Source organism: Vitis vinifera, chromosome 9 (assembly GCF_030704535.1).
Source record: "Vitis vinifera cultivar Pinot Noir 40024 chromosome 9, ASM3070453v1".
NCBI lineage: Eukaryota > Viridiplantae > Streptophyta > Magnoliopsida > Vitales > Vitaceae > Vitis > Vitis vinifera.
This window is the reverse complement of record NC_081813.1, coordinates 9819763-9891851: the sequence shown is the minus strand read 5'-3', so window position 1 is coordinate 9891851 and position 72089 is coordinate 9819763. Positions and strand designations below refer to the sequence as shown.

The 72089-nt window shown below is 36.0% G+C and overlaps 3 protein-coding genes across 5 annotated transcripts in view; all 3 read right to left on the bottom strand.

Annotated features, from left to right (window-relative positions):
* Positions 1-53865: 53865 nt before the first annotated feature.
* LOC100264460 (acetylornithine aminotransferase, mitochondrial) lies at positions 53866-60222 on the bottom strand. The gene is made up of 3 exons (XM_002272122.4): positions 59426-60222; positions 56588-57022; positions 53866-54537 (listed from the first exon to the last, which is right to left on the bottom strand). The coding sequence occupies exons 1-3, from the start codon at positions 59840-59842 to the stop codon at positions 53998-54000; spliced, it is 1392 nt and encodes a 463-aa protein (XP_002272158.1). The 5' UTR covers positions 59843-60222; the 3' UTR covers positions 53866-53997.
* A 4069-nt stretch (positions 60223-64291) lies between these two features.
* Positions 64292-66995, bottom strand: LOC100259281 (F-box/LRR-repeat protein 14). Of its 3 annotated transcripts, none has more exons than XM_010656559.3 (2): positions 66875-66995; positions 64292-65938 (listed from the first exon to the last, which is right to left on the bottom strand). In XM_010656559.3, exon 2 carries the CDS (start codon positions 65917-65919, stop codon positions 64516-64518), a length of 1404 nt encoding a protein of 467 aa, XP_010654861.1. In that variant the 5' UTR covers positions 65920-65938; positions 66875-66995; the 3' UTR covers positions 64292-64515. The 3 variants fall into 3 exon arrangements, with proteins under 3 accessions (XP_010654861.1, XP_010654859.1, XP_010654858.1); XM_010656557.3 differs by having other exon boundaries at positions 64292-65968; positions 66875-66994; XM_010656556.3 differs by having other exon boundaries at positions 64292-66293; positions 66875-66970.
* A 3102-nt stretch (positions 66996-70097) lies between these two features.
* The window catches only part of LOC100257835 (flotillin-like protein 3), a 2266-nt gene continuing 274 nt past the window's right edge, over positions 70098-72089 (bottom strand). Inside the window, exons 1-2 of the mRNA XM_002270251.3 lie at positions 71342-72089; positions 70098-70785 (exon numbers count right to left, since the gene is read on the bottom strand). The exon at positions 71342-72089 is cut by the window's right edge and continues 274 nt beyond it. Coding sequence (XP_002270287.1) covers positions 70270-70785; positions 71342-72089 — 1264 coding nt within the window. The 3' untranslated portion in view covers positions 70098-70269. The remainder of the gene's footprint in view (positions 70786-71341) is intronic.

Below are 72089 nucleotides of genomic sequence, written 5' to 3'. Positions count from 1 at the left end.
TTCTTTCTCAAAAATGATTTTTCCAATATTCCAGTTTTCGAAATTTTATTTTCTGACATTCCACTTTCTAAAATAGTTTTTCTAAGATTTCAATTTTTGAAATTTAATTTTTCAAAATTCCACTCTCAAAATAATTTTCCAAGATTCTAGTCCTCAAAATCAAATTTTCCGAAATACCATCCTCAAATAATCTCCCAAAATTCCAATTTTCGAAATAAATTTTTAAAATTTTCATTTTTCAATAGTTTTCCAAAATTCCAAAATTCACGTTTATTTATTTAATCATTATTTTCGTTATTATTATTATTATTATTATTATTATTATTCCGTTTATTTATTTTAAAATTCCATCTCTAAACAATTTCTCAAAATTCCAACTCCCAAATTTAATTTTCAATTTCAAAAATTTTACTATTCACATTCATTTATTATTATTATTATTATTATTATTATCATCATCATTTTAGTTATTTATCTTTAAAAAATTCCACCTTCAAATGATTTCCAAAATTCCCATTTATATAATTTAATTTTCATAATTTCTAATTCTTAAATAATTTTCAATTCTAATTTCTTTCAAAATTTAATTTCTAAAGTCCCAATTTTCGTAATTTAATAATTTAACTTTCATAGTTTCTACTTTCCAAATAATTTTCAAAATTATGTTTTCTTTCGAATTTAATCCCTAAAATCCCAATTCTTAAATTTAAATTTTCGAAATTCTAATTCTCAAATAATTCGCTAATTTCTTTCAAATTTAATTTCCAAGATTCTGATTCTTAAATTTAATTCCCAAGACTCCAATTTTCAAATAAATTTCAAAAATCCAATTTTCTCTCTAACAGTTTTAATTCCCTTCGGGTCTCAAATAATCTTCTGTTTCTCTTGATCTTACATAAGCAAGAAATTTAATTATGTAATTGCAAATCATGGAATTTATGGAATTTATGGAATTAATTCATGCTAAAATAAATCGGGCTTTGGTGGGGGCCCCACATACGTGATTTTATGATTGATTGATTGATTGGTTGATTTGATTGTTATACATGATTGATTTATTTCACTCTAATACATGCATGCGATTATTCTGTGTTTAATTGCTAATATTTGTTTTCATTGAAGTAAACCAGTTCATCACTCAGGTACATTCTTTGCCTCCCTTATTCATTCAGTTATTTTTGTTTTGAGTGATATTCATTTGGTATCCATGCTCGATTAATCAATTGTCATGATTGTTTCATTTTATTAATAGAGACCCGTTTTTAGGGACTTAGAGGGATGCTACGGTCTTTACAGTACCTTCCCGATAAGTAACCTGACCTCCGAACCCGATTCGATTTTTCGCAGACCACCTTTTCCAAATAAGGAGTCACACTTAAGGTTTTCTTTCTTATTTTGTTTACCCTTTAAAAATAAAACAAAAATAAGTGGTGACTCTAAGTCATTTTTTAAACAAAAAATCACATTTTTTTCAAATAAAAATCGACCTTGCCATCGAGTGGGAACGCATGAGCCGAAATACGGGGTCCACAAAATGGCAACTCCACTAGGGATCACTAGAGGGTCAAGCTTGAACTTAAGATGGGGCAAATGTGGTGTTTGATTAGTCGATTAGTGGTTACACACCTCTCTTTTTGTTTCAGTTTTCTTGACTATTGATTGCACATTGAGAGTTCTTGATATCATTGTCCTTGATGCATGCTTGGTTATTGTATTCGTTTGAGACATTGACATGTTGATTATATTGATTGATCCTTTCGCTTATCCTTACATATTAACTCTTCTGGTTGTATGATCACTCTGCTCACATTGACATGTACATTATTCTCGTTGCATATCTCGTTCATTTTCACATGTTTGATTCTTAGTTGTATATTATCATGATTGTTATTGAGCATGCTACCATCGCTAGATACTCATCTCGATTAGCTTGTGTGTAGATTTGGATGATATATACTTGTTTTGCATGACTGTCTATTGTATGACTCCTTTCATTCCGTGTGATTGCATGAGTTGCATGTCTATGTGGGACACACACCTATCCCCTTATCTCCAAGTCCTTAATCTCGGTCGACATTATTTTTCTAGGATCTCATATTTGATATGAGACTTGTTGCTTTGTTTGCTCTTCGACCGAGCTAGTGATTAGGAATATGGTCTAGCTATGGGCTATATCTGTGTTTGGGAGCATTCTGGAGGTGGTCGACATATTGATGCTGATTGGAGTCCGAACTTTGAAGACTTGTATAGCCTAGAGCTAGATTTCAGGATATTTGTGTAACCAATGTGTTTTCTTTTTTGTTTCATAGGATTTTCGAATGCACCCACACCACTCACTGTGCACCTTAGATCATCGATGAGTGATCCGAGTTGTGAGGTACGCCAGCCATTAGGAGAGCTTTCACCATAGGAGCCACCTGGGATGCAAGGTAGTGCATGTGTGGAGGTGATGACCACCTTGCATGGAAGCACTCCGTCTCTTCTAGAGGCGTGCAGAGGGTTGCGTACCACTGAAAGGTACGATCGCTTCCGCTATGGATCTTTTAAAGTCCACCCATCTCATTTTAGGGCCACCTTGACCTTGTAGAATGAGCTTAGATCCTTTGATTAGGATTATTTCCTCACACGTGGGTGCATCTGAGAGCCTTCAGAGCCTCTATAATCATAGTTTGGATTCAATACTCCCTCTTTAGTCTCCAATTGAGAGTGCTCAAAGATCGTTATGAGTTTGAGTATCGGTTAGATCACCTTTGTCAGGTCATCTTGGATTACGTTTCTCACTCGATGAGTTTAACATGTTTTCTCCCTAAGGCTTTCGTTTTCCTTTCTTGGCTCGACACATCCATTCACTTTGCTGTCACTTACTTGATGTTTTGGGACATGTTCATCTATCATGATCATTTTTTTTACACTGTGCACCTATCACGGGCTCGATACACCATTCTTTGTTTGATCATTGATAATTTTCAACTCGATGCTCATATTTTTATTACGGAAAAGTGAAAGACACATTTTCACGTTCACACATTTTTCGAGAGATCTGCCTTGATCACCTTATCATTTTTTCTTGATCACCTTATCATTTTTTTTTTCTCTTATGGAGCTCGAGTTGAAGGTTGAGTTAAAGATATGTGGTTATAGATGGAGTATTGATCTCGTGATAGTGTATTTCTCACACTTCTTTCATCTTGGATTATTGATAGGAATTCTCTAGTCATATTTGTAGCCATCTCATAGTGGACACCTTTATGATTCTAAAGTTCTCATCATACATTCAGATTTCGGATTGCCACCTCAGGACCATGTGCTTGCATGTTATACTGTTGTTTTTTTAAGGTCTTATCCTGTGTCCTTCATCCATTTCATTTGCATTGTAGGGAATCATTTTAGGAGTTGATTGAGTCTGGAGTTACATCATTGGAGGAGAGTTGGAGGTTGATTGATCAGAATAGATTCATATAAGAGTTTAGACAGTTTGGTCGAGATGTTAGACGAGCTAGCTTCCACACTTGCTCCTATTCAGGAGTTCATGGCAGGGGTTAGTAGACGTTTAGATTAGATAGAGAGTTCTCGCCAGGATCATCATCCAGTCTGCGTTAGCACTGACGATACAGTTCCCCATGTACCTCAGATAGCGCAGGTTCTTTCACTTGGGACTACATGGCGTTCCATTCCATCTATCAGATCATTGTGAGACTACTCCACTACTTGCTACCATAGTGTTGCCTCCCATTTTTGCTACTACCGATGATACTAGATTGACCGAGCAGGAGGCTAAGGTTGAAAGGCTTGAGGCCAGGATGAGACAGATCAAATTACAGGATGGAGGTTTGATTTGGGATGATAGGGATGACATACCAGAGGCTAGCTTGCCCGCCAAGTTTCGCATGCCAGATATTGAGCGCTATAGTGGGATTGGTTGTCCCAAGATCCATTTGAGACTATACAACACAGTCATGAGAGCACATGGGATAGATGATGCACAGTTGGTGGCCCTCTTCCCTATGTCGCTTAGCGGAGCAGCTCAGAGATGGTTCACTTCAGTTGAGCCTTCAAGACTTCGCACCTGGGAGGATATGGCTCATGAGTTCCTGACTCAGTTTGCTTTCAATGCCGATATTGATGTATCCAGACGAGTCTATTTCTTCCTTTGTCACTTGTTGGAGGGCAAAAGTGGCTGGTATGATAGACCGACTTAAAGAGCAGGATCAGATTGATATGGTTCTTCGGAACCTACAGCCGAGGTTCGCTAGACGTCTTGTGGGCATCCCATTTCAGGATCTTAAGAGTTTGGTTCATGCGACTTTTAGTGTTGAGGAGGCCATTGCTCGAGGATTATGAACAAATATTGCTACTTCCCCTAACAGTAAGGGAAAGAAGCCGGTTAGATCACCTAGTAGATCTAGAGAGGTTGGTGGTATTAGCTATCAGCACCAGAGGCCTGCGCATCACTTACCTTATAGGTCTCCTCCAGTTAGAGCTCATTTCTCTCATCCGTAGTATCAGTATTAACCGATTTATATTCAAGAGCCTTACATTGCTCAGACTAGCATACAACCACGACCACCACATCCAAGGGTCACTACTCACTCGCCACCTAGACCATATGCACAGAGGCCTGCGAGATAGTTTACTCCATTAGGCATGACTTTGACTAGAGCTTTTGAGAAGCTCAGAGACACTGGATTCATTGTTCCTTTGGCACCGAGACCTTTGCCGCATCCTATTCCTCATTTCCGCTCACATGAGCATTGCTTATATCATCAAATTCAGGGGCACGATACTGAGCGTTGTTCAACACTCCATTATGCGATATATGATTTGATTGATTCAGGGTTGGTTGATTTAGCTAGGCCGAGTGGGACCACCAATCCCCTGCCTACACATTCTACACATGCAGTTCCTCCTCCTCCTGGTCTTTAGTAGATTGATTTGGATGTCAATGGTATTGAGGGTCATATGGTATTTTGGGATATTCCGGGTTGAGGACTTGGTTCTGTCGACATGAGTACATTATTTTGCAGCGGTTTAACTCAGAGCGCCTTTCATTTTGATTATGGTCGTCATCAGGGTTGTTTCTGTTCTGTTGAGTCCAGTTTTTAGTTCATTAGAGTTGCTTTGTTGAGTCCAGTTTGGTTCAGAGTCGTTGTTTATAGTTCATGCTGAAAGTCTAATCGTTTGTAGTCCTTTATTGCTTCACACATGATGTACTCATTTTGTTCATTTAGTGACATGATCTTTTTATTTTGAGTATGTGTTATTCTCCTTTCTCATGAGTATACATTTCATATCTTGTGTTAATGTGTGTTATGCTTTCGATATGAGACATCTCTCACTTACATCATGATCACTTGGGCCTGACCTATCATGGAGGATATTGAGCCTATTGACTTAGGATTAGGAAATCGACCTAGTGAGCTCAAGACTATGCCTCCTTTCATCTTCTGATCAGAGCAGCAACACCACATCCATACTTTAACTTTTTAGACTTGATGACCTACCCATTTTGAGCTTGACATGACACCACCCTTTGATACCATTGTACGCCTTTACCATCAATTGTTCACCTTAGCATATTACAGTACCATTGCCTATTCTTTCCATCATTTCCTTGATCTGACTAGGTAGAGTCCGAGATGGTTTGACCTGAGATGAGGTCTACATGATGATAGATGGATCATGATGAGAGAGTGGTTTGACTACTTGATGATGTTGTTGAGGCAGAGGAGACGTCATGGATCATCCAGATTTGAGTCATTGCACATGACTTTAGGTGTTTTGATGCAATCAAAGAGATTGATTTTATGAGACGATGGTGAGTAAGTTATGATGATAGAGTGAGATGATTATCATAGGGCATTGATGGTTATCACAGAGCCTCAGTGGGAGCTTTCACACGGTTTCAGAAGAGTTGACATGACTTTGTTGGACGGATGCTAGTTTTAGTATTGAACATGTGAGATCTCGAAAGCACGATGTTCGAGGTTGTGGTCAAATGATGGGTGACCATCATTTCAGGAGCCTATTTACTTTATCACCCTTGCATATAGAGTTACCCATTGTTAGCTCATTGAGCCTCACATGAGCACATAACCTGTTCTTTCATCACCTCATTTACCTATTTCACCTAGTTGGGGGCCTTGTAGTGCTTGCATGCTTTGATTAGATACTTCATGAGTTCCAGACCTAACACACATATTCGGGTCTCATTTCTCACTTTCATTGTGATATTTTCCACTTGGACAGCATTTCATCACTATTTTCCAATATCACATATCACCACTTGTGATATTCGTTCTTTGTCTTTTCTCACATCCTTACTTACTCGACATTATCTTTGTTCCACCTTGAGTGGTGGTTTCTCACACGTCACTGCATGGAGGATTGTCACGTTCTTTCCCCCCGTTCACCTTATGAGCAGTGGTTTAGAGATCTTATTTTGAGAGGTTGTCTTGTTAGTGAGGATTCATGTTGCATTAATACATGGGGAGAGTTTATTCATTTGGCTATGTATTCCATATGAGATCTTTCAGTATTGATCAGTGTAATTGCAAAAAAAAAAAAAAAAAAAAAAAAAAAATGAAATGATAGCGCATTGTTCATTTTATTATTCTCCATTGGTCATGTGTATGGATGTGTTAGTTTACTTCATTGAGTCCATGTGTCAGAGAGACTTCGTATGAGAGCTTCTTTCTGAGATTCTATCTTTGTATATTTTGGGTGATATGAATTGCCTATATGATTTTTGTGAGAGAGGCGAGCGACCTTTCTTTAGTATCTCTGGATCCTTGCTCTATCCATCATTCCTTTTGTTTCGGATGTGACTATTTTCCATGCTTTGATGCAGGTTGACCATCACTCACTTTCCTATTTCTTTACCTTTTTTTATCTTTGTTCTATTCATTCATTTCACCAAGTCTCATCCGATTTCTTTCTTTTCTCATCCTGCTTGATGTTTGACTTGGGTTCAGCATCCACATTTTATTCTTGCTAATTCGATGTGTCCATTCCTTTATCATCACTTTTCGTGTGGGGGCTCCTAGGTCCGGGACTCAAGATGTTTCTATGCATTGCATTTCATGCATGAGGGGTATGAGGATTATATCATCGGGAAATTTGAGCCTAGTTTCCTTTCATTTCTTCCACCTTATTACCTTAGCCTACATTACATCCCATGTCTGAAGACCATCCTGAGGCCATGACTTCACATTGTGTTTGACAGCTCACATGTGGGCAATACTCGAGCTTGGTCAGAGATTATTTCTTGGAGCATGATGGATGGGGAGTTGAGATGATGATTCACACTGGGGCATACCCCTCTTATCAGTGATGGATTTTCAGAGGTGATGTTATCTACATTGGGGCATACCCTACTTATCGATGACGGTTTCTTAGTGGGATGACGCTCTGCATGGAGGCATGGTCAATTCGCTTTTTCACTTGGATTATGATGGATTAGGAGTTATGGGACGACCCTACACTAAGGCATAGCCATTTCAAAGAGTGTTTTTATTGGAGATACAGTCACTCTACTTGATATTCTGCATTGAGACACTCCTCTCATCGATGGTTGATTTTTTTGAGATGATGGTTTATTTTGAGACATGGTTGCTTCAGAGATTGTGCATGCATTGAGGGATGACATTGACCTTATTCTGAGGACACATACTAAGGCATAACCATCTCATTGGGGATGGACTTTGATTTATCTTGGAGCATAGTTACCTCAGATGGTTTATACTGGGGCATAGCTGGCATGGAGAGTATTTTTCATGGGAGCATAGCCACCCTATTGGATCCTTTACACTGGGGCATATCCATATTTTGGAGGGAGATCCGATTGGTTCTTTACATTGGAGCCTTTGACGATTGATATAGAGATCATTTGGATTATTTCATGTTGTCCACATTGCATACTGGGGCATAGCCACCTAGTCGGATGTTTTGGCATCGAGATTTGACTTTTTGTTTGTGATTGCTGCTTTCGATGGATTATGGAGCTATTGACACCTTGGGTCTAGTCTTCTCGGCATACTTGGATGATCTCGGATACCTGCCTGTTTTCCATTTCACACCCAGACATTCCACTCTCGATACTTTCATGTTTCCTATCTTACCCGAGCCTGATCATCACCTTCTTTTATCTTACACATCCCACCGTGACACATGACCTCACCTCTTTCTCGATTAGGAGGAGACGTGGATCAGTCCTCGATCATTTTGGTTGTGCTTTCATATATCTTTTAGACTTTAGGTTCAACATCTTCCATGATGACAAGGCCTGACAAATTGTTGACTTACTAGTGATGATGTTTTCACTTTGATAGTTGGCATGTTGAGTGTTGATTTGTTTGCACTTTGCATTTTGAGCACTGATCATTATTGTTGTTATACATCAATTAGTTTTGTTTTGTCACCATGGTGTCACGATACATGGTCCTATTTGACATTACCTATTTGAGGTTGGACATTTTCATTACATGATGATTGAGCATATTTCAGAGCATAGTAGTTTTGAGGCATTGTGTATCCTAGTCTGTTCACTGTCACATACTGGGGCATACCCTTTCTCCGAGGGCATCAAACCTTCCATAGGCTTCATTCACCTTTTGATCTAGTTGTTCACCCCTGCGAGTTACATACTGGGGCATACCCTCATTCCCTAGGATCATCAGACCTTTCACAGACTTCATTATCTTTGGACCTAATTATTGATCCTCATGAGTTGTCATACTGGGGCATATCCCCTCCTTCCGAGTCTGTTTGCATCATCATCTTAGTATTCTATGGCTTTGGGCCACTTGATCAGATCATTGTCTATTTCAGTTTGAGTCGGGACCGCACCTATATCAATCAGTCATTTTTCTTGTCAGTTTGAGTTTGAGTTTTCTAGGACCGCACCTATATCGATCGGTCATTTTCTGTGTCAGTTTGTGTTTTTGGGGCCGCACCTATATCTATCGGTCATCATCTTGTCTATTTCACTTCAGCTTATGTTTTCGAGGCCGCACCTATATCGATAGACCATTTTCCTATCGGTTTCTATTTAGCTTGAGTCGGGACTGCACCTATATTGATCGGTCATCATCTTGTCAGTTTAGGTTTGTGTTTTTGGGACCGCACCTATATCGATCGATCATCATCATTATCCATTTCAGTTTGAGTCTTCGGGGTCGCACCTATATCGATCGACTATCTTCCTATCATTGTCATTTTCAGTTTGAGTCGAGACTACACCTATATCGATCGATCATCATCTTGTCAGTTTGAGTTTATGTTTTTGGGACCGCACCTATATCGACCGGTCATCATCTTGTTAGTTTAATCGATCGGTCATTCATCATGTCAGTTCAGTTTGAGTCAAGGACATACCTATATCGATCGGTCATCTTCTTATCAGCTCAGTTCGGCGTTTAGGGTCTTTATTTAGTATGACATTTAGAGTCACATCTTCAGATTTGGTGTTCAGAGCAATTGTGCATACTCATCTAGGCATTTTGGGTCACTATTGTTCCTCCATTTAGGGCATTCAGAGTCATTCTCTTCACTTGGTCACCTGGTGGTTATTGTTTGTTCACCATGCTCTTCTAGACTTCCCCTTCCACTACACATGGCACAGTTCTTTGAGTTCACGGCACATATTTCTGTCATGTTGTTGGGCACCCTACACCTAGCATTCTCATGTAGTTCACATAGGGAGTCTCATTTGGACGCGTTCTTTCTTATACTTCAGGGTGGTTCGACCGTTACTCATCTTTGACATTGATCTTCGAGTCACTTTTAAAGACGTCTTAGAGGGAGTCTAGGTCCTTAGTGTAGCTTTAGAGGCACTTTGAGAGATCCACTTTTCTCTTAGGATTAGAGCCCTTTGTTCATTTGTTGGCTTGAGTGAGTTCTAGTTTCACTAGTGTCCTTTTGGGGGTCTCCTTTGTTCTTCGGTAGAGTTTACTTCATTCCACTCACTATTCACACTTTCTTTATCACTTCAGTGTTCATATTCCTTACACTCGTGATCTCTACCGAAGATGGGCATATTTGTAGACCCTCGTTTTGAGTCTATAGGCATTTGGGGTTTTTTTTTTTGCGGGAAAGAGATATTTTTAGGAGAGTGGGTGAGTTGGAAAAGGGGGACAAGATGTTTTGGAGAGAAAAGAGAGTTTTAGGGAGGTTGGAAAAGTCAAGAGAGGGGCGGGGGTTTTTTTTTTTGGGAAAAGATTTTCTGAAGTGAAAAACGGGCAGCAGGCTAAGAGGATTCTCAGGCATAAAAGAAAACAGTGGAGAAATTATTGAAAGGGGTTTTCGGTTTTGGGGGGGCAGTAGCTGAAAAAGAAAACGGAGACGTTTTGGAGAGAAGAAGAGGAAAACGGGCAGTAGTTGGGAGGATTTTTTTGGGAAAAGAAGGAAAAGCTGGAGAGAGGTTGTCTTGAAGCTTTTCCAGGTATGGTTGCCATGAATCTTATTTCTTTTCATTAATATTCAATTCTGTCTCATTTTTTTTAGGTATTTTTTTTTTCCGGTTTTTATTCGTTGTTTGGATGTGATTATAAGAGATTAAGTGTTGTCTTACTGATTTTACTGAAGAGAGTTTTTGATCGTTTAGAAGGGACGAAAATCTTCCGGGTTCGTAAGGTTTTAGTGAGTGAAAGTCCAATTTTGATGTTCTTAGGGAGAGAATTCATGGGCTTGTGAAAATGCAGTGTGGGGTGGTTTAGTGAGAGAAAAAACATGAGGTGTAATGGAAAAAGGCTCTGCTGATGAGTTGACTATGCAAGACCAACCTATTAAAGAAAGAAAATAATAAGTTTGAATATCCTCCACTCATTTCACCACCAAACCATTATTTAATCATTTATTCAATTCTTTTTCTCTCTCCCACTTTTTCTCCACTTTTCTCCAACCCACCTTTAGTCACGGGCAGCCCACTTATCCATTTTCATTTTTTTTTTATCAAAGTTTAATTTTCCAAAACAAATTTTTATTTTCAAATAATTCTCCAAAGTTCGAATTTTCCAAAATTCTATTCTCAAAAATATTTTTTTTTTCCAAGATTCTAATTTTCGAAGTTTAATTTTCCGAAATTTCATTCTCAAAAATGATTTTTCCGAGATTCCAGTTTTCGAAATTTAATTTTTTGACATTCCACTTTCTAAAATAGTTTTTCTAAGATTTCAATTTTTGAAATTTAATTTTCCAAAATTCCACTCTCAAAATAATTTTCCAAGATTCTAGTCCTCAAAATCAAATTTTCCGAAATACCATCCTCAAATAATCTCCCAAAATTCCCATTTTCAAAATAAATTTTTAAAAATTTCATTTTTCAATAGTTTTCCAAAATTCCAAAATTCACGTTTATTTATTTAATAATTATTTTTGTTATTATTATTATTATTACGTTTATTTATTTTAAAATTCCATCTTTAAATAATTTTTCAAAATTCCAACTCTCAAATTTAATTTCCAATTTCAAAAATTTTACTATTCACATTCATTTATTATTATTGTTATTATTATTATCATTATTATTATTATTATTATTATTATCATTATTATTATCATCATCATCATCATCATTTTAGTTATTTATCTTTAAAAAATTCTTCCTTCAAATGATTTCCAAAATTCCCATTTATATAATTTAATTTTCATAATTTCTAATTCTTAAATAATTTTCAATTCTAATTTCTTTCAAAATTTAATTTCTAAAGTCCCAATTTTTGTAATTTAATAATTTAACTTTCATAGTTTCTACTTCCCAAATAATTTTCAAAATTATGTTTTCTTTCGAATTTAATCCCTAAAATCCCAATTCTTAAATTTAAATTTTCGAAATTCTAATTCTCAAATAATTCGCTAATTTCTTTCAAATTTAATTTCCAAGATTCCGATTCTTAAATTTAATTCCCAATACTCCAATTTTCAAATAAATTTCAAAAATCCAATTTTCTCTCTAACAATTTTAATTCCCTTCGAGTCTCAAATAATCTTCTGTTTCTCTTGATCTTAGATAAGCAAGAAATTTAATTATGTAATTCCAAATAATGGAATTTATGGAATTAATTCATGCTAAAATAAATCGAGCTTTGGTGGGAGGCCCACATACGTGATTTTATGATTGATTGATTGATTGGTTGATTTGATTGTTATACATGATTGATTTATTCCACTCTAATACATGCATGGGATTATTTAGTGTTTAATTGCTAACATTTGTTTCCATTGAAGTAAACTGATTCATCACTCATGTACATTCTTTGTCTCTCCTATTCATTTAGTTATTTTTGTTTTGAGTGATATTCATTTGGTATCCATGCTCGATTAATCAATTGTCATGATTGTTTCATTTTATTAGTAGAGACCCATTTTTAGGAACTTAGAGGGGTGCTACGGTCTTTACCGTACCTTCCCAATAAGTAACCTAACCCCCGAACCCGATCCGGTTTTTCGCAGACCACCTTTTCCAAATAAGGAGTCATATTTAGGGTTTTCTTTCTTATTTTGTTTACCTTTTAAAAATATAACAAAAATAAGTGGCGACTCCAAGTCATTTTTTAAACAATAAATCACATTTTTTCAAATAAAAATCGAGTTCGCCATCGAGTGGGAACGCATAAGCCAAAATACGGGGTTCACAATTATACATTTTATAAATATAATATATATATATATATATATATATATATATATATATATATATATATATATATATATATATAATATAAATATAAAAATATATAATATAAAAAAAATGAATTCAAAATTTAAGTTGAATTAAAAAAATATTTTTAATATTAAATTAAGATTCATTTGATTCAATTGTATTTAATAATACAAAATAAAATGATGATTATATATAATTTTTTTAACATTTAATTAATATCTTAATGATATAGAAAAAAAGATTTGTGAAGAAAATTATTATGATTATTTTCATGTTGGAATATTTTTATTTAATTATAAAATAATCATTAATTATTATTAAAATAATTCTTTTTAATACATAAATAAATTTTTCATTTTTTCGTTTATAATTCTTTACATTTAATAGGTGTCATTTTTTATATCCAAAGTTAAGTTAGCTTGATGGTGGTTGGGTGAACATTTGGTTGGGGTAATATATTATATATTATTAATAAAATATATATAAATATTTTAGTAAATTTTTAATTTAATATTTAATAATTTTTAAATTTTTAGTCATTTTTAATCCTATTAAATTAATTAATATTATATATATATAACCTTGTCCTGGGTGTCTATGGTATCAGAGCCATCGGGAAGGGAAGTTGGGTCTTGTTTTGGGTGTTTTGGCCTATCCTAGGATAGGTAGCAGTGTGCCTAGGAGCCCGAGCCCTACCGGTTGAGCCGTTTTTAGCCGTGGATAGGCGTTTGTTAGGCTGTAAGAGGGTTGGGGTGATGTCTCATAAGGTTTGTCAATCTGCTATTAGGCTCTAGTTCAAAACCCTAAAATGAGTTCAATTTTCAGAACCATGTTTAGGAGATCCAGTGATTCTCAAGATATTGTTGTAAACAGTGAAGAGATCAATTATCCTAAGATCCAAAATGATTTAGATGATTGGAAGTTACCCAAGGTGTCTAATCAAGAAATTTATAAGAAAGGAACCTTTAAGTTCTTCACAGATTATATCATCAAGACCTCTAAAATGTCAATCAGCTTAGAACAAGACGACCAAGTCATAAGACTTCTAGATAACAGATCCATTGAAAAGCATAAGAGAGATGGCTATAATTTCATACACTTTGGTTTGATTCAAGTAGCTGCTAAGCCTTTGACAAGATTAGGTTTAAGCACCTCTATTGTCATGTGTTTAAGGGATAATAGGCATCTCGAATATCGAGATTCTATTATAGGCGCAGTCCAAGCTGGACTGAATGATGGCCCAGTTTATTTCCAGTGTTATCCTAACTTCACAGTTAGAATAAGAGATGTAGACATCTTAGATTCCGTTGTCCTGCATATTAAAACCCATGGCTTTAAGATCAAACCAGGAAACAGTCCTGTTTCAATCATAACCAGGTTTGCCTATAAGAGCATGAACACAAGCGTTGGATCTGGGGCTCTTTGCACCAGTCCTAAAGGTGAGACCACTCACTTTCATTCAGATATGCTAGATAAGTCAGACTTCATCATCCCCAAGAAGATCTTGTGGAAAGATGTTGAGTTTCCTGAAAATTGCCATTTTGCTAAAGCTGTTCCAGCCATTGCACAACGTTCTGAAAGTATTGAACAAATTGTTCAATATCCTGATGGAGGAGGAGAATTAGTTTTCTCCAACTCTTTCAGACATTCCAGCAGTCTTAGAGTTTCAGTTTATGAACCCTCTAGAGCTTCAAGCTCTTCCATCCTAGTTAGACCACTAGGGAAGAAGAAGGTTCCAACTCAGGAAATCTTAAGAATATTAAGCTAACAGGTGTTAGAAGTCACACCAACGTGGCTAGACCATTTTACACTGAGGAAAATGAGTCTACTCAGGAATCCCAACAGGATGAGTCCCCTGTTATGTCTCCTACATATTCCCAGATGATTAACACTATAAGTCTAAGTGATGAGGACTTTGAGATCAACAAGGATCTCTTAAGAAAGGACTTCTATTCTGAAGTCAATAAGCAAAGAAATGATTGGTTCTTTAGCACTGTCCCTAAGGTCATTAGAACCATTTACCAAGAAGAATTCTATGTCTACTTAAGTCAAGAAAAGAAAAATATTAAGTTTTGGATTTGGTTTGAACTCTTCAAACAAGAGGAATATCCAGATTATCCTTATAAGCGTAAGAGCACTGATAAAATTAAGTCCTTTGAATTTTCTAAAGAATTCCAGGAAAATCCCTAAATCAACCAAGCTTTTGTTGATAGGATTAATCAGAGGATTAAGGATAATCTTGTTGCCCCTTTGACTGTTCAGCCTGATAAGAGAATCAATATGGTTAAAGGTGATATTAGTTCAGAAGAAGAAGCTGATGAACTAATTAAAATGTTTGAGGAACCCCATAATCAAATTATTTCAAAAGATATTAACAATTTAGAAACCTTTAAGACTAGGAATTACTATCCTAGACCTACATTTCCTGATATGCAGTTTGAGGAAAGAAATCAGTATACTCAAGCCTCATACACCAGTGGTACTATCTATGAATGAAACATAGACGGTATGACCGAGTATAACATACTCACTAAGCTTCAAGAAATGACCATGGTAAGTACAACCTATAAATTAAACAATAGACTGCCAGATCATGCTATAACTTAGACCATTGTTGCGGGGTTTACAGGTCAGCTTAAGGGTTGGTGGGATAATTATCTCACTTTTGATGATAGGAATAGTATCCTTAAAGCCTATAGGATTAATGAGAATAATGAAGTGGTTAAGGACGAAGATGGCCAAGATATTGAGGATGCAGTGGCTACTTTAATCTACTCAATATCCAAGCACTTCATTGGAGATCCTGCAAAAATTAAGGATAAAACGACAGATCTCTTGACCAACCTTAAGTGTCCCAAACTTCATGATTTTAGGTGGTATAAGGAAGTCTTCCTAACCAAAGTCATGTTAAGATCAGATTGTAACCAGTCTTTTTGGAAAGAAAAATTCATCTCAGGACTACCCAAGCTTTTCTCTAAGAGAATTAGGATCAAGATAAGGGAACAGTATAATGGTCAAATCCTTTATGATAAGCTAACCTATGGTGAGATTATAAGCATTGTCACAACTGAAGGGATTAAGTTGTGCAATGACTTCAAGCTTAAGCAACAAATGAAGAATGAACAAAAAATCTACAAGAATGAATTTGGATCATTCTATAGTCAGTTTGGTTTCAGCCAAAAGGAAACTATGCCTCCTTCTAAGCAAAAACCAATCAGGAAGCCTAGCAAAGATAAGTTTTACCACAGTAAGAGAGGTACCTATGACAACTATAAGATGAATGATACTAAGCAATCTAGGCACGTCCAAAGAAGGGTCAACAAAGATACCCAAAAAAAGGTAGAAACTCCTTTAGATATCAAGCCAATTATCTGTTTTAAATGTGGCAAAGTTGGCCATTATAAAAAAGATTGTAAAGTTAAGCAAAAGATTAATAACTTAAGTGTCTCAGATGACCTAAAAAATATGCTTTGTAAGGTAATGTTAAACTCCACAGATTCTGAATCAAGGAGTGATTTAGATAATGAAGATGACGTTAATCAACTAGACAGTAGCGGCGAAGTTTCCAGCCAATCTTCTAGTGACCAAGCAGAATGTATTAAAGGTAATTGTAATTGTCGTCCTAAAACTATAAATGTCATAAGCCAAGATCAGGAATTTATCCTTGATACTTTAAGAAAAGTTGAAGATGAAAAGACTAAGCAAAATCTTTATGAAGTTTTTAAGAAATCTGTTGTCAAGGTAAAAGCCAAGAAGACTGTTAATCCTTATAACCTTAATGATATCTTAAACAGGTTTGACCAACAGTCTCCTAAGGAAGTCAGCATTAAGGAACTTCATAATGAAGTTAAGCAGTATAAAAAGGAGATTAAAGAGTTAAGACAATTCATAAGTTTAGGTCTCTCTGATCTCCAAGATCAAATCAATAGAATTGTCAACCAAGGAAACCTTATGGATATTCCAGAATCTTCTCATGTTAATGATAATGAGACAGATACTTTTTTGAATACTGTGATTAGGGTTATCTTCCAGAGGTGGGAAGTCTCCCTTACTATAGTAGTCAAAGATAAATTTGTCTTTGATATTATTGCTTTGATTGATTCAGGAGCAGCTGAAAATTGCCTTCAAGAAGGTCTTGTACCTATTCCTTTATGCAAAGAGACTAGTCAGTCTCTATTTGGAGCCAATGGCAAAAGACTTGCTATTAAGAATAAATTAACATATGTTCATATCCGTAACCATGACATCTGTATTAAGCAAACCTTTATCCTTGTTAAGGATCTTAAGGAAAAAGCCCTTCTAGGAATACCCTTCTTAAGCTCTATTTATCCCTTGTGGGTAGATAACCAAGGTATAAGAACAAAACTTTTTGATAAGGAAATTCTTTTTGAATTTGCTAATCCTGTTGAAAACATCACTCTTTGTGATCAAGAAATTAATCTTGTTAGAATAGATGATCCACCTAAGATATTAGGTACCCAATTCATTCAAAATCTCATTATAAATGATATTTTAAGCATTCCTTTATGCATTTCAAAATTTCAAACTGATATTTTGAACCAAGGAATTTTAAAAGTTGTTTTCACATCTGAGAAAACAATTAAGTATATAGCTTTTAAGTATAATTTAACTGATTGGATTATTTTAAACCCTAATTTTCAAATCAAGATTATTAAAGGAAAAAGTTCCATTCCTAATCACTCAACTCATGGAATTTGCAAGGTTCACGAAACCATGGCCCCTAAAAAGAATACCTAAGCTCCTAGCCAGAAAACCCAACCCAGTCAAGCTCCTTCTCCCCATAAAATGCTATGGAGCCAACAAGTTGAAGAAGAAGAAGCAAGGCTTCATTCTTCTAAACCTATGCCTAACAAGATGATGACCTTGTACTATGATCATTGTGATCCAGCTAATCTAGTCAAGGCCACCCAGTATCCAGCCATTTCAGGGTCCCAGACCTTCAAGCAAGTCATTAAGGCTAATCCCTCTCAAAAGGAATTAGCATCAAGCTCCTCTTTTTCAAACAAGCAAATTGTGGTGGCTGCCAACCCCACACCTTTTTCAACAAAATCAAGATACTGGCAAAATGATTTAAATCAACCTCTTTTGGTTATAGAAATAGAATTTTTCTCTGAAAACCCCAGAGAAATTGCTGCAAAAGCTTTTCAAGAAAATTTTCATTATCCCTCTTGTGATATTTTAAGAACAAGAGAGTTTTATGAAGCAGTCCTTACAGAAACTGGTTCTGTTAAAATTAAGCATAATGCAGACAAATTCAGCAATATGGGTTTGACATTCTCCACCTGCCATATCTGTAAGATTCTTACTGTCAAGCAATGGGGTGGAAATCCTAATCTTTCAAGGGAATTTTCTGAACCATCAAAGCCAAGGTTTTTTAATTATTAGGATTATCAGAGAGCATGGTTTAATGCTTTTCTGATCCAGAATAGGGACTTCCATCATTCATGGATGTTCTATTTTCCATCTAAGAATCAGCTTTTCTCTTTCCCATTTTGGTTCTACAGTTGGTGGACTTATTATGGTCTGACTATTAAGATTCTTCCCAAGCCCATCCTGGATGGCTTTGAGCTATTCAGAAGTTCTTTTGATATCCCCAGAGAACTTTCAGCTTTTCCCCCTTTACTATTCTTCTTAAGCAAATTTGGCCTTGCTTGAATAGTCCAGTGGGACTATACTATCATTACAGATGAATCAGCAGCTTTTCCATCTCTGGAAAAGACCTTTAAAACTAAATGGTGGGATGCCTTAAAAAATGATGCATCTATTGATACAGTTAAGCAGTATTTCCTCCAGAACCCCACACAAGTCTCAGCCAGTGATGATATGTCTCAGTTTCTCCTTAAAAAGCAACAGTTACAAGCCATGCTCGCAGCAGCTAAGACCCCTCAAGATTTCCAGAAAATCCTTGAAGAAGGAAGCTCAAGTTTCTCCCAAGAAAATTCTTATGCAGAGTCTGATGATTCAACAAGCTACCTTCCAGACAATGGTGATGACTGTGAAGGAATCCTTCCTCCAATAAGAAGATCTAAGTAATCATCAGCCTTTTGTCTTCCATCAAGAATATTTTACAAGCTTTGCAGTTTCTGCACCAAAAGCAGCAAGCATGTGTCTACACAGTATAAAGCAGCCTACCAGAAGTCTTCTCAGCCAAAAGAAGGTTTTTCGGAGGATTTCGGTAGAAAAGTGAATCTTACTATTCACTATTCATTCACTATTCACTATTCAAGCACGGGTCTACTGTTCATTGTTACTATTCAAGATTCCTTTTTGCCTATTTAAAGAGGCTCGGTCCTCATTTGTAAGCACACATAATTTTAGTTCTGTTTCTCTCCCAAGCTTATGTTCTCCCTTCTCTCTTCTTTCTCTCTCATCATGTAAAGCCCTTCAAGCCCCAAGCTTTCTTTAAGATTTCCTACCCTTGTCCATTGTAAGATATTTCTCCTTATGTATAATATAAATATGTTTTGATTACCTCCTATATGGATGGTTTTTAATTAAGTTTTGTTTTCATTTTATTTTATGTTCTTGTACCGCCTACATGGTCGGTTTTAATTAAGCTTTGTTTTTAATTTTATGTTTTTTATTTTGTACCGCCTACATGGTCGGTTTTAAGCTTATTATGAACTAACAAGTTTTTGGTTCCTTCTCTTTAAATTTCATTGTTGGATATCTTTGGTATCATCTAACCCTCTTCTTTGTTTTGAATCATGGCATAATTCCTGTTTTCATTGCATATGACCTTGTCCTGGGTGTCTATGGTATCATTGTTGGCTCCATAGCATTTTATGGGGAGAAGGAGCTTGACTGGGCTGGGTTTTCTGGCTAGGAGCTTGGGTATTCTTTTTAGGGGCCATGGTTTCGTGAACCCTGCAAATTCCATGAGTTGAGTGATTAGGAATGGAACTTTCTCCTTTAATAATCTTGATTTAAAAATTAGGGTTCAAACTTAATTAAAAACCATCCATATAGGAGGTAATCAAAACATATTTATATTATACATAAGGAGAAATATCTTACAATGGACAAGGGTAGGAAAGCTTGAAGAAAGCTTGGGGCTTGAAGGGCTTTACATGATGAGAGAGAAAGAAGAGAGAAGGGAGAACATAAGCTTGGGAGAGAAACAGAACTAAAATTATGCGTGCTTACAAATGAGGACCGAGCCTCTTTAAATAGGCAAAAAGGAATCTTGAATAGTAACAATGAACAGTAGACCCGTGCTTGAATAGTGAATAGTGAATGAATAGTGAATAGTAAGATTCACTTTTCTACCGAAATCCTCCGAAAAACCTTCTTTCGGCTGAGAAGGCTTCTGGCAGGCTGCTTTATACTGTGTAGACACATGCTTGCTGCTTTTGGTGCAGAAACTGCAAAGCTTGTAAAATATTCTTGATGGAAGACAAAAGGCTGATGATTACTTAGATCTTCTTATTGGAGGAAGGATTCCTTCACAGTCATCACCATTGTCTGGAAGGTAGCTTGTTGAATCATCAGACTCTGCATAAGAATTTTCTTGGGAGAAACTTGAGCTTCATTCTTCAAGGATTTTCTGGAAATCTTGAGGGGTCTTAGCTGCTGCGAGCATGACTTGTAACTGTTGCTTTTTAAGGAGAAACTGAGACATATCATCACTGGCTGAGACTTGTGTGGGGTTCTGGAGGAAATACTGCTTAACTGTATCAATAGATGCATCATTTTTTAAGACATCCCTATATATATATTTGTAGACCCCCTTGTTGGCTGGAGAGAGATGAAGAAAATATTGTTTTTTTATTTAGGGGTTTTTGGGTAGGAAAAAAAAATCTGGGAAAGAAAATCTTGAAGAGAGAAAAGGGGCAACAGCTAGGGGGAGGAAAAAACCGGGTAGCACATGCATTGGGTTTTTTTTGGGTAGCACATGCATTGGAGAAGATTTTGGGGGCAGCACATGCACTGACGAGGAAAAGGGGCAGCAGCTAGGGGGAGGAAAAAACCGGGGCAGCACATGCATTGGGTTTTTTTTGGGCAGCACATGCATTGGAGGAGATTTTGGGGGCAGCACATGCATTGAAAAGGAAGAGGGGCAGCAGCTAGGTGGAGGAAGAAAACGGGCAGCAGCTGGGAGGTTTTTTTTTTAAGAAAAAAATTTGGGGACAAGAGAGAAAATCGGGCACCAAATAGACCTTTCTTTAACCTCTCATCCTCTCTCTTTGTTTTCCATCTCCGGGTACTTTCTTTTCTCCACTCCATGCTTGTTTTTTTAACTTCTTTTCTAAGCTCGTTGATGGATATATAGGGTGAGGATGATATGAGTTTATTTTGGTTTTTATTATTGGAGCTTTGTTCTACCATCTTCACCACCAACCTACCACCACCGATCTTCAACCCGAAATTTTTTTTAAAAAAAGAGTAAAACCATCTTTTGATCTTTGGGTGGATATTTTAGGCAGTGGGCTTTGTTGGTGGGCTCCCAAGGCACTAACTTGTGGGCTTAAGTTTGTTTTTGTGGGCTTTAAGCCATTTTTCTTTTAGTTTAGGCTTGTTGGTAATGTTTGTTTGGGCCTCCTATGATTGGGCTTCACTATAGGCTTCTTAGCATGTTGTTTTTCTTTTTCATGATACAAATGTGACTTTTTATAAAAATTCCATCATGAAGTAACCTTTCAAAATCCACTTTCTCTTTATATATTCCAATCTCCAAATCCTTTTCCAAAATTCTGTTTTCTAAATTTAAATTCCAATTTCCGAAATTCCAATTTTCATTTTAATTTATTTAATCATTATTTTATTCATTTATTTATTTACTTACTTTTAAAAAATTCAACCTTTAAATAACTTCCAAAATTCTCATTCTTAAATTCAATTTCCAAGACTCCAATTTTTTTCAAAAATTAATTTTTAAAACTCCATTTCTTAAATTTAATTTTTTTTAAAATTCCAAACTCTCAAATAACTTTTAAAATCCCAATTTCTTTCAAATTTAATTTCCAAAACTCAAAATTTTAAATTTAATTTTCAGAATTTCAATTCTCACATAATTTTTAAAATTCCAATTTATTTCAAATTTAATTTTCGAAACTCCAATTCTTAAATTTAATTTTCAAAATTCAAATTCTCATAATTTTCAAAATTCAAATTTATTTCAAATTTAATTTCTAAAACTTAAATTCTTAAATTTAACTTTCACAATTTTTACTTCTGAAACAATTTTAAGATTTTCAATTTCTTTCAAATTTAATTTCCGAAATTCCAATTCTTAAATTCAATTCCGAAGACTCCAATTTTCAAATAAATTTCAAGAAAATCTAGTTTTCTCTCCAACTGTTCTAATTCCATTCGGGTTTCAAATAATCTTCTGTTCCTCTCGACTTTACATAAGCATGAATGTAATTTTCATAATTCCAAATTAATGGAATTTGTGGGATTAATTCGTGCAAGATAGATTGGGCTTTGGTGGGGGCCCCACACGCGTGATTTTATGATCGATTGGTGGATTGATTGATTTGATTGCTATATGTGATTGATTTACACTATTCTATGATACACACACGATTATTTTGTGTTTAATTGCTAACATTTGTTTTCATTGAAGTAAACCAGTTCATCACTCAGGTACATTATTTGCCTATCCTATTCATTCAATTATTTTGCTTTGAGTGATATTCATTCAGTATCCATGCTCGATTAATTAATTGTCATGATTGCTCCATTTTATTAGTAGAGACCCGTTTTTAGGGACTTAGAAGGGTGTTACAGTTTTTTATCGTACCTTCCTAATAAGTAACCTGACCCCCGAACTCGATCTGGTTTTTCGCAGACCACCTTTTCCAAAGTACGGAGTCACACTTAGGGTTTTTTTTCTTATTTTGTTTACCCTTTAAAAATAAAACAAAAATAAGTGGCGACTCCAAATCATTTTTTTTAACCAATTAAATCATTTTTCAAAATAAAAATCGAGCTCGCCATCGAGTGGGGAACGCATGAGCCCAAATGCGGGGTCCACAAAATGGCGACTCCAAGTCAATTTTTTTCAACCAAATAAATGAATCAATTTTTCAAAATAAAAATCGAGCTCGCCATCGAGTGGGAAACGCATGAGCCAAAATGCGGGGTCCACAAAATGGCGACTCCGCTGGGGAAGATTAGAGGGTCAAACTTGAGCTTAAAATTGAGCAAATATGGCGTTTGATTGGTCGATCAGTGGGTACCCACCTCCCTTTGTGCGCGTGTTTACTTGATTGTTGATTTCACATTGAGGGCTCTTGATATCATTATCCTTGATGCATGCTTGGTTATTGTATTCGTTTGAGGCATTGACATGTTGATTATATTGATTGATCCTTTCGCTTATGCTCATATATTGACTTTTCTTGTTGTATGATTACTCTGCTCACCTTGGCATGTACATTATTCTTGTTGCTTATCTCGTTCACTTTGACATGTTTGATTTTCTTGGTTATATATTATCTTGATTATCATGGAGCATGCTATCATTGCTAGATATTCTTCTCGATTAGCTTCTATGTAGATTTGGATGATATATACCTATTTTGCATGACTGTCTGTTGCATGACTTTTCTCATTCTGTGTGATTGCATGAGTTGCTTGTCTATGTGGGACACACACTTATCCCCTTATTTCTGAGTCACTAATCTCGGTCGACATTGTTTTCCTTGGTCTCGTATTTGATATGAGACTTGCTGCTTTGTTTGCTCTTCGACCGAGCTAGTGATCAGGAATAGGGTCTAGCGATGGGCTATATCTATGTTTGGGAGCATTCTGGAGGTGGTCGACATATTGATGTTGATTGGAGTCCGAATTTTGAAGACTTGTATAACCCAAAGATAGATTTTAGGATATTTATGTGGCCAGTGTGTCTTCTTTTAGTTTCATAGGATTTTCGGATGTACCCACACCACTCACTGTGCACCTTAGATCGTTGATGAGTGATCAGAGTTGTGAGACACGCTAGCCATTAAGAGAGCTTTCACCATAGGAGCCCCTTGGGATGCGAGGTAGTGCGCGTGTGGAGGTGATGACCACCTTGCATGGAAGCGCCCCGTCTCTTTGGAGGCATGTAGAGGGTTGCATACCGTCGGAGGGTACGATCGCTTCTGCTATGGATCTCTTAAAGTCTACCATTTTCCTCTTAGAGCCACCTTGACCCTGTAGGTTCAGTCGTAGATCCTTCGATTAGGACTCCCTCCCTACACGTGGGTGCATCTGAGGGCCTTCTAAGCCTCTGTAGTCACAGTTTGGATTTGATACTCCCTCTTTTAATCTCTAGTTGAGAGTTCTCAAAGATCGTTATGAGTTTGAGTATCGGTTGGACTACCTTTGTCATGTCACCTTAGATTATGTTTTCCACTCGATGAGTTTAGTATATTTTCTCCTTAGGGCTTTCGTCTCCCTTCTTTTGGCTTGGCACATCCTTTCACTTTGTTGCCACTTACTTGATGCTTTGAGATATGTTCATGATCATCTTTTTACATTATGCACCTATCACGGGTTCGATACACCATTCTTTGTTTGATCCTTGATTTAATTTTTCAACTTGATGCTCGTATTCTCATTATAGAAAGGTGAGAGGCATATTTTCACATTCACACCTTTTTCGAGGGATTCGCCTTGATCATCTTATTTTTTTCTTCTCTTATGGAGCTCGAGTTGAAGGTTGAGTTAAGGATATGTGGTTATAGATGGAGTATCGATCTTATGATAGTGCATTTCTCACACCTCTTTCATATTGGATTATTGATAGGAATTCTTTAGTCACATTTGTAGCCATCTCACAGTGGACACCATTATGACTCCAGAGTTCTCATCATACATCCAGATTTTGGATTGCCACCTCAAGACCATGTGCTTGCATGTTGTATCGTCGTTTTTTTAGGGTTCTATCTCGTGTCCTTCATCTATTTCGTTTGCATTGTAGGGAGTCGTTTTAGGAGTTGATTGAGTCTGGAGTTACATCCTTGGAGGAGAGTTGGAGGTCGATTGATCAAAGCAGATTCACATCAGGGTTCAGACAATTCGGTCGAGATGTCAGATGAGTTAGCTTCCACACTTGCTTCTATTCAAGAGTTCATGACAGGGGTTAGTAGACGTTTGGATCAGATAAAGAGTTCTCGCCAGGATCATCATCCAGTCGGCATCAACACTGATGATACAGTTCCCCATGTACCCCAGACAGCGCAGGTTTTTCCACCTGGGACTTCACATGGCGTTCCATTCCATTTATCAAATCATTGTGAGACTGCTCCACCACCTGCTGTCACAGTGTCACCTCCCATGGTTCCTACTATTGAGGATACTCGATTAGCCGAGTAGGAGGCCAAGGTTGAGAGGCTTGAGTCCATGATGAGACAGATCAGATTGCAGGACGGAGGTTTGACTTGGGATGACAGAGATGGCATACCGGCGGCTAGCTTGCCCGCCAAGTTTCGCATGCCAGACATTGAGCGTTACAGTGGGATTGGTTGTCCCAAGATCCACTTGAGACTATACAACACAGTCATGAGAGCACATGGTATAGATGATGCGCAGTTGGTGGCTCTCTTCCCTATGTCACTTAGTGGAGCAGCTCAGAGGTGGTTTGCTTCAGTTGAGCCTTCAAGACTCCGCACCTGGGAGGATGTGGCTCATGAGTTCTTGACTCAGTTCGCTTTCAGTGCCGATATTGATGTATTTAGACGAGAGTTGGAGGCCACCAGGCAGAGGCCAGATGAGTCTATTTCTTCATTTGTCACTCGTTGGAGGACAAAGGTGGTTGGTATGATAGACTGACCTAAGGAGCAAGATCAGATTAATATGGTTCTTCGGAACCTACAGCTGAGGTTCGCGAGACGTCTTGTGGGCATCCCATTTCAGGATCTCAAGAGTCTGGTTCAGGCAGCTTTTAGTGTTGAGAAGGCCATCGCTCGAGGATTATGGACAGATGCTACTGCTTCCCTTGACAGTAAGGGGAAGAAGCCGATTGGATCATTTAGTAGATCTGGAGAGGTTGGCGCTATTAGCTATCAGCATTGGAGGCCCGCATATCACTCACCTTACAGGCCTCCTCCAGTCAGGGCTCATTTCCCTTATCCACAGTATCAGTATCAGCCGGATTATGTTCAGGAGCCTTACATTGCTCAGACCGGCATGCAGCCACGACCACCACATTCGAGAGTCGCTACTCACCCGCCATCTAGACCATATGCACAGAGGCCCGTGAGGCAGTTTACTCCATTGGGCATGACTTTGACTAGAGCTTTTGAGAAGCTCAGAGGCGCGGGATTGATTGTTCCTTTGGCGCCACACCCTTTGCCACATCCTATTCCTCCTCATTTCCGCTCACATGAGCACTGCTTATATCATCAGATTCAGGGGCATGATACTGAGCGTTGTTCGGCGCTCCATCATGCGATACAGGACTTGATTGATTCAGGGTTGGTTGACTTGGCTAGGCCAAGTGTGACCACCAACCCTCTGCCTGCACATTCTACACATGCAGTTCCTCCTCCTCCTGGTCTTCAGTAGATTGATTTGTATATTAAGGGTACTGATGGCATGGTATTTTGGGACATCCCGGGTTGAGGGCTGGGATTAGTCGACATGAGTACATCATTTTGTAGCGGTTTAGCTCAGGGCACCTTTCATTTTGATTATGGTCGACATCAGAGTCGTTCTTGCTCTGTTGAGTCCAGTTTGGTTCAGAGTCGTTTTTCTAGTCGTTTGTAGTCCTTTATCGCTTCACACATGATGTACTCATTTGGTTTTATTCAGTGAAATGTTTTTTTTATTTTAAGTATGTGTTATTCTCTTTTCTTATGAGTACGTTTTACATATTTTGTGTTGATATGTGCTATGCTTTCAAGATGAGACATATTTTCACTTTGGCATCATGATCACTTGGGCCTGACCTATCATGGAAGATATTGAGCCTATTGACTTGGGATCATGAGATCGACCTAGAGTGTTTGAGACTGTGACCCATTTCACCTTCTGATCAGAGCAATACCATATCTACATACATATATTGACGTTGTAGGCTTGATGACTTACCCATTTTGAGCCTGACATGACATCACTCCTTGGTACCATTACATGACTTTACTACTCTTGTTCGCTTTATCATGCTACAGTACCATTGCCTTTCCTTTCCATCATTTCCTTGATCTGACCAGGTAGAGTCCGAGATGGTTAGACCCGAGGTGAGCTTTACACGATGATAGATGGATCGTGATGAGAGAGTGGCTTGACTGTTTGACGATATTGTTGAGATAGAGGGGTTATCATGGAGCATCTAGATTTGAGCCATTGCACATGACTTCAGAGAGTTGGGATGATTAGACATGGTGTTTTTATGAGATGATGGTGAGTGACTTATGATGATAGAGTGAGTTGATTTTCAGAGTACATTGATGGTTGTCATAGAGCATCAGTGGGAGCTTTCGCACGATTTCAGAGGAGTCGCCATGACTATGTTGGATGGATGCCAGTCTTTAGTATTGGCCATGTGAGATCTCAAAAGCATGATGTTCGGGGTTTTAGTCAAAGGATGGGTGGCCATCATTTCATGAGCCTATTTACTTTATCACCCTCACATATAGAGTTACCCGTTGCTAGCCCTTTGAGCTTCACACCAGCACATAACCTTTTCTTTCATCACCTCATTTACCTATTACATCGGGTTGGGGACCCTGTAGTGCTTGCATGCTATGTTTGGATACGTCATGAGTTCCAGACCTGACATACTTGTTCGAGCCTCATTCTTCACTCTTCACTGTGACATTTTCCACTTGGACATCATTTCATCACTATTTTTCTTATATCACATATCACCACTTGTGATATTCATTCTCTGTCTTTTCTTTCATTATTGCTTACTCGACATTATCCTTGTTTCACCTTGAGTGGTGGTTTCTCACACGCCACTGCATGGAGGATTGTCACATTCTTTCCCCTCATTCACCCCATGGGCAGTGGTTCAGAGATTTCAATTTGAGAGGTTGTTTTCGTTAGTGAGGATTCATTTTACATCAGTACATGGGGAGAGTTTATTCATGTGGCTATGTATTTCATGGGAGATCATTCATTATTGATCAGAGTACGCACAAAAAAAAAAAAAGATAGCGCATTATTCATTTTATCATTCACCATTGAGCATGTGTATAGACGTGCTAGTTTGCTTCATTGAGTTCATGTGTTAGAGAGAGCTCGTATGGGAGCTTATTCTTGAGATTCATCTTGATGTATATTTCGGGTGAGAGTATGAGTCGCCCATTCGATTTTTATGAGAGAGACGAGCCACCTTTCTTTAGTATCTTTATATCCTTGCTCTATCCATTATTCCATCTATTTCGGATGTGACTATTTTCCATGCTTTGATGCAGGATGACCATCACTCACTTTTCTATCTCTTCGTCTTCTTTCTATCCTTATTTTATCCCTCCATGTCACTCTATTTCATCTTATCTCATTCTTTTCTCATTCTGCTTTATGTTTGACTTGGGATTGGTACACACACATCATACTTGTTCATTCGATGTGACCATTCATTTATCATCACTTTTAATGTGGGGACCCCTAGGTCCGGGATTCATGACGTTTTTTACGCATTGCATCTCATGCATGAGAGGTATGGGGATTATATCATTGGGACCTTTAAGCCTAGTTTCCTTTCATTTCTTTCACCCTGTTACTTTAGCCTACGTTACGTCCCGTGTCTGAAGACCACCCTGAGGCCATTACTTCACATTGTGTTTGACAGCTCACACATGGGCAATACTCGAGCTTGGTCGGAGATTATTTCTCAGAGCATGATGAATGGGGAGTTGAGATGATGATTTACACTGGGCCATACCCCTCTTATCAGTGATGGATTTTCAGAGGCGACATTATTTACATTGGGGCATACCCCGCTCATCGATGACAGTTTCTTAGTGGGATGACGCTTTGCACTGAGGCATAGTCAGTTCGCTTTTTCACGTGGATCATGATGGATTAGGAGTTGTTGGATGACCCTACACTGGAGCATAGCCATTTCAGAGAGCGCTTTTATTGGAGATACAGTCACTCTACTCGATACTCTGCATTGGGACACACTCTACTCATCGATGGTTGATTTTTGAGATGACGATTTATTTGAGACGTAGCCCTCTCATTGGTGATGGACTTTGATTGTTCATTGGAGCATAGTCACTTCAGTTGGTTTATGCTGGGGCATAGCCACCACATTCACATTCATGGAGCCCGGGGATTCTGATTCATATGGATTACGTTGAGATGTTTCCATTTTGGCACCAGGAGTAGAGGTTGATTGATTTGTTGACTCGGATACACTGCTTTACATTGGGTTATAGACGAGATGGAGAGCATTTTTCATTGGAGCATAGCCACCCTATTTAGATCCTTTACACTGAGGCATGTCCATCTTTTGGAGGGAGATCAGATTGGTTCTTGACATTGGAGCATTTAACGAGTGATATGGAGATCATTGGATTATTTCATGTTGTCCTCATTGCATACTGGGGCATAGCCGCCTAGTTGGATGTTTTGACATCGAGATTTGACTTCCTGTTTGTGATTACTGCTTTTCGATGGATTATGGAGCTATTGATACCTCGGGTTTAGTCTTCTCGGCATACTTGGACGATCTCTGATACTTACCTTTCATCTCGTACTCAGTTATTTCACCCTGGATACTTTCATGCCTCCTATCATACCAGAGCCTGATCATCACCTTATTTTATCCTACACATCCCACCGTGACACATGGCCTCGTCTCTATCTCGATTAGGAGGAGACGTAGATCAGTCCTCGATCATCTTGGTTGTGCTTTCATACATCTTTTGGACTTTAGGTTCAACATCTTCCATGATGGCAGGGCTTGAAAGATTGCTGATTTATTAGTGACGATGTTTTCACTTTGACAGTTGGCATGTTGAGTGTTGATTTGTTTGCACTTTGCATTTGAGCACTGATCATTATTGTTGTTATTCATAAGTTTGTTTTGTTTTGTCAACGTTGTGTCATGATACGTGGTCCTATTTGGCATTACCTATACGAGGTTGGACATTTTCATTACATGATGATTGAGCATATTTCAGAGTACAGTAGCTTTGTGTCATTTCACAGCTCAGTTTGTTCACCGTTACATACTGGGGCATACCCTCAGTCCTTTAGATCGTCGGACCTTTCATAGGCTTTGGTATCCTTTGACCTAGTTGTCGATCGATCCTGAGTTGTCATACTGGGGCATATCCCCTCCGACCGAGTTTGCTTGCATCATTATCTGAGTTATCCTTTGGCTTTGAGCCACTTGATCAGATTCTTGTCTTGTCTGTTTGAGTTTGAGTCGGGGCCGCACCTATATCGATCGGTCATTTCCTTGTCATGTTAGTTCAGTTTGAGTCGGGACCGCACCTATATCGATTGGTCATTTTTCGTGTTAGTTTGAGTCGGGACCGCACCTATATCAATCGGTCATCATCTTGTCAGTTCGAGTTCAATTTGAGTCCGGACCGCACCTATATCCATCGGTCATTTTCCGTGTTAGTTCGAGTTTTCGGGGCCGCACCTATATCGATCGACCATCTTCTTATCATCTTGTCTATTTGAGTTTGAGTCGGGACCGCACCTATATCAATAGGTCATCATTTTGTCAGTTCAAGTTCAGTTTGAGTCGGGACCGCACCTATATCGATCGATCATTTTCTGTGTTAGTTCGAGTTTTCGGGGCCGCACCTATATCGATCGTCCATCTTCTTATCATCTTGTTTGTTTGAGTTTGAGTTGGGACTGCACCTATATCAATCGGTCATTCTTCATGTCGGTTTCATTTAGTTTGAGTCGGGGCCGCACCTATATCGATCGGCCATCTTCCTATTAGTTTGGGTTTGAGTTTTGGAGTTGGGACCGCACCTATATCGATCGATCATTCATCCTGTCAGTTTCAGCTCAGTTCGAGTCGGGGCCGCACCTATATCGATCGGCCATCTTCCTATCAATTTGAGTTTGAGTTTTCGAGTCGGGACCACACCTATATCTATCGGCCATCTTCCTATCAGTTTTGAGTTTTCGAGTTGGGACTGCACCTATATCGATCGGTCATTTATCCTGTCAATTTCAGTTCAGTTCGAGTTGGGACCGCACCTATATCGATCGGTCATTCGTCGTGTTAGTTTGAGTTGGGACCGCACCTATATCGATCGCTCATTTTCCGTGTCAGTTTGAGTTTTGGGGCCGCACCTATATCGATCATCCATCATCTTGTCTGTTTGAGTCGGGACCACACCTATATCGATCGGTCATTCTTTCATCTTGTCTGTTTCAGTTTGAGTCAGGGCCGCACCTATATCGATCGGCCATTTTCCTACCAGTTTGTGTTCATGTTGAGTCGGGACCGCACCTATATCGATCGGTCATTCATCTCTTTGTCAGTTTGAGTTTTCAAGGCCGCACCTATATCGATCGGCCATTTTCCTATCAGTTTGTGTTTTCGGGACCGCACCTATATCGATCGGCTATCTTCTTGTCAGTTTGTGTTTAGTTTGAGTCGGGACCACACCTATATCAATCGGTCATTTTTCGTGTCAGTTTGTGTTTTTGGGACCGCACCTATATTGATCGGTCATCTTCTTGTTAGTATGAGTTTGTGTTTTCGGGACTGCACCTATATCGATCGGTCATTTTCTGTGTCAGTTTGTGTTTTTGGGACCGCACCTATATCGATCGGTCATTTTCTGTGTTAGTTTGTGTTTTCGGGACCGCACCTATATCAATCGGTCATCTTCCGTGTTAGTTTGTGTTTTCGGGACCGCACCTATGTCAATTGGTCATCTTCTTGTTAGTATGAGTTTGTGTTTTCGAGACCACACCTATATCGATCGGTCATTTTCTGTGTCAGTTTGTGTTTTCGGGACAGTACCTATATCAATCGGTCATTTTCCGTGTCAGTTTGTGTTTTCGGGACCGCACCTATATCAATCGGTCATTTTCCATATCAGTTTGTGTTTTCGGGACTGCACCTATATTGATTAGTCATTTTCTATGTCAGTTTGTGTTCTCAGGACCGCACCTATATCGATCGGCCATTTTCCTATCAGTTTGTGTTTAGCTTGAGTCGGGACCGCACCCATATCAATCGGTCATTCATCTTATCAGTTTAGTTCGACGTCCAGGGTCTTTGTTCAATATGACATTCAAAGTCACATCTTCAGTTTTGACATTTAGAGCCATTGTGCATACTCATCTAGACATTTTTGGGTCACCATGTATCATCTATTTTGGGCATTTAGAGTCACTTTCCTCACCTGGCTACTCTGGTGCTTATTGCTTATTCATCATGCTCTTCTAGATTTCCCCTTTCACTACACATGACATGGTCTTTTGAGATCACGACACGTATTTCTGTCATGTTGTTAGGCACTCTACACCTATCATTCTCATGTAGGTCACATAGGGAGTCTCCTTTGGACACGTTCTTTCTCATACTTCAAGGTGGTTCGATCGTTACTCATCTTTGACATCGATCTTTAAGTCACTCTCGAAGACGTTTTAAAGGGAGTCTGGGTCCTTAGTGTGGCTTCAGAGGCATTTTGAGATATCATTTTCCCTTAGGGTTAGAGCCTTTGTTCATTTGTTGGCTTGAGTGAGTTCTGGTTTCACTCGTGTCCTTTTGGGGGTCTCCTTTGTTCTTCGGTAGAGTTTACTTCATTTCACTCACTATTCACACTTTCTTTGTCACTCTAGTGTTCATATTCCTTACATTCGTGAACTCTACCGAAGAGGGGCATATTTGTAGACCCCCTTGTTGGCTGGAGAGGGATGAAGAAAATATTGTTTTTTTTTTTTTTAGGGGTTTTTGGGTAGGAAAAAAAAATCTGGGAAAGAAAATCTTGAAGAGAGAAAAGGGGCAGCAGCTAGGGGGAGGAAAAAACTGGGTAGCACATGCATTGGAGGAGATTTTGGGGGCATCACATGCACTAAAGAAGAAAAGGGGCAGCAGCTAGGGGGAGGAAAAAACCGGGGCAGCACATGCATTGGAGGAGATTTTGGGGGCAGCACATGCACTGAAGAGGAAGAGGGGCAGCAGCTAGGTGGAGGAAGAAAACGGGCAGCAGCTGGGAGGTTTTTTTTTTAAGAAAAAAATCTGGGGACAAGAGAGAAAACCGGGCACCAAATAGACCTTTCTTCAACCTCTCGTCCTCTCTCTTTGTTTTCCATCTCCGGGTACTTTCTTTTCTCCACTCCATGCTTGTTTTTTTAACTTCTTTTCTAAGCTCGTTGATGGATATATAGGGTGAGGATGATATGAGTTTATTTTGGCTCTTATTATTGGAGCTTTGTTCTACCATCTTCACCACCAACCTGCCACCATTGATCTTCAACCCGGAAATTTAAAAAAAAAAAAAGTAAAACCATCTTTTGATCTTTGGGTGGATATTTTAGGCAGTGGGCTTTGTTGGTGGGCTCCCAAGGCACTGACTTGTGAGCTTAAGTTTGTTTTTGTGGGCTTTAAGCCATTTTTCTTTTAGTTTAGGCTTGTTGGTAATGTTTGTTTGGGCCTCCTATGATTGGGCTTCACTATAGGCTTCTTAGCATGTTGTTTTTCTTTTTCATGATACAAATGTGACTTTTTATAAAAATTCCATCATGAATTAACCTTTCAAAATCCACTTTCTCTTTATATATTCCAATCTCCAAATCCTTTTCCAAAATTCCGTTTTCTAAATTTAAATTCCAATTTCTGAAATTCCAATTTTCACTTTAATTTATTTAATCATTATTTTATTCATTTATTTATTTACTTACTTTTAAAAAAATCAACCTTTAAATAACTTCCAAAATTCTCATTCTTAAATTCAATTTCCAAGACTCCAATTTCTTTCAAAAATTAATTTTTAAAACTCCATTTCTTAAATTTAATTTTTTTAAAAATTCCAAACTCTCAAATAACTTTTAAAATCCCAATTTCTTTCAAATTTAATTTCCAAAACTCAAAATTTTAAATTTAATTTTCAGAATTTCAATTCTCACATAATTTTTAAAATTCCAATTTATTTCAAATTTAATTTTCAAAATTCAAATTTATTTCAAATTTAATTTCTAAAACTTAAATTCTTAAATTTAACTTTCATAATTTTTACTTCTGAAACAATTTTAAGATTTTCAATTTCTTTCAAATTTAATTTCCGAAATTCCAATTCTTAAATTCAATTCCGAAGACTCCAATTTTCAAATAAATTTCAAGAAAATCTAGTTTTCTCTCCAACTGTTTTAATTCCATTCGGGTTTCAAATAATCTTCTGTTCCTCTCGACTTTACATAAGCATGAATGTAATTTTCATAATTCCAGATTAATGGAATTTGTGGGATTAATTCGTGCAAGATAGATTGGGCTTTGGTGGGGGCCCCACACGCATGATTTTATGATCGATTGGTGGATTGATTGATTTGATTGCTATATGTGATTGATTTACATTATTCTATGATACACACGATTATTTTGTGTTTAATTGCTAACATTTGTTTTCATTGAAGTAAACCAGTTCATCACTCAAGTGCATTATTTGTCTCTCCTATTCATTCAATTATTTTGTTTTGAGTGATATTCATTCAGTATCCATGCTCGATTAATTAATTGCCGTGATTGCTCCATTTTATTAGTAGAGACCCGTTTTTAGGGACTTAGAAGGGTGCTACGGTTTTTTATTGTACCTTCCTGATAAGTAACCTGACCCCTGAACCCGATCTAGTTTTTCGTAGACCACCTTTTCCAAAGTAAGGAGTCATACTTAGGGTTTTTTTCTCTTATTTTGTTTACCCTTTAAAAATAAAACAAAAATAAGTGGCGACTCCAAATCATTTTTTTTAACTAGTTAAATTATTTTTCAAAATAAAAATCGAGCTCGCCATCGAGTGGGGAACGCATGAGCCGAAATGCAGGGTCCACAATATTATATTTTATAAATATAATATATATTTAATATAATATAAGTAATAATATAAATATAAAAATATATAATTTAAAAAAAGTTGAATTCAAAATTTAAATTGAATGAAAAATATAGATTTAATATTAAATTAAGATTCATTTGATTCAATTGTAATTAATAATATAAAATAAATGATAATTACATACAATTTTTCAAATATTTAATTAATATATTAATGATATAGAAAAAAAAGATTTTTAAAGAAAATTATTATGATTATTTTCATGTTGGAATATTTTCATTTAATTATAAAATAAGTATTAATTATTTATTAAAATATTTCTTTTTAATACATATGTAAATTTTTCATTTTTTATTATTTATAAGTCTTTATATTTAATAGGCGTCATACTATATAACAAATGTTAAGTTATCCTGATGGTGGGTGGGTGAATATTTAAACTTTTATTGGGGTTCGAATCCCCAACTCCAAAATTTTGGAGTGAATTTTGGGGTTGGAAAAAATGGCGAAATACTGAAAGCTTTTGATATTTGGCAACATTTTAATCCTTGAATGTAACATTATTTGAAAAATATATTTAATGTGTAATAAAATGTAGATTCTAATTTATATAAAAGGATTTCACAAACAAAAATCTTATATCAAATTATTCAACTCATTTTATGTAATCCAACAATTAAGAGTCATATGTGTGTGACCTAAATCAATATATAATTATAAAAATAAAAAATTTATATTTTCAATAAATATGTGGATTGTAAGATATTAAAATAAAATATGTTTGAATATTATACAGTATTATCTAATCTTAATTATTAATATATCATATGAAATAAATTTAAAAATAATATTTTATACCATGTTGCAAAATAACAATAGGCGAAAAACAAATTTTGTCCCTAAAATTTTATAATATTCTTTAGTAACAAAAATTTCAATAAAATATTTTGTTGTGAAAAATATATCTTGCGACAAAATAATTGTAACTAAATATTCATTATTGTCGCAAAAAAATTTCATGAATAACTTACTAGCATGACTTTCTCACTGTCAATATTTTTTTGTGACAAAAATGTATTTGAGACTATTTTTAAATTTTGTCACTAATAATAACATTTAGTGACAAATTTTTTTTCCCACATTAAAACTTCATCGCTAATTCTCCTATTTCTTGTAGTGCGATCATTATGTTTATATGAAAAATAGTACTAGTAGTTTTATGATTTTATCATTTTATGTTGATGATGTCTTATTAGCTTCCAATAACTTGAAAATATTGAATGAAATAAAAGATTGGTTAAAATATCAATTTGAAATGAAAGACATGGGTGAGGCTTCTTTGTGTTAGGTATTAAAATAATAAGAGATAGAAAAATAAAGAAACTTATTCTCTCATAAGAAGTTTACCTAGATTAAATATTTAGAAGGTTCAAAATAGAATATTTTAAGGCAATAGACATGCCTATTCATAAAGGGATAAAATTATCTAAGCAAATGACACCTACAAATGAAGAGGATAAGGTAAAGATAGAAAATAAAACTCACGCTCAAGTTTTAAGGAGTTTTATGGAAGCAATGTTATGTACAAGACCAAATATAAGTTATGTTGTGAGTCTTGTTAGTAGATTTCAAAGTGATCCAAGAATTCCTCATTGGTTGACTATTAAAAGAATACTAACATATATAAAAGACAGAAAAGATTTAAAATTAACTTATCAAAATGAAGACTTGAATATTACTAGTTATTGTGATCCAAACTTTGTAGGTGAACAAGATGATAGAAAATCCATTTCTTGCTATATATTTATTTTACAAGGAGCTATATCTTGAGTCAGTAAGAAGCAAACTTGTGTAATTCATTATACAATGGAAAATGAATTTATAGCATATAGTACTATTCCCACAAAAGTTGTATAGATAAAAAGATTTTTAGAACATCTCAAGCTTGATCAAATAATTGATAGTAAATTTAAGTTGTTATGTGATAACCAAATGAGTATTGCAACTATTAAAAATGGTGAAATAGGACCAAGAAGAAAACATATGGAATTGCAGTATCATTTATTCTAAATATGATACAAAGGGATGAATTACTTATCAACTATATCTCAAAAAAAGAAAAGCTCATGATTCTTTAACTAACCCTACAAATATTGAAAATTTTAGAAGGCATATTTATGCTTTGGGCTTGAGAGCATATTAAAATAATATTTGATTTTTCATACCAAGTGGGAGATGCTTAAAGTTATAGTTGAAAAACCCTCCTTCAATGTGAAAAGTAAATTTGTTGGAAACCTCACTTATATATTATGACGCATAACATACACATGACACAAAACTACTCTATCTATCTATCGTTTATATATATATATATATATATATCATCCACTTAGTAAAACTCAATTATCAGATTACTAAGTGGATGAAAACCAGATTAGTTTGTTCCTAGAATATCTCACTTACTTGATTTGATTAAATGTGAGGTAAATGAGGTGAAGCTATGGTGCCAATTTTTAATGAACATGGTTGAGTTTGTATGGATAACATTGTTGATTTTATATGGATGTATTTACCTAACATCAAAGAGAATCCATTATTCAAAAGCTTTGAGAAAGAAAAAATCCATTTGCCTCTAGTAATTACATTATCAAATACTCTTTATCATCTTTATTTCAAATTAAAGAGTTTAAAGATAAAAGCATCTGATGAGTTTGAAGGAGAAAATGATTGAAGAGCTTAAACACAAAAATATTTGAAGACATTGATAAGGACAAGATTACTTGGTAACTAACATAACTTGTTATAGTTGATCGATTTGCATACCTTAATCTTATTTTTTAACATTATTCTTGTAAATCATTTTCTATGTTTAGTTGTGCTATAATTGGGCACAAGAATCTGACTGAGTTGTTGGCACATTTGAGGCCTAGTTGAATCCAAAAATGCAAGTGCCTTTTCTTGTTCTTGGTTAATAAAATCCCCACTGCTTTTGCTTTCAATTAATTGTTTCATTTGAGATGAAATTGCCAATAGCATAAAGAAAGAATGCTCCAAGTTTCAAAATCATGGTGGGGACAATTTAGTCACAAATCTTTGAATTCATCCTAACACTTATACAATGTCTCATTCACTTTGCAACAAAAATGTACAATTTTCCTTTTAAAAAAATATATTTTTTTAGCAGAGAAGAAATTTATCAAGGAAAAATTTTCGCAATTAAATCAAAGAACCTATGCTTCTTACATTTAAGCTATTCCACCATTGGTTAGCCTTCTCCTCGAGTGAAAAAGAAAACAATGTAAATTAACTTCAAATGATAAAAGTTGCAATGAGACTCTACCAAAATGGAGCAGACCTTTTCAAATTCATTCAAGTAGGGATTTTCATTCTCCCTTAAACAACTTAATCATTTTAAACTTGATGTTCATTTATGGTGCATTGTAAGGGAAATCTAAGCAAGGTGGAGCATTAACTCTAGGGGTCGGGATAACAAATAATCTCTTCAATATGTGGCTTGTTATTTTGGTTACATCCCTCATTCATGGCACTATTAAATAGAACAGCAAGTCAAAATACCTTTATAAAAAAATGCAAAAGAAAAAACTCAAAAAAAGATAAATTAAGAAAAAAATTAAATAATAAATAAATAAATAATAAATAATAATAATAAATAAATAAAAACATAGCTAAGAGAACTCATAAAAAAGGGTAAATAGGTAAAATATACTTGGTAAGATGCTAAAATAGCAAATATACACCTAAAGACACCTCTAGCACATCCAAACTAGGATTCCCTGACAATGATGCCAAAAAATTCTTGGGATGTGTATGGGATTTGAGTTTAAATATTTATAATTATATTTTACAATTCAGGATTAATTTTATTTACCTCCTCTAAGGTTTTGGTTAAATATGTCTAACCCTCATTAATTTGAAATTTCATCAAATATCTCCTTATCATTTTCATTTGTTATATATTTTCACTCATCTCCCTTCAAACCCGATATAAGGAAGGTATTTGATGAAATTTCAAATTAGTAAGTATTAGGTGTATTTAGTCAAATTGGTAAGTTGATTTAAATAATGCTCAAACATGCTCTCAAAGTTGCTCTATGTTGTTCTTTGCAACCAGTGCTCCAAGCTTTCTCAATAATAATAATAACCTTAAAAGTTGAATTCAAGTCAATTATTCATGGTGACAATACCCTTAGCTTATGCTGGGTTATTACGATATGTTGGTGTAGAATGATGTGTAGAGCCATGTGTATTTTTATTAAATTAATAGAATGATCACATTGTGTAAGCGTTGGGGTGCAATTATAGTAACCAAAGAGCATATTGAGAGGTTTAATACTTTAGGTTGGCCTGGTTCAACTATACGTTTGGAAGCCCCATAGACATAGGGTCAGCTGCACAAGATGCTCTAATTTTTCAATGTACCAATAATTTTTTCCTTTTTCTTGGGGCAATTTGCTTCTACTGTTTTGCTTGTGATAATTTGTGGGGGACCTCACACGATTGAATTAGAAAAGTCTATGGATTAGCATGAAGCTTTTGTCCTTATGTGAGAATAAATTAAAAAAGAAAAAAATTATTCTTATTATATTGTCTCTTCCTTTAAAGGAAATAAAAATTAGAAAGTAAACAATCTGTATTTTATGAACTACAACCTTACAAGCTTTATTCAACTTTGATGATAAACATCAGGCAGATTATAAGATGCCTTCCTCCATAATACTGCAAGTAGCTACAACTAAACTATTGATACAAAAGCTTAACTCACAAGCAAATACACAAAAACCTTTTCTGATGATCATGAACTCCAACTAACTATGATTTCTTCAGACCAATCTCAACCATTCCGACAGAGAGCAATCCTACTTGGATCCCGGGCCCACGCGCATGACGTCATTTTGCATAACCACCCTCCTCGGCCCATGCTTTGCATGGCCGCCTTTGGCCTTATTTATTTATTTATTTATTTTTATTATCGTATTTTGATATCCAAGTTTAATTTTTCAAAATTCCTATTTTTAAATTTAATTCTTTTAAAAATTTCAATTTTCAAATAATTTTTGAAACTCTATTTTCTTTTAAATTTAATTTCTTAAATTAAATTTTCAAAACTCTAATTCTCAAATAATTTTCAAAATTCCAACTTTTTTCAAATTTAATTTTCAAAATTCTAATTCTTAAATTTAATTTTTAAAACTCCAATTTTCAAATAATTATCAAGACTTCAATTTTCAAAAATAGTTTTCTTTCAAATAATTTTAATTTCACTCTAGTTTTCAAATATTTTTTAATTTTATCACTTTTTATTCTTCATTAGGGTTTTAAGTTACTAAAAATTCCGTTTTTAAATAAATTTGCTATCTTTCCTTCCAGATAAGTACTTTCATAAATTTTCTTTGATTTTAAAATAATTTTTTATTTTCCTTGATTTCTAATAAGCATGAAGATAATTTTCATAATTCCAAAATAATGGAATTTGTGGGATTAATTCATTCAAAATAAATTGGGTTTTAATGGGGGCCCTACATACGATCTCTCTTCCGATTGTCAATTATTATATTTAATGAATATTATTTAATCTTTGTCTTACTTTTTGATATGCATGTGATGATTTTGTGTCAACCTAGCTAAACACTCACAAAGCTCAATAGATGCTTTGATTCTTTTGCTTGTAATAGCTTGTGGACCTCACGATTGGATTAGAAAAGTCTATTTCACAATTGGATTAAAAATATTTCTTGGATTAAAAAAATTAGATATTTGATATAATTAAAAAGTACTATTAAAAAGTTAGCTTTTAATGAAAATTTTGACATTTGATGAAATCTAGAAAATATTTGTTTAAAAGTTGAAAAATTATTTATAGTGGTTTTGATAGAATTACTTGATAAGTACTTCTCAAAAATTCTTGTAGGGAAAGCCCTTCAAATAAAAACAACTTAAGCATAAGCTTTATTTAACATTGATGGTAAACATAGGGCAGATTATTAGATGCCTTCTTCCATAATACTGCAAATAGTTACAAATTAAACTACAAAAACAGAAGCTTGACTTACAAGCAAATACACAAATACCTTTTTAGATGAACTACAATTGACCTCTCTTCTTGTATATCTTGAAAATTTGTTGAGACAATCTTACGGCATATGGCAACAAAAACGCAATCATGATGTACCAGAACTTGACTGCTCCAGGAGGCTCCACAGCAGCAATTGAGAAGCCGTAGGTGCCGGACATGGAGTATATAGCAGTCAGCACCTCAAAAGAAAAAGGGCAGTCGATTATGAGATAGTGAATCATTTGCAGCGAAGAAGAAAACGCTAAGGTGTTGAAGAAAAGAAAGACTGTGAACGCAGCCTTCTCGGAACCCAAGATGGCCTTCCCTGGATGTGTAGGGACTCCATCCACAATGGTTTTGTCTTGCCAAACTCCGCCTGGAGGATTGATTCCTGCTTGGAAGGTCGCGGCGGCAATCAAGGTGCCTACTACTAGCAAGGTGTTTCTGGCGTCGCTGGGCGTGTCTCTACTGGGATTAAACCTGTAGTAAGCATAGAAGTCGTCGGAGACATCCTCCGGAGGGTTGGGTTGTGTGGCCATTAATGCTCACAACTAGAAGTCAAGGGAGAGGAAGAGGGAAGAGAACCTCATCACTAGACGACCTTAAATAAGACGCCAAGAGGGCCAAAGTTGTCCAAGGATGAGAATTTGGATTTCCATGGTCCATAAAAATTGAAAAAAAGAAAAACACAAAGCCATGAAAATTTAGCCAAAAAAATAAACATTTTGATAAGAACTATAAGTGAAAAGCAATCAACAATGAACAAAGTAAACTTGTTTTGTGTTATAAGAATATGAATCGTAAATAATAAAATTAATGAAATTGGTCATAGTATAATGTATCATGGAATTTTTGAAGGATGTCATAATTAAATTATAAATAATGAAAAATTAAGAAGGAAATAAGATGAATGAATTTTTAGTTTGGAAGAAAGTAAATGTACAAAAAAAAGAAGGAATCACAATTTTATTTCATTTGAACCATTCTTTAAACCCTTTTGAATAGAGAGGTTGAAAGGTTTGCAAAAACAACAAATGAATGGAAGAGTTGGATGGTAAAATATATCATAATGTTTCATTGTCCTTCTAAATTTAATGTATTGGTTGTGACCATTGTTGTACTTTTAGCAAATCCCGTCATATACATTACGTCATCTATGGTTGAATACATAAATCATTATAACTACTTTCAATAAATTATCTTTTATTCAAATTCTTTCTCCATTTTTGATAAAACATTTTTAGGTGAAACTAATTTTAGCTCGTCTTCGTTCATGCATTCATTCATTCCTTCACTTATATATGTGAAGAGATAATAGGTTGTGAACAAATAACATATTATTGTTAGTTGTTACCTGTTAATTACATATTGTTAGAAGTAGTTAGATACAGAGAAGGTTACTTAAGTTGTGAACTCTGTTTTTTCATTAGTAGGAAATACACATTTTATCAATTCCGATATGATATCAAAGTTGTTCTAAATGGCTAGAGAGAATTCATTTTCTTCTTCGTTATAGAGCTCTTCTTCCATGGCCTAGTTGTATTTGTCAATCAAATTAGATGAGTGGAGTACAAGCCGGCACTGAAAATTATCACTTTTGTTGTCTTTTCTTTAAACTCGTCCGTGAGAATGTTGGATTCTTGAAGGGAGTTTTTAACTTCTCTCCCAAATGAAAAAATATAAATTAAAAAAGGTATTGAAAAACCTAAGAGCTCGTGGAAACCAAACATGCCCGAGTAACTTTGACCATGTGGAAATAACGTTAAAAGTATTTTTTGAAAAGATGATTTTTATATGAAAGTACGTACAAATTGTAATAATGCCGCATATAAGACATTAATTTTTTAAAAGATGCCTTTTACATCACTCTTCAGCATAAGTTGTATAAACCTTTTCTTTAAAAACAAAACAAAAAACTGAAAGTTGTCTTTCCAATAAATAATTTAAAATTTTGAAAATAATGAAATAGTCATTATTAAAATATAAATAATTTACATCAAAATTGTTTTTAAAATATTCTTTTTTTGAAAGTTTATAGCCTATTTCATCGTGTGATTTAAAAAAAAAAATTGTTTTCGAAAACAAAAAACTGTTTTTAAAAATTATCGTTATTTTCTAAAAATTAAGTGAAACAAAGAATAAGTCAAATTCTTTTCATCAATTTTATAATAAAAAAATTATATAGGCTATTTTGACCATATTTTTTAAAACCTGGTTTTAAAAACAGTTTTTGGTTTTTTTAACTTAAGAACAGGTTTTAAAAAGGGGTTTCAGAAAACATGGTCAAATGAGTCGTTCATTTTTTATAAATACTCAATTGTTATTAAAAGTGTTACTTCATGTCTTTTAAGTTTATAATTTTTGAATTATTTATATTTACCTCTTTGTATCTAGATATAATTTTATAAAGGATAAACATTTTATTTTTTTATGGAAATCAGAATTTTTTTTTGTTTTTCTAAATAAATAGTAGATATTGAAATATAAATAATTTACATAAAAGTATAAATACTCTATTTCATTAAAAACATCATTTCAAAACACAACTTCGTTTTTTTTTATTTTATAATTTTAAAATAGTTTTTATTTATTTATTTATCAAGACATAATTTTTATTTTACAACAAAATCCTAAGCTTTATAGAGGAGAAATTCTATGAAGTTCCTCAAGGCTTAAATCCAAATGGAGGTCACAATAAATATGCTAGATTAAATTGAAATTTTAGTGGGTATTGTAGACGAACTTATGAAGAAAATTAAATTGATTGCATAGGGAAGATATTGTAACTGAATGCCAGCACAAACTTGTTAGGTGAAGTGGAAATTTTAAGGATATTATGGAAAAATTCTAGAGAATTGTGGCTCGTATGGGAATGCGGATCAAGATTGATTTGATGTCTTGGAAGTGGTCGAAAATAATGGCAAAGAGACGGAAGAGAATGATGGTGCATCGTCCGTCTTTGGGTTGTGTGCGTCACGGGGGCCAATTCGCAAAAGATGCCTATACGGTTGTCCGATTCTACCTGTTTTTTACTTGTTATTTTTTATCTCTTCTCTTTGACTCATCATACGTGATAGAATATATATATATATATATATATATATATATATATATATATATATATATGCTTTTATCAAAATCCAATATTAAAAATATTTGTTGGCCAGCTTACCTAAGCATGATAGCATACCCCTGACATCTTTTTTCAACATGGATTTACAAAGTCTCACTTAATAGCATAATTAAGGTGGTCTTTTTTTTTTTTTAATTAAAATATTTGATTTTTTATATTCAATTAAAATTGTTAATATCAACCAACAAAATTAAAATAAACTTGTAATTAATAGGTTTAATTTATTTACATTAACTGATATCAACATATTACTTTAAACTGAATAGAAAAAATCAAATATTTTAACTTATTATATTTAATCAAAACAGAAACATTCGATTTATTACATAAATATATTTTTATTTTCTAAAATATCAAAATATAGTAACTCTTATATAAAATGTATAAATTTACTCTATTTCCTTAAAATTTTAAATAGTAAAAATTTTTAATATCTCAATCTTTTAAATAGTTTTTAAAAATTATTATGGACTTTTAAAAATAAATCTCAAGTAGTTGTTATATTTTATATAGGAGCTATTTGTGGACCCCGCATTTCGGCTCATGCGTTTCTCATTCGATGGCGAGCTCGCTTTTTTTATTTTTAAAAAATGATGTTATTTATTTGAAAATGACTTGGAGTCGCTACTTATTTTTGTTTTATTTTTAAAAGGGTAAACAAAATAAGAAAGAAAACCCTAAGCATGACTCCTTATTTTGGAAAAGGTGGTTTGTGAAAAACCGAATCGGGCTCGGGGGTCAGGTTACTTTACAATATAAATCGTAGCACCCCTCTAAATCCCTAAAGTCGGATCTCTACTAATACAATGAAACTGACGTGGCAATCAACGAGAAAGTCAATGGATACTCACCTAAATCATGCACAATATGATAATCAAAACACGCAATAGAGATTGACTAGAATGGGAGTGGATGCGTACCTCGACCACGAGCCACAATGCGCTATCAAGAAATGGAATTAGTGCACAATTAATGAATACAAAATATAGTTCATGCATATCGGAGTGCAAAACGAAACTTAAGCAAAATACATTAAGCACGACAATTGACAGTCAAAAGGGATCAAACATAGGGCCCCCAACAAAGCCCAATTTATTACTCATGAGCTAAACTCACAAATCCCGTGTTTTAGAATTATGAAGAAATCATTATTGCTTATGTAAAATCGAGAAGATCGAAAGATTATTTAGGAACCGAAATGGGATTAAAACTATTCAAGTGAAAAACTAGATTCTTGGAGTTTATTTGAAAATTAGAGTATTTGGAATTAAATTTAAAAGATTAAGGCTCCGGTAATTAAATTGAAATTTGTTAAAGAAAATGAGAAATGAACTTTAGGAAATTAATCTACGTGAATATAGATTTTAAAAGTTGAATTTGTAATAATAATAACAATAAGAAATGAACTTTAGGAAATTGAACTGCGAGAATATAGATTTTGAAAGTTGAATTAATAATAATAATAATAATAATAATAATAATAATAATAATAATAATAATAATAATAGTAATAGTTAATGATAATAATAATAATAGTTAATAATAATAATAATAATAATAATAATAATAATAATAATAATAATAATAGTTAATAATAATAATAATTAATAATAATAATAATAGTAATAGTAATAATAATAATAATAATAGTTAATAATAACAATAATAGTTAATAATAATAATAATAATAATAATAGTTAATAATAATAATAATAGTAATAGTAATAATAATAATAATAATAGTTAATAATAACAATAATAGTTAATAATAATAATAATAATAATAATAATAATAATAATAAATAATAATAATAATAATAATAATAGTTAATAATAATAATAGTTAATAATAATAATAATAATAATAATAATAATAATAGTTAATAAGAATAGTAATAATAATAATTAATAATGATAATATCATAAACCCAAGTCCATAAGCCCAAGCCCACGTCCAACATTAAAAGAGCTCAGTCCATAAGCCCAAGCCTACGTCCAACATTAAAAGAGCTCAGTCCATAAGCCCAAGCCCACATCCAACATTAAAAAGCTCTGGGCTCCATCTCCACCAAGCCCAAACTAGCAAAATAATAACAATGGGGCTTTGGGCTTCATCTCCATCATAAGCCCAAGTCCATCATTAAAAAGCTTTGGGCTCCATCTCCACCACGCTTCTGGCAAATGCAGGCTTTGACACCATCTTCCCACCTTGTCTCGCATGAAAACCCAGGCCAAGAGACCCTCATTTGTTGTGCGGTGCTTCTCTGCTGCGGGTCCGTTTCATTCCCATCAGCATTTGAGGCAATCTCAAGCAAAGACTTTCGAATCCCACAAACTGTTAATATATCCTATGGCATTTTCAAATTCGGATTTCATGGAGTCAATGTTTGGCTGAAATGGCTTATTAGTTGTTTGCTAAGGGAGCCCAGTTCTGCTGGTAGCAAGCACACTTCCTTTTGCTCTTGCGGATTCAATGGTGGCAGGGTCATCTGAGCATATACTTCATCTAGCTCATCATCTCCTTGTTGGTTGAAACAACAATCTATTCATTGTGACCCTGAGAGAAGTACACCACACAACTTCCATTCTTATTAGATCACTCTCCACTCAATTTATTTGCTCCTTGTAGCATGCTATTAGATCCTTTTCAGCTTGGCATGTATTACCTCTGATTTGGATGACTTCCGAAGAACAGAACCAAACCCATAATCCAAACCTTGGAAAGCGAGAGCCTAAATCGTGTAATTCCAACCAACGTCCTTGACAGCCAATGACAAACAAGTAGGCCACTAGAACCGTGAAGTAAGCACCAGGTGCAACCAAACATTATCCCTAAGAAAAAAAACTGAAACTAAGAAATGATTTGAGAACCGGGTACAAAGAGTTAAGAGGTCCCAAAAAAACAGAGCATCCATAATCACAATCCAATTAGCATCCTTGCTTTAGTCTCCCTACATTTGCACCTTAGTAGTTCCTTGCTTTCTCAGGCAAGGAAGAAAGAACTAGTGCGTACCATGGACGGGTATCGGGAACAGGGGAAGATAACAATAAAACAGAGCACAAATAATGGGAGCAAAACGAACCCATACAAGCCTCATTTCATATAACTATCAATGCTCATATGAGGGTGGATGAAATCAAATGAGTACCAAATAAAAGGTAGAACATGGTTACAAAAGTATCTCATGAGGAAATCAAAACAAGAGCAAACCAATCCACAATAAAACCATTAGCAAAATAAGGATATGCTCACTCCCAACCAACAAACATCATCCAAGAGTCGGCAAAAACAAAGCAGAAAAACATACCATTAGAAGCTAATGAGGAATCCACAATAAAGATACTTGAAAATGCTTCTCTTCAGGAAAGTGTGATGGGTTCTTGCTCCAGAAGTTCTCCAAAAAAAAAAATTCTCAAACTGCTCCACTGGTTCTTCTTCTTCTTGGCAACCCTCCAAAGATGACCACCACGAAGGAATTTAGTCCTTTGCTCTAATGATCCGCAATCCTCCCCTCGAAGAACACCTCCCCTGAAGCTCCAGGAATCCCCCTCTGAAAAACTCTCCCTTTGCTCTTGCCAAAAGAAAAACCCCTCTCCTCGCTATCACACACCCTATTGTTCACCAATCAGCAAGGCATGGGCTCCTCAACCACCCCTCTGGCCAGCCATCACCTTTCTTCTTAAAAAATAAAAAAAATAAAAAAAAATGCACTATTTTTCTTCTTTCCTACTTGAAAAGAGGGTCTACAAATATGCCCATCTTCGGTAGAGTTCACGGGTGTAAGGAATACGACCACTGGAGTGAAAAGAAAGTGTGAATAATGAGTGAAATGAAGTGAACTCTACCGAAGAACCAAGGAGACCCCCATAGGGACACCAAGGAAAAACAAACTCACTCAGGTCAATAGACGAACATAAAGGCTCCAATCCTAAAAGAAAAGGATGTCTCAAAATGACTCTAAAGTCACACAAAGGACCTAGACTCTCTCTAAGACGTCTCCATAAGTGACTCGAAAAAATCATATCAAAGATGAGTAACGGTCGAACCACTCTGGAGTACAAGAAAGAATATGCTCGAAAGAGACTGCCCTATGTGAACTATATGAGAATGCCAAGTGTAGGGTGCCCCACAACATGACTGGAGTAGGTGTCATGAACTTAAAAGACCCTGTCCTGTGCGGTGAAAGGAGGAATTCGGACGAGCAAACGATGAATACGTGATAAGCATAAGGTGACAAGGTGAGGAAAATGAGGGTGAATGACCCTGAAGGTCAAGTGGGTAATGACAGTGGACATGAATGCCAAGGACTGTGACTCTGAATGATATGACTTAGGATAAATGACTCTGAACGTCAGAAAGAGGAGAGAAAATGGTGACTCGAAATGCCTGAATGGATATGTACAATGACTCGGAATGCCAAAACTAAGAAAAAGAGATGACCCAAGATGCATGAATGAGTATGAAACATGGCTCTGAAAGCCAAAATTAAAGAAAAGAAATGAGCTAGAAAGCCTAAAGGAGTGTTCCTAATGGTTCTGAATGCTAGAACGGGGAAAATGGTGATGGATCGAATGAAAGATAGACATGAGGACTCTGAGTGTCGAACTGAAAACCACAACTCTGAACTTTAAATAAAAAGCAAATAATGGCTCTAAACACCGAATGAAGATGTGGCTCCGAACGCCAAATGAAGACGTGGATCTGAATGCCGACCGAAGATGTGGCTCTGAACGCTGAACGAAGCAAAACATGACTCTGAACGCCGGAATGAATGATGTAATGGCTCTGAACGCCGAATGAAGATATGGCTCTGAACGCCGAACGAAGCAAATCATGGCTTTGAACACCGAAACGAATGATATGCAGTGGCTCTGAACACTGAATCGAAGGTGAGTAATGGCTCTGAACGCCAAACGAAGCAAAACATGGCTTTGAACGCCGAACAAAGACGTGGCATCTAAATGCCAGAACTGAGGAGCGATGATGGCTCTGAATGCTGAAATTGAGAATGTGACTCTGAACTCTAAGTAAAAGGCAAATAATGGCTCTGAACGCCGAACGAAAAACTAACAATGGCTTTGAACGCCAATACTGAAAATGCGACTCCGAACGTCAAGCTGAGGAGTAATGATGACTCTGAATGTAGAAACCGAGGATACGACTCTGAGCGTCAAACTGATGAGTGATAATGGCTCTGGACGCAGAAATCGAGAAGCGATAATGATGGCTCTGAATGCCGAAACCAAAAATGCGATGATGATGGCTCTGAACACCGATACTGAGAAGTGATAACGATGGCTCTGAACGCCGAATGAAGATGTGATGATGGCTCTGAACGCCGAAACCGAGAGACGTGACGATAACAACTCTGAATGCCAAAACTAAAAATATGATGAGGATGGCTCTAAACACCGATACTGAAAAGTGATGGCTCTGAACATCGAAACGAACGATATGCAGTGGCTCTGAACACCGACTCGAAGGTGAGTAATGGCTCTGAACGCCAAACGAAGATGTGGCTCTGAACTCCAAACAGAAACAAAACACGGCTCTGAATGCCGAAACAAAAATAGGCAATGGCTCTGAACGCCATGTAGGAATGGAAACACGACTCTGGACACTAAAATGAAAGTAGGCAATGGCTCTGAACGGTGAAACGATGATGTGGCTCAGAACGCCAAACAGAAACAAAACACGGCTCTGAACGCCAAAATGAAAATAGGCAATGGCTCTGAACGCCATGTAGGAATGGAAACACGGCTCTGAACGATAAAACGGACGTAGGCAATGGCTCTGAACGTCGAAACGAAGATGTGGCTCTGAATGCCAAACAGAAACAAAACACAGCTCTGAACGCCGAAACGAAAATAGGCAATGGCTCTGAACGCCATGTAGGAATGGAAACACGGCTCTGAACACCGAAACTGAAAATGCGATGAGGATGGCTCTAAACACTGATACTGAGAAGTGATAATGATGGCTCTGAACGCCGAAACTGGGAATGCAACCATGAACGTCAAACTAGGAAGTGGTGATGGCTTCGAACGCCGAAACCGGGAATGCGATAGTGATGGCTCTAAACGCCAAACCAAAAGAAACATCGATGAATGCCAATCTGAAACAAAAGCTCTGCATGCCCAACTAAACTGGTAACTAGGAATGTCATGCTGAGAAAGACGACTCTGAACATCGTAAACGAGAAGACACGATGGCTCTGAACGCCAAGCTGGAAAGGGATAATGGCTCTAAACACCAAAACTAGAGAGATGGCTTTGAATGCCCAACAAGGGTGAACTACGGCTCTGAACGCCGAATGAAAAACTAACAATGGCTCTTAATGCCGAACTGAAAGTGTGACATGATGACTCTGAATGACGTAAACAGTGGATGAATGGTGGCTCTGAACGCCAAACTGCAAGGAAACGATGAGGGGGAAATACGCCCTAGTGTAGCACGCTACCACAACTCCTAATCCGCTGGAAGGGTCTAAAAGTGACTCCATAAGTCCCGAAAGATGTTCTGTCAGCGAGTCGGAATGATGAGGTCAATGGTGAACGTAGTCTCATGACCCGCCCGACGAAATCACGAGGTTTGTCAGAGCGTCGTAACAAGCCGAACTCCTCTAACTCATAATACTCTGCTAGAAGAATCTTTCGTCATCCCGAAAGGATAATCTGATAGTCTTAGGGAGTAGTCTAGTAAGAGACACACCACAATCTTGACATAACAATCTACTGAATAGTCCTGGCTAGTGGGGCGATCAAAACCCGAACATCGTGCTCTACTAGAAGCTCATCTCGATGAACAACACAGGAATAGTGACCAGTGAAGCAAATACAATACCTCTCGACCGAGTAATGGAAATTGTAACAGATCTGTGAGAGAATGATCATCTCCATACTAAATGAGGAAAATAGGCCACAGCATGGCATCAAATATATCCAATCTGGCTTGATAACTCAAGGATAACTCCACGGTGACGTACAAGGGATCTAACATGTACTCCGCTAAAAAAGGTGATGCGGGAATCTACGCGCCTGAGATAACTCCACCCAAGGATCACGACTATATCAGAAAACGTGAATCTGGCTGAGAGACTCAAGAGAGGCTCCACGGAGTATCAGGACACAATGAAATCGAATCATCAACCTGATGTGTATCTCAAAAATCGAGGGTGATCATGTAGATCGATGGGGGGTCTAAAAATCTCGATCGAAATGGAGGAATATGCTCCAGCATGGCATCAAATGTGTGATAGGTCAGAAAAACCAGATGAGCTCAAAGAATCCGTCATCGAATGCTCGATCCAAGTCATCCATGCATACAACTGAATCAGATCCATAGATCAAAGGGGCGTCTCCCGGAAGGAAAGCATGATGACATCGAAGCATCGAGAAGTGCAGTCCAAACTGGGTAACTCCCAAGAGGCTCTATTGAGGAATCATCGTAAAGATAGCGAATAGATCATCGTCTCGATGTATGTCTCGTAAATGGGAATAAGCGTACAATTCCGCCAAGATCTGTAAATCTCATCCAGAACGGTAATATGCCCTAGTATGGCATCGAACGCATGATTGTCAGAAATCGGACGACATGAAATCATCTATCATTGAGCATGTGACCTCCGTGAAGATCCGTAAATCTCACCCGAAACGGAAATATGCCCCAATATGGCATCAGATGTGTGACAAGTCAAAAGAACAAGTGTCATGAAATCATTTATCGTCGAGCATGTGACCTCCGTGAAGATCCGTAAATCTTATCCGAAACGGAAATATGCCCCAATATGGCATCAGATGTGTGACAGGTCAAAAGAATAAGTGTCATGAAATCATCTATCGTTGAGCATGTGACCTCCGTGAAGATCCGTAAATCTCATCCGAAACGGAAATATGCCCCAGTATGGCATCGGATGTGTGACAAGTCAGAAGAACAAGTGACATGAAACCACCCCTCATCAAACATGTGATCCTAGTCATCCGAATCCGTAACTGAACCATGCCCATAGATCCAAGATGTACCTCCCGGATGGAGAAGCATAATGGCATCTAAGTGCTGAGAAGTGCAAGCCTAGCTGGATGACTCTCGAGAGGCTCCACTAAGGAATCATGATAAGGTAACGATCATGTCCATGTCTCAGTGAGCATCCGGTAAGTGATGATGATCGCGCAAGTCCATGAGGATCCATAAACCTCAAAATGAAATGGGATATGCCCCAGTGTGGCATCAGAGGTACGATAAGTCAAAAATCAAGTGACACCACATCATCCATCGTCAAAACGCATGATCCCGGTAATCCGAACACAACTGAATCAAACCTACACATCAAAGGGGCGACCCCCAGAAGAAGAAGCATGATGATATTTAAATATCAACCAGATATCAAGCATCTATCCAAGTAGAGGCTGTCGAAGACGACATCTGATCCCATGGCCTCAAGGTGGTCTTAAGACACAGGACGTAACGTAGGTTAGGGTGATAGGGTGATAGAAATGAAGGAAAACTAGGCTCAAATACCCAACGATCAGAAACCCATGCCCTCATATGTGAAATGCAACATGTATAGTAAATCCCATGAGTCGTGGACCTGAGGATGTCTAACGTGAATATGATATCAATAACAAGACAATGAGGCAAATCAAACTAATAATACGATATATGATCCAACATATTCAGGAATCATGTGGACTCTCCTCTATCAAAAGTGACCTGACAATATTATTTGAAGATAATGTTGCATGCATTGTACGGATAAACGAGGGTTTTATTAAAGGAGATAGAACCAAACATATTTCACCAAAATTCTTTTATACACGTGAACTTCAAAAGAGTGGTGAAATTGATGTTTAAAAAATAAGCTCAAGTGATAATCTAGCAAAATTATTCACAAAGTCATTGTCAATCTCAACATTCAAGAAGTTAATACACAAGATCGGAATACATTAACTCAAGGATATCAACATGAGAAGGAGTATACTTGTAAAAGGATGTTAGTGTACTATACTCTTTTTCCCTTCGTCCAAGTTTTGTCTCATTCAATTTACTAGCAAGGTTTTTAATGAGGTAGTCCTAACAGACCAAGAACAACTTAAAGAATTATAAGAATATTGTACTCTTTTTATTTTGCTAGATTTTCCCTTAGGGTTTTTTACTAGCAATGAGGCATATTCTTCTAATGTGGTGGACATCCAAGTGGGGTGTTATAAATGAAGTGGTGAATGCCACCACATTTAGTATATGAAATGTTAATTAAATATTATTTGACATCCATTAATGAAAGTCATTTGGAAAGCCTATAAAAAGGTTTCCCATCCCCTATGTAAGATACATTTCAAGAAAAGAAGTCTTCTCTCATTCTCTCAACTCTCTTAATTGTCTTTTCTAATTTCTACCTCCCCATTATATATATTCTCTACTTTCATTTGCATGTATTCTTGTTTTATAGTAGATATAACATTATTTGGTGTAGCATAGGATGGGTTAAATTAAAGCTTGATAAATTAATAGTCTTTGAAACAAGAAAAAACTATTAATGTGAAAAATATTAATTAATTGACTAATTAATCCCTATTTTTCTAAACGATTAGAATAATTTGTTGTTGCAATACGAGAATGTCATACCAAAACTTCTTTTTGCATTATGGAAAGTTAAAGATGAGATCCAAATCGATACCAATTTCAAGAATTAACACTGGATACATATTTTATGAAGGCTTCCTAGACATATCATATAGATTTTGTTGTATATTAGGAAATTTATCTTATGCAATAAGTGGGTCCCATTAGGAAATTGTGACTCCTTTTGTATGAAAAAATTGGAGTGAGTTGAAATTGGGTTACATTGACGCCAAGGATTGAATTGCTTGGTTGAGTAGGGGTCTTGTAATGGAATCAATTCAAAACCTAAATTGTTAAGAAAGATTTTTCTCGTGCTGCGTTTATCACACAGAATACACATAGGCCAATGGGTCTTAAAGGGTTTAAGTTCTTTCATGATGATTTTGGGTATGATATTTCTTGTTGGGTTTTCGCTGGTGCTGCTGACTGCCTTGTGGGTGTAATGAAAGCCTCCTTGATAATTCAAGAAGCATAGGCTTCCCATTTATGTGAGATGTAGTCTACACAGCTATAAATATTTGTATCACAAAATCCCACGTACAATGTAAGTTAATACAGAAATTGACTGTCTCCTACTTTGACTTAGTCTTATCAAGTACAGGCAAACACTTGAGGAGGATCTCAGCAGCAAGTTCCAGTTCCTCCTCTGAGATGATCAATGGCGGCACTATCCTAATAACATTTCCTTTTCCGGCAGTTAGAATCAAAAGCCCAGAGTTTCGGCATGCATCTACAAGTGGTGAGGCAGGTACATCCAGCTCTATCCCAACAATAAGCCCCAGACCTCGTACCTCCCTTACATGTGGATTTCCTCCCAGCTTCTGCATTAACAGTTCTTTGAAGTACTGACCTTTCTTTGAAACACTGTCCAAGAATGTCGGCTTTGAGATTTTATCCAGAACAGCAACTGCAGCCTTACAAACAAGGGGCCCTCCGGCGAAAGTGCTTCCATGATCCCCATACTTTATTGCAGAGGCTACTCTTTCAGTCACAAGTACAGCTCCAATGGGTAAACCTCCAGCAAGAGGCTTGGCAAGTGTCATTATATCTGGGAATATACCATAGGATTCATGAGCCCAGAGATAACCAGTTCGTCCTAGGCCACATTGAACCTATGTATGAAAAGAATAAAATGACTATTAGTTGAATTATGATACTAGTACATCAAACAAACCATATGCCCATATCACGTATCAAAAAAATGCAAAGCATGTTCTCAAAGATGAGCTTTCATCAAATTGTGCAGTGGGGGCTCTCACAAAATAACTCATGACATAAGTATCATCCATTACTTGTATTTATTGTTGATGTATAATGAGTTCCAAGATCCTTTAAACCAGAAAGACCAAAAGATTAATCATGTAAGCATGTCTATATATGATTCCTAAGTTACCTCTCATACAATTGGAATCATTAGAGTGACAAAAAGAGATGACCATCTAAAATTACAAAGACAAGGAGAATAAGGAGCATTTGTTTTTATCTCTCCCTCATTTTTGGGCCCACATTCAGTATTTCGGTAGGGAGGATATGATTGTTTGGACTTTGAAGGCAGTCCATGGATGAGAAATTCTTTGTTGGCAAATTAAGGGGGCTGGTGAGAGGAAGAAACATGGATTGTCCAGCCATAGAAATCTGGGGGCCTAATGCTCCACAGGAAGCCTTTCTTCATGTGGACTGAGACAACTAACCAGTTAGTGAGAGCCAGGAACATTCTACACTGGTTTCTCTGTGTGCAAGAGGGATGGGGAGATTGTTGATCATCTTTAGATTCAGTGCCCTTTGGCTGGGAGAGTATCTTTGTTTATTACCCCTTTTGAGATTCACTGGGTGTAAAAGACTTCGAAGTAATTATCGAGTCGGCATGGAAGTTTGTATGGAGGGGGAGAAGGAATGTTTTCTCTGCAGTATTAAGGGGAATGCTCGTGGGAGTTTTTGGAGAGGAAGCTCAAGGAAATGATTTGTGCTCCCTTTTTGTTTAGTCATCAACCTCTAATGTCATTCCAAGCATATCCTTGTAGGACTTTGTTAATGAGATGGGTGGAGTTCAGATGTTCTGTCGAGTGCAAAGTATTGTCTGTTATTTTTTCTTCTCTTCCTCATTGGAGATCTCGTCTCTTATACAAGAAGGTTTTAATCCACTATCAAAGAAATGGCAAATCAACCACCAACCTCCCCACCTCAATTTACAACATTCTTTGCATCATTAGAAAAGCCTTCCCTCTTGAATGAATTCAGCTTAGGTTCTCCAAGGTCTCAAAGTTCACAACAAGGAACTCTAAAAGAGTTGAGCATTCAACACTATGGAACCATTTTTAACCAAGTCTGGAACTGGAACTATTATACAGAAGACTCATTTCTCATGGCATATGATGAAAGGAGCACTGAGATTGATTACTTCCACTCATGCACCAATTACAGGATAGTTGTTAATATCCATGATCTGTTATTTAAGTCAGATGGTTCAAGCTGAACCTTAATCCCAATGATTTGATTATGTCCTAATTTTTTTAATCTTACAATTTACAATATGGGTCTTAAATAATGAGAAACCTTACAGTTTATCCTAAAAAGAAAGTAAAGAGATGAACACCATGCACAATCAACCAAATGGAAAGTTAATGTCAAACATGGAGCTATTTTTGTCTAACTCCTTTCCTTTCCTTTTTATTAACCAATTTATTTTCCCTCAAGGATATGATGACAAAGAGAGTGTAAACTATCAGTGCAATTTATCCACATGAACATTCGATGCAAATGAAACCTCTATAACTCTTTATTAATCATTTGTTATCACTGAAAAGAAATAAGAAATAGACCTTTAAATCCAAACAACCAATACAGCAGTTTAAACTAATTAGCTTATTAACAACATAATTATTAACAGGAAGTTATTTGTGTCAATAACAAATTTTTCATAAATAAAAATGTGCCATTAATGATAAATATGGTAAGACATAAAATGTGCAACATGACATTTTGTTGTAATTCTTTTATCTTTAGGTCACTTTTTTTTTCCTTTTTCCCATCTAAGCTTATCATGTTTTAATGATGCCTCAATAAATCATAATGAAACTACTATTTACTATTCAAATCTCAACTTGAATCAAAACTACTCCAGAGATTGACAGTGTGTTCTTTCAAAAATATATAGCTGCCTACCTCATCAAAAACCAGCAAAGACCCAGCATCATCACAAGCACTACGCAAGGATTGCAAGAACTCCTTCGTTGCACTGTATATTCCACCTTCACCCTGGATAGGTTCCACAAATACTGCAGCAATTTTGCCACTCTGAATCAATTCCCTAGCAGCGTGTATATTGCCATACTCCAAAAAAGTAACTCCAGGCATGACCGGTTCAAAAGGTGATCTGTAATACTCTTTGCTTGTCAAAGCAAGTGAACCCATGGTCCTCCCATGGAAGCTATTAGAAAAAGAAATAAACTCTGTTGCAAGCTGCTTCTGATCAGGATGCAAAAATCTTTGGAATTTTCTTGCAAATTTGATAGCAGCTTCATTTGCTTCTGTTCCAGAGTTTGAGAAGAAGACCCGATCAGCAAAAGAACAAGACACAAGACGTTCTGCAAGCTCAACCTGTGGCAACAATGAAATAAATTTTAATGAACAAAAAATAAAATAAGTTGTAGTAGCAGCAGCAGCAGCAGTAATAGTAGTGGTAGTAAAAAATAAATTTGTGTATTAGTTGTAGTAGTATATCAGAGATTTCCTTTCTGTTTCTTCAAGAAGAACTGGAAGTTTATAAAATCGGAGGAAAGAAAATAAAAAGGCATGGAGGAGAATTTCTTCAAGGAAAGAAAAATGCAACTAACTAAAACAGAACAACCATTATGAAAACCCCACAAGAACAACAAGGAGGCATCAAATCCCTAAAAGGATATTTGTTAAGTACATGCAACCTGGTGTGCCAGAAATTGGCCTAGAAAAACCCAAAGTGGCTGTTCATTCAAGGGACATGACCATAACTCTGTAAGCCTAAAGACATCAATGGTATGGTTCCAAGAGCACCACATCACACTGCACAACTCATCAAATTGCATATGGGCCTGCAATGAGGAAGAGTAGGGAACCAAATCTTACAACTTGACTTTACAACTTTCCCACTGCATGTTTCTCTTCCATGAAATCAGCAAAGACAAATCGCCTTGGCCCCATCAGCTGATCCTGAAAAGTTGTACTATATTAATGCCGCCACTCATCCTGGATACTTTTTTGACAATTCAGAACCACAATCTTTTGCTTAACTTCTATTCCTCCGTACATTAATCAATACATAAATTATCATCGTGAATATGATGGAAGTCAGGATACCCACAATCTCTCTTATCCAGCTTCTCTCTCTATTTGATTCACCAATTACCACCTCATCAGACACAAAACTCCCTTAATTACCATTAAATTCCAGTTTGCCTCATTTTACAAGGAGCCCATCCATTTAATCATGTTGAATAGAGAGGTTGGACCACATCTCTTTTACTTGTTGCCTGTTGGTGCCTCTGTATGTCTCTGTAGATACTACCTTTCCAAATACTAATGTAAGTGCAGGTTTGATTTCATGTCAAGCTTCTGACTGCTGCTATATAATAAAATCCCAAGAAAGGAATTGGAGCCAAAAGCACAAAGGAGAACAAAAAAGAACCAAGGACCTTAAGAAGAAGATGATATGCACTTGCAAACAATACAGGTAAGAAGAATACGAGAGAAACATGCACCAAAAGAGAAAATGAATGGATAGCCAAATATATTACAGAGCTACAGCAGCAATTAGCATATGCAGTAATCCTCAGGACTCAAGGACTCCAAGCTAAAAAAGAAGAGGCATCAGCAACCAAATAAATGAAGAAAATTATAAACATCTCAGTCGCACATATTACAAAAACAAAGACCAAAACACAAACAAAGGTGATTACCTTTTGTCATTAGTGCCAACCAAAGAAATGCTACAGGCCTTTGTCTGATTCAAAAAGGTAATATAAAACTCACGCCAGTCAAACACACAGAAACTATAGAATGTAAAGCAACAAAATGAAGTACCAAAAAAACATTATCACCTATTAAGGGGGAAAACCAAGGGTTTCTGAATAAATTGTTATATTGCCCTCCAATACGTGTTCAACAACCATTAATCTAGAATATGCAGAAAATAGAAGCTTGTATTGTAGTAATTAAAAGCTAGTAACATAGCATTAAACCTTAAATATCTCAGAAAAGAGATGAAATTTTCGTTGATTAACACTTTGCAAGCTAAATTTGTCTACCAGATGAAATTCACCAACTTTATACAATTAAACAGTCACAATATAGATGAAAGTTACATGTGTACGTATATTCCCATAATGGGGCACAAGAGAAAAGCTAAGTTGAAATCCATTTTCTTGTCGTATGCTAGCAAGGTATACAATATATCACTAAGTCAACTCAGCTCCTTGTTGTCAAAATCCAGACTAAGTCAGCTTAGCTCACCCAAATCACGTATAAAATACTCACATAATTACTAATACAAATGTTTAACTTTTTATGAACAATGGAATTGGATTTTGAAAAGCACCAGAGGGGAATAATTTTATGCAACTCAAAAACCGAGTCAGTTTGTGGTCAACTAAATTTGCATCAGCTTGGCTCTGGACAACCAATTTTGTTCAAAATCAGGGTCTGTTTACTGCTGTTCAACCTGAAGCCGGCCCTATTCCTCACAACAACAAGAATATAGATTTCTCAATATGCATAAACCTACTTAATTTCAACAATTACCCTGATTTTTTTTCCTAATTGGAAAATTAAAATTCAGGCCTTTATGATTAAATTTCCAACCACATTCACCAACCTACCCATGAATCGAAAACCCGAATAAAAATCACTCAAATCCATTGCAACAACACCTTATCAGCAGGCAAGAACCATGGAAAACCCAGTCAATATCAGAAATCAAACAGCAACCAATATGTCTAATGTAAATCAAACTATATAAAAAAGGATCACCTGAGGAATGGAGTAGAACATGTTGCTGACATGAGTGAGAGTGTTGGCTTGCTCCACAACAGCTTTCAGCCAGTCTGGATCGCCATGTCCCAGTGCATTCACCGCAATTCCGGCCGTCATGTCCAAATACTCTCGCCCCTCAGCATCGTACAATTTACATCCCTCGCCATGGGAGATCACCACAGGAGCTCGTGCATACGTCCCCACCATAAGCCTGCCCTCCGCTTCCATCACCTCCTTGCTTGCCCCCCTAAACCCCATCTTCCCAGAATCCCCCGAACCAGGTGCCTGCACGCCCACCTTAACGCAGGCGATGGCTCTGCCGCCATTGGACGAACCACTGAGTCCACTGAACGAATGGCGGAGATCGCTTGCCGAAGGAAGCGTATTATTGAGGAGAAACTGGATCGAAGCCATTGTGTCTCGGCGGGCGAACTTGAAATGTGATGGTTTACGGGTGGCTTAAATAGACAAAAATGAGTTGATTTCTGGGAATATGTTCTGCCAATTATAGAGTTATAAAGAGAGAGAAATCAATCAATAATAGCCAAAGGAAAATATTCGATGCCGGAAATACAATGATTCAATTCGTCGGACAAAACACCTGCAGTTTTCAAGGGTTTTGATTGAAGCCTAGGGTTTAAGCAGTGTCAGGCATGGGGAACCTAGTGGTTACGAGAGGTTTTAGGAAAGGCCACTTGGAATGTGACACGTTTCTGAGAAAAATTATTTCTCTCTCTTAGAGATTACGTGGCAATCTGTGATTGGCACTGTCTCGAATTTACGGGTAACAGGAGGAACTTTTCTTTCTTTCCTTTTCTTTCCTCCGGTAGAAGTGTAGAACAAGCTTACGTTATCGGGCTTTGATGTTTGAAGGCGGGAAAAATAGCGTGTGGCAAGGCACTTCATGGACCTTACAGGCTTACACCACAACCAACCGATCGATCTTTTTGTAAATCACTTTAGAATAATGAATCACGTGGCAAAATCTCATCGAATATGAACAAAGTGGACAGTTTTAACAGAAATTCGTTCGTTAACACCAATTTAGACAGCTTGTGTTGGAGGAAAAATAGGAGGGGAATGGTTAAAAGTAGTTGGGAAAATAATGAAAAAGGAAAGAGTCTAGTGATTAAAAATCCTATTAAATTTAATAATTTATTTCATGTAGTTTTCCAATTTTATTTTTATTTTTATTAGAAAAAATTTTATTAGTGGAATTTAAAAATGTTAATTTTTTATATATTTTATATATTTATTTTTTATACATAAAAAATTTAAAAATAGAAAAATTTTAAGTTTTTTAATATATGGATTTAAAAATTTTACCATGGGAAAAAAAAGGAAATTAAAAGAAGAAAAAGTTGAAACTCAATAAAAAAAAAAATTCAGAAAATTAAATGGTTGGTTCAGAATGTAATATTACTTATTTATACAAATTTTGATTATTTTATTATTACTACAAAAATGATATTTTTATTTGAAAAATACCGAATTATATTTTGCATTCTAATTAGTATTTCTTTTGACAAATCAAGTCCAATTAAACTTCAATAAATTAATAGTCTTGGATCAAGGAAAATCTGTTGATTAAGCGTAATTAATAAATTATTAATTTATCAAGGTATTCTTTATTTTTTCTAAAATATTGTATCTAATATCATTTTATTATAATTAAGTAAATTAAATATTTCGTTTTACTAACAAATAAAATTCATAATCTACTTATTTTTTGTTTTTCTAAAAATATAACATTATATTATTCAATGTACCATTGTAGACCCTCATTTAGGCATGGGTCGCTTTTTCTGTATTTGTTTTTGCAGATCACATTTTCAGTCAGGTGTCACTATCCCAGCGGGCCATGTGTCACATCCTTAGTGGCCATAAGGAATCCACCTCGCTTTTTGAAGCTGTAGTAGGACTTTGACACGTAGAGGAACTTTCTAGAAGGGGGTCCCGCAGGCCGTCAAGGGCCGCAGATGAGAGAGAAGAAAAGGTGGCTGCAGAAGGAGTGGTGCAGAAAAGGTGGCTGCGGCAAAGATCGTTGGGAAGGCAAATCCGAGAAAAAAGGTGGCTGCAGGAGGCAGGGTGACTGGCGAAGGAAGAGGAGCTTTTTGGTGGTTAGAGAGGAGCAGAAGGTTGAGAGAAAGAGGGAGTACTCGTTTTAGCAAGGGGGTAGAAAAAAAGAAAGAGGGGGAACATATGAGATATTGGAGAGGCTGTAGAGAGAGTGAGAGGGGTTTTCCATGGTCGTTTGAGAAGGATTTTTGAGCAGAGCACCCACGAAATATGAAACAGTGAGTTGGAAGCCTCAAATATTCAGCAGAGAAAGGGATTTCCAGGTATGTTTATCAATCCTCTATATCTTTTATCGACATTTGAATGCTCAGTGATTTGTCTGGGGTGGATGTTAAAGGCCACTTGTTTGTTTGTTGGGATATAACCATGTGTTTGTGCTTGCCATTGTGAATATAAATTTGGTTTGCCTCTATTGTGATTATAAAATGCCCGAGAATCATGCCCATGGTGGCTTTTGATATGATTTTCCCACCTGCTCGGAGGACTCACTGATGATTCATGAAGTGAAGTCTCTGCAGTTTTATCTATTTATTCGTTTTCTTTGGTGCTCTAGTTTTTTCATCTTCCTCTGTTTCTGGCGCCTGTTCATGGAATGGGTTGTTTCTCTGATCCCTGCTTGAAGGAGATCCTAGAAAATCTGGAGTAGTTGTCATGGCAGCAAAGCTCACCTCATCAACATCCTCATACCCATCGTTCATCTATCCACCTCTCTCTCTAGGTCGTCATACCCATTCCCTCACTCAAGCTTGCAGGAATCAAGCATCCTCCACCACACCCATCTTCCTCTCATTCATTCCCCATCCCACTTCCTTGCTTACGTGGAGTCTCACGGGTGCATGTCATCATTCACTCCTTCACATACCCATTAAAACTACTCACCCAAGCCCTCATATCCATATAACCCATACCTATCCTTCATGCAACTCATAACCACGTTCTACCTAATCCGAAATTCTTCCCCGCCGCTATTCCACCCGGACATCTCGCATCCAAAATTCTTCATCGCCCATTCCACCCGGACATCTCGCATCCGGAATCCTTCTCCGCCGACATTCTCCGGATATCTCACATCTAGAATTCTGTTCGGCTGACGTTCAACCTTCTCCGGATGTCTCACATCCGGAACTCTGTTCGGTCGACGTTCCACCTTTTCCTTAATCCTTATAGCATTTCCTTGAGGTTCCCAAGATCTCATTTTCAACAAATTTTGCCGTCATTTTCTTCTCGGCGTGCAACCTTAACAACTTCCATGATTTTAAAATGTTTTAAAATAAGTGTGAATTTATTTTCGTAATTCTTAGTGATAGAATTTGCAAAACTGATTTACCCAATAGTAAACGGGCTTTGGTGGGAGCCCCACATATGTGATTGATCGATTGATTGACTGACTGATTGACTTGATTATCATACATAATTGATTTATTCTACTCTTTGATATGTATGCTATTGTTTCTTAATTGAGCACTAACCTTCCTTCTTGATAGCGCCTTGTGGTTCGTCGCCCAGGTACATATCTATTCCCATTCTGGCCTCTCTATATACATGTTTTGATTCTCATAAGTGCATGATAGTTCCGGGTATTCATCGATTTACTCATCAATTGTCATGTCAGCTTCATTTTATTAGTAGAGACCCGACTTTAGGGACTTAGAGGGGTGCTACGGTCTTTACCGTACCTTCCCAATAAGTAACCTAACCCTCGAACCCGATCTGATTTTTCGTAGACCGACCTTTTCCAAAACAATGAGTCACACTTAGGGTTTTTCTTTCTTATTTTATTTACCCTTTAAAAATAAAACAAAAATAAGTGGCGACTCCAAGTCAGATTTTTAATGAATAAAAATCATTTTTTTCGAAATGAAAATCGAGCTCGTCATCGAGTGGGAAACGCATTGAGCCGAAATGCGGGGTCCACAACCATGCTATTGTATTTAAGTAAACAAAAAACATAAATTTTTTCTTTTAAGAAACAAACAACACTAACTACATAATTTACTAACAACTCCTAAATATTTAATTATTTATTAGAAAATTATTAACTTATTTAATAAATAAATCATATATAAAATTACACAAATTTAGAATCCATTTGATAGTGATTTTAATAAGAGCTTCTAATATTTTTAACACTTAAAAATTAATGTCTTACAAGTGTTAAAAAGATTAAAAAGACTTCCAAAATTCATTGTCAAACGCACTCTTAATCGAAGTTATCAAGTTATCGAAATATTTTGTCCTAGCAAGGTATGTTTTAGGTTGATTTGCTTTTATGGTTCAAGGTAGGACTTAGGAGCAGTTACGACCAACATGGGTATGTGCTCCCAGGTTATCATCTTAGAGTGCGTTTGGTAGTGATTTCAGAAAATACTTCTAGTCTTTTTAACAGTTGAATGATACAAATTTTTAAATGTTAAAAATGTTAAAAACATTTTCTAAAATTATTGTCAAACAGACTCTTAATGTGCCACAAGTCCTTCCAACTAGTTAAACCCTCGTGTAAGACTTTGTATCATACTCAGGCATACTCCTTTCCAAGTAAGAAGGCAAACTAACAAAGACTGAAATATTTCTGTACTTCCCTTGCTTCGAACCAAACAATAATAGTGTCACAAGAAATTTTTTTGAATCAAATCCATATTTTCCAGACTTGTATAATATCCAATAACTTACTACTCCAAAATCCAAGAGAATCCCATATCATTTATCACTTGTTGCATACCATTCAATTCCTTGACTGAACAAAAATTGCATTCACAATGATCAATCATAATGGTTTCAGCAAAGGATCATGAATCTGTAGCAACGTTTATTTCAACAAATTATACATCTTAAGTTCCACATAATACAATGGATTACAATCAGAATGAAATACTTCTCAGCTATTGGAAGGTAATAATATAGACAAGGCAACAAATGCAAGGAGAAGGTCTTCTGGAGACTCACAATGAGGCATTCATGCGGACAATACACCAAAGCCTACAAACAGAAGAGGCCTATTTCAGGATTGTTCAGTAGATCCATGACAAGTCTTGCTTAAAGGATACCGATCTTGCAGCACCTTGAACACCTCTTTCAGAAATCTGGGGGCAATTTTCCACACTCAACAATTCCAACTTGTATGACCCAACAAGAGGCTTGAACCCATCATCGGTTACTCCCAGACACTTGCTGAGCCGTAGCACACACAAGTGAGGAAACTGGGCCACAAGCTGCAGCCCTTCATCAGTGATCTCTTGGCATCTCACCAGCTCTAGGGTTTCTAGATATGGGGCTGAACAAAGTGCTTCCATTCCAACATCGTTGAAGGAATAGACATGGTCCAGAGAGAGTTTTCGAATCGGGCACATTTGGATCACAGTAAGGATTCCATTTAAAGTAAAGGAGGAAAATGAAGGGAACTCTCCATCAGTGAAAGATATTCTAATTGATTCAAGCATTGAACAGTTTTGAGCCAAAGCCTTTAAACTCTCATCTGTTAACCTCAATGGGTTACTCAGCAAAAGAGGGAGTGAGAAATCAGATGGGCCTCGGAGGGAAATGGATCGAAGATTACTTGATTTTTGGGCTAATCCTACAATGTCACAGTCCCTTACTCCAACACACATGTCTAAGCGAATCTTCTCCAAATTCTTGCACTTTTCCAACAGACAAGCAAGCCCTCTTCCAGGGCTGATGATGCAATTCACCAAGCTAAGCTCCAGCATATTTTCACACGGGACCAACTGCTTTTGCCATCGATCCACAGCTAGCCGATCATAAACCTTCATATATCTATAATTAACGTCCACCTCAAATTGCAATCTCTTTATCTTCCGCCACGTGGGTCCTAGCTTAATCAAATCACCTTCCCCAATTGCCCTACAATTTTTAATGGAGAGATCTTCAAGTGTTTCAAGCTTGCCAAGATATTCTAGCCACTCAACACTGCTCACATTTAAGCATCGGATCAGGTGGAGAACAGTAAGCTTTTTGCACCCAACAACAAGAGATAATATGCCACAGCCAGTGATTCTCGGGGTGAAATTCAACTTTAGTGCTGAAAGCTTGGAGCACGATGCCAAGTGACTAAGACCCACATCAGTAATGAAAGTGCAGTAGCTTAAGGTAACATCTGTCAAAGAAGGGCAGAGAACAGAAAGAATAAGAAGCCCTTGGTCGTCCAACTGCTTTCCTGATTTGGACATCCATCCGGAGTAAGTAATTTCTACTTTCACCAAGTTGGGAAACCTATTGCAGAGGGATGTCAAAGCCTCATTGGCAGGGTTTAATCCACAACCAACCCTAAGAGATCGCCTCTGCTCATTATCCACTTTGTGGAAGCGTTTACATGCTAAAGATGCAGAATTTCTGTCTACGGTTTTGTTTATCCTGCCTAAGATCTCCCACAGTAACTGTTCTGGTAACCCATCCATCGCAACGAGATTTTTGTTCCTGCCTTCAAAAAAATAGATCAGCTAACACCTGAAATTACAGTAAACCTTCATGTAAACCTCAATCTAACCTAACAAATAGGACAAACCCCATACTAAAAAACAACCTCAAGTAATTTCTCAAAGAAGTTCAGGAAATCCAACAGCACAAGCCTATTTTGGCAATCCAGCAATGGATTGGATGATAGATGAGGACAAGTGAAGTTCTCCAAACTACCCCACAAATAAATGACATTCTTCATCTCCAAGATAATCAAATTCATCAATAATGGGGAAAATGATGAGAAGGGCAGATTAAGCAAACTGAAGTAACCCCATCTTCATAAAACCTAATCCTGAAATTACGTTTTTGAACTCTGCAAGACGGAAAATGGGGTAAAAGAAAAAGAAAATTAAAAATTGAACCTTGAGGAAGAAAAAGGATTTTCCACTCTGCATAACCCAATACAACGCTATGCCTGTATACCCGGTTTAAGATGATTTTAATAAAAAATTTCCGGGAAAACAGAGTGCCAACATAAGACTAAAAAATTATCCTCCTATTTCCCACAATTTTCTCGAACTTGAACAAACACCCTCTAAATACATGATACCAATGATTTGAACCACCAAAACCCAAATGGAAGAAAACCAATTCCTAGCTACCCAGAATGAAAAATTAACAAGAGCTCATATGAAATTTTTCCTCCACAACCCAATTCAAATTTTCCTCCACCTCCAAGAATTTTATCTCGCAAACCCGGATAGCAATTCACCTCAAAGGGCATGTAAATCCAAAATCCCCAAAAAGCTCAGAGAGAGATGAATGGAATGATTGCCGTCCAATAAAGTTTCAGAAATGAAAAACCAGAAGAACAGGATTTCGATGGAGTGATATAAAAATAACAGGCAATTATTCATACGACAGATATTGGAAAGAGAGAGATAACAGCGTTACCTGGATTGAGAGAGGCAGAATATTTTGGTGAAGGGAAAGAACAAGGAAGGAATGAGGAGAATGAAATCTGGAGATTCATTTGAAAGATATTTATAAGATGTGTGTTCTCACTTCTCAATTTTTGCAAAGATATTTACAATATGAATTTACAAGATAGTCCTGTAGCCAGTTGTCGGTTGGTGCTTTAAATGTCTAAATACACCCACAACCACTCTACGAACCCATAAATATTTTGAACCTTTTTTTTTCTCTTTAAGTGAACAGAAGGGTCATGCCATCGATTTAAAAGGAATTGATCCCATGCACCACACATTGTTACCATCTTTTACAATAACGAATTATAAAATATGTTGAAATATTTAATATAATTTTGACCTTTTTGGAATTATTTTATGAAGTAGTAAAATAAAGAACTTTTCGAAACAAAAAAAAGTAAAAATAAAAAATGTCCAACAAAAATTGCTATTTATTCCTAATTCTATGATACCCTTTAAGTATTGTAACCTTTGAAATTTTTTTTGAATTTTTTTTTTTATGTTTTTTTTTTGAAGTTTATTTCCATAAATTTCAAGTGTAGTTAGAACTTTTACACAATATTATTGCCATTTAAGGTGGAGAAAAAATTTATAAAATTCAAAAATTAAAAAAAAAAAAAAAAAAAAAGGTAAGGAGGGTACCAAGATCCTCACATTTGCTTTACTCTTCTCACATTCTTCATACCCTTTTCAATTTTTTTTTATATTTTATTTTTGAATATTTTAATCTTTTTATTTTTTAGAAAATTATTTATGTCAATTTCAAATGTAATTAGTATTTTTACACAATCTTATTTCCAATCGAAGTGAAAAAAATAAAAATAAAAATATTAAAAAACTTTAGGAGGTACAAGAATGTGAAGAAAGTATAAAGAATATGAAGATCCTTATATTTTTCTTGTAGCCTCCTCACATTCTTCATACTTTCTCCCATGTTTGAATATTGTAACCTTTATTTTTTTTTTTAACTTTATTTGCATCAATTTCAAGTGTAATTAGTGTTTTTGTATGATATTATTGTCATTTGTATTGAAAAAAATAAATTCAAAAAGTTTAGAGGGTACGAAAAATTTGAGGAATCTCATATTTTCCAAGCACTCCTCACATTATTTGCTTCCGGTGTAATAAGTGTTTTTACACAATATTATTAACCATTTGAAGTGAAAACTTTTAAAAATTAAGAAATTTAAAAAATTTAGAGAATACAAAAACATGAGGAGAGTAAGAAGAGTGTAAGGATCCTTACACTTTTGAATTTTTTATTTTTTTTAACATTATTTACATCAATTTCAAGTGTAATTAACGTTCTACACAACATTATTACCATTTATAGTGAAAAAAAATTTAAAAATTTAAAAATTTGAAAAAAATAGAGGATACAAAGAATGTGATGAGGGTGATTCTCACATTTTTCTTACCTTTGTCACGTTCTTCCTACTCTCTCTCATTTTTGAATACTTAAATCTTTAATATTTTTTCAAACATTATTTACATTAATTTCAAGTGTAATAAGTGTTTTTACACAATATTATTAGCATTTGAGGTGATTTTTTTTTAACAAACTATATATAGATTAAATGATTTAAAAACATATAAATTTTTTAATAATTTTAATTACATTTAACTTTCTTTCGTATTTTTTTATAGTAAAATCAAATATAAAAAAAATCATTTTTCTTATTTTTTTTTCCTTAATACTTTTTCGGAACTAAACATAACCTTAAAATATTTCTTTAATCCCCCAAGACTTCATCCACAAAATAAATATATTTTTATAGAAATATTTTCAAGGTTAAATATTTTAGTAAGACATGTTGGTTTGACATCTAGGAATAAAGAATACTCATATAATTGTGAAAATAAAAGAATATTTTTACAGTTCAAATCTTGGATAACTATTTGGACAAAAAAAAAAAAAAAAACTAAAATCAAAAGAAAGATGCAATTAAAAGAAAATAAAGAGAAAAATGAGAAAGAAAAAAAAAGTTAGAGTTGAAGTAAATAAATTACTTTTACATACTACTTCAAAGTTTCAAACTATATCATTTACTTTAACTTTTGTACATCAAAAAGTTAAATAATTTAAAAATACATTAAGTTTTTAACTAAATTTCATTTATATTTGAATTTTTTTCTCATATTTTTTATAGTAAGATCAAATATGATAAAATTATTTTTATTAATATTTTTTTCCCCTAATGTTTTTGGGAACCAATTTAATAACTTAATTTAAATCATTAAATAAAGGGAGAATTATGTTTTGGGGGTAGATGGGCCCCCAAATTAACAAAAGGTCCATGTAACTCTTCAAATTGAGCCCAAGACCCAATGAAAGTATGAAAATTGAGTTGAAGGATATCATCCTTCAGTATTTCCAAAAATGCCCTTTGTTGATTTTGAGAAAAAAAATTAATATTTTTGAAAAATACTTTTATTTAATTTAATATTTTTAAAAAATACTTTTATGTAATTTAATATTTTTTAAAATACTTTTATTTAATTTAATATTTTTTAAAAATAAATTTATTTAATTTAATATTTTTTGAAAATAAATTTATTTAATTTAATATTTTTTGAAAATAAATTTATTTAATTTAATATTTAAAAAAATATTTAATTTAATATTTTTTTAAATATTTTAATTTAATTTAATATTTTTGAAAAAAAATTTAATTTAATATTTTTGAAAAAAAATATATTTAATTTAATATTTTCGAAAACTACTTTTATTTAATTTAGTATTTTTGAAAAAAAAAATTATTGAAAAAAAATTATTTAACTTAATTTTATAAAATATTTTATATGTGTTCTTAAAGGGTATATTTGTCCGTTACTATTTCATATCCTTCAACTCAATTTGAAGAGTTATATGGACCTTTTGTTAATTTGGAGGCCCATCTACCCCCAAAAGATAATTCTCCCTTAAATAAATTAAATATATTTGGTAAAATAACTTAAAGTAAAAAAAAAACTTTAAATAATAAGTAAAAATAATTAACTTATTTTTAAATTCACATATTCATTTTACCTTTTTATTCTCATTTGCTCTAATTACCTTCACGATATTTGTTGATATTCTATGATCTTTATTGTTACTCAATCTTATTTATCCTGGTTATAATTTATGAGTATAAATATGAAAATGATTTAAAATTTAGACTGTTCCACAATAGCTAGCTAGGCTACCATTGGTTAAAAATATATTCACATGTTGTTCATAAAAGCTTCACTATTTATAGTAACACTAACAACTACTACTTAATATCAAAAGAAAGAAAGACCTTAAAAAAAAAAAAAAAAAAAGGTTCATCAGCTATGTTAGAAAAAGATGGAGTTGCTAATTAATGATGAGACAAGGGCTCATTTGGAAGCAGAACTGCCGGCTTCAGTCAGTTTCCCCAGCCATGGAGGGGGCAACATGCCAGTCTGTTCATTCACAGTCTTCAACAATGGCGGCAACATGCTATATACTCCGGCAACCTCCTTCATCGCCCCATTGCCGCCATGATCGCCATTGCCATTAGCACCAGTCCAGATGCTGATTTTGGGGTTGAGTCCCTGCACAGCTTGAGAATTGATCTTAGCAATTTCTAGATAAGCACCATTGGTGAGCATGATATAGTCCCTCAAAGCTTCATAGTTCCCTCCAAGTTGTTTCAGCAGGGTGTCCAAGTAGGCGCCTTGTGCTTCTGCCATGGCCATGATTCCCTCCGCTTCTTTCTTCTTGGCGTAGAGATCTGCCTCCGCAGCTTGTTGACTTGCGTAGAAGGCTGCATCTGCGATAGCCTTTTGTGCCTCTGCACTCTTCTGTTTCTCATATGCAACTGCGTCTGCAGCCCTTTGGTTCTTGTACAGTTCCCAATTTGCCTCTTGCACCTATTAAACATCCAAACAGCCGATCCAAAAATATATGTATCATTGTTGATTCATTTTATGAAGAATATTTTTTTAAAACAATTATGGTATGGAAATTTGGTAATTTTAATTCTGATGTTTAATGGGCGGGAAAGTTGCAAAAGAGGTTCAACTTTCAACTTTCAACTTTTCTGGCACCAAACAGACCCTTAGGAGGCAGCTGCTGGTGGGGGAAAATTGAGGTCTTAATCAGCCAGCATGAGGCAGTCGGGCAGTCACTATAGGCCATATGATAACCCACGATATAACTGTAGTTCAAAAACCTCAGCTTACAGCGCGTGTTAGCACGCTCCAGTTTTCCGTGAAACTTTTTCTCGACGAGAAAAAGTCATCACATTCACATCCAAACCTCTACCTGAATCCTGATACAATTCTAATAATTACCAACTAAACAGTAGAAATTCCTCCCTTCCAAACGCGTGTAAGACACGCTCTTTTTAATGGGTTGGTTTTTTTTTTTGGAACAACAACTAGGATAAATATTGAATAAACGTATACGGTCCAGAAAAATCCGTACCTTAATATCATACTCGACGCTGGCCTTACTCAGAAACTCAGCCTTGAGCTTCTCCGTTCGAGTGAGGGCATTTTTCCGTTCTACCTCGGACTGCAACTCAGCGGTCCTCAAATCCACGGCCTTGGACGCCTCCACCTCGGCCAGCTGAGCCAACCGAGTCCACCCAGCCTTCTTAGTCGCCAACTCCGCATTAGCCTCTGCCACCTCAGCCTCCTTCTCGTACTGAAATATCTGAACATCAGTCTTAACCCTAACCGTCTCTTTTTCTCCTTCTCCTTCTCTCTGCATCTTTATAATCTTGGTTTCTGCATCAATCTTCGCTGCGTTTTGCCTCGTCTGCCCATCACGCAACTTCTCTCCAACCTGTCCTTTCATCCTGGCCTCCGCCACATCCACCTTGGCTTGATTGGCGGCCTCCATCTGAGTCTTCTGGCCGAGATATGAAAAATACTCGTGACCCGGCACGTCCACCAACTGTTTGACATTGGCATTGTAGATCAGCAGCCCAAACTGGTTGAGTTCCAGTTGAACCTTCTCGAAAACCTCCTTTTTAAACTCCTTGGTCCCTTTGAATATCTCCTCCATGGTCATGGATGCCGCCAACACCCGAGTTTCCCCTTCGATAACGCCCTGTACAAGTTCATTCACATGGTTTGACTGCTTATCGTGAGAGGACAGTAGTTTCGCGTAAAGGAGGACTTTTTCTTGGTCCTCCACTTGTGGCCCAATTGTGAAGACCGCCGGCAGG

Coding starts and splice junctions, on each gene's coding strand:
- LOC100259281 (XM_010656559.3), bottom strand. CDS start 65,919: ATGGATGGGTTACCAGAACAGTTACTGTGGGAGATCTTAGGCAGGATA.
- LOC100264460 (XM_002272122.4), bottom strand. CDS start 59,842: ATGGCTTCGATCCAGTTTCTCCTCAATAATACGCTTCCTTCGGCAAGC. Junction 57,023..59,425: donor TGTTCTACTCCATTCCTCAG/GTGATCCTTTTT, acceptor TTGTTGCCACAG/GTTGAGCTTGCAGAACGTCT. Junction 54,538..56,587: donor CTTTGCTGGTTTTTGATGAG/GTAGGCAGCTAT, acceptor TTTCATACATAG/GTTCAATGTGGCCTAGGACG.